Source organism: Vitis vinifera, chromosome 1 (assembly GCF_030704535.1).
Source record: "Vitis vinifera cultivar Pinot Noir 40024 chromosome 1, ASM3070453v1".
In the NCBI taxonomy this organism is placed as follows: domain Eukaryota; kingdom Viridiplantae; phylum Streptophyta; class Magnoliopsida; order Vitales; family Vitaceae; genus Vitis; species Vitis vinifera.
In genome coordinates, this window is record NC_081805.1 from 22,815,089 (window position 1) to 22,887,177 (window position 72,089).

Consider the following 72,089-nt stretch of genomic DNA (forward strand, 5'->3'; position numbering starts at 1 on the left):
CTATTCGTTTATGGCCTATACGCAAACAACCTATGATGCTGAATACTTTATCTCTGCAATAAAGTGTCAACATCTGCCCTGAAATGTACTTCTCTATCTAAAATCAACTCATGAGGGACTCTATAGCAACAAATAATGTGTGATCTGATGAAATTAGCGACCCCAGATGATGTTAATCTCGTATATGAAGCAACCCCCATCCACTTGGTGAAGTAATCAATGGCGACCAAGATGAACTCATGACCACTAGAAGACTTCGACGAAATCTTCCCAATAATGTCAATACCCCATACTGAAAATGGCCATGGCGAAGTCAGTACATGCAACTCTGAAGGTGACACATGAATGAAGTCCCCATGTATCTGACACTCTGAACATCTTTGAACAAACTAGTAATAATTTGTCTCCATGGTAAACCAAAAATAGCCAGTCCTCATGATCTTACGAGCTAACATATGTCCTCCCATATGTGGTCCACATACTCCCACATGAACCTCTCTCATCACTTAATCGACAGAGGCGTGGTCCAAGCACAATAATAATATCCCATCAGTTGATCATCTGTACAATGTCTCTCCATAAATCACAAATCGGGTGGCCAACTATCTCAATGCTCTCTTAGCCTTGGTCGTGGTGACCTTAGGATATGCACCAAATCTTAGAAACTGGTAGATGTCATGGTACCAAGGTAAGCCATCATCAAACTCTACCTCATCAATCAAGCAACAGTAGTAGGAACAAATCTCAACTCGATCAGTAAAGGGCTAACAATGGCATCAACAGGAATATCAATCATGGAAGCTAGAGTAACTAAGACATCAACAAACTGGTTTTGTGCTCTAGGCAAATGTGTATATCTCAAATCATCAAATCCTCCAACCAATAGCTCCAAGTATGTATGGTAAGGCCTGAGTTTCACATCTCTAGTCTTCCACTAGCCCTGAATCTGTCTCAATACTAGATTGGAGTCATCAAACACCTCCATCGATTTAATCCCGAGCTCAGGAACTGTCTCTAATCCCAAGATGAAAGCCTCATACTCAACAATATTGTTTGTGGCATGATGTCAATCCGAGAATGCCAAACGAATAGATCTAGAAATGTGATCGCCACGAAGGACAATAGCAGGTTAAAGGATGTAGGAATCCTTAAAACCTAGAACAAAGTGACAAATGTGGTCGGACCTATCAACAACTCAATCTTTAAAGTTCCCATGACCTCTCTTCGAGTGCTATCGTATGCTCGGACTGTCTGAGTGGAGGAACCAAAGTCGGAGGGTGCGTAGCCAAGGGCGATGGTAATAGCCAGAGGACAGACGTTCAGGGTCAAGCCATTGCCCAAAAGGACAGATGGGACTCGGCAGCCTGAACAACCGATTGAGATATATAGTAGACGTGTATGGTCCGAACCCTCTGGTGGCAAGTCATCATCAGAGAATACTATGCAAATGGCTCTACCAGTCGTCACTATGTGAATCAACCCCTCCAGAGTTGTGGTAGTCTCGAATTTGATTTGGCTCAAGGCTCGAATCAATGCATCTCTATGAGTGCTGGAAGATACAAGCAAGCTCCAAATAGAAATATGAGTCTGAGTGCTCTGTAACTGCCTCAGAATCTCGTTATCCTCCCTTCTGACCTTCTTATGGGAGGACGTCTCCTCTAAGGGTCTAGCGGCTGTGGGGGGTTGCTGTAGTACCATCCTACCCCCACGAATAACATATTGTATATCAAGAATGTGAACATCATCAACATGTGGAGTCTAAACCTCCTCAACATCCAAAATCAAGACAAATGGCGTTTGAGCTCTGTAATATGGGAAAGTCAGTGGCGCAATAGTGGTCGTATGTACTGATGCTGCCTTTGGAACAAGTCTGAATGGTGTGGGCATCTGAGGGTCCAAACTCACTCGACCTATCTCATAAATCCCATCTGATGCTATGGGCTCTAGCTCAGAATCATCCCAACTCAGCATATGGATGTGGTCGTCAAGCTCAGCAAAGTCTAGGAAGTGTATGCCATCGGCCGAAGGGGGAACCGCGTGTGTAGTGTGAGCTGATAATGGGTTTGTGATTACACTCGACTGAACCAAGTGAACCAAACCCTGATCGATCAGATCCTAGATAGCATGTCTCAGAGTAGTACAACGATCTGTCTCATGTCCTGGCCCCTGATGATACGCATAGTGTAAATCCATCCTGAACTAAGACGGGACAGGCTGAAGCAATGATCTGGGTGTGAGAGTCGTCAACAGTCCAGCCTTTGTGAGTTTCTGAAGAGCCTAGCTTAACGGCATACCCAACTGTGAAAATTGTCTCTGCATTCTCAAATAAAAAAGAGCAGAGGTCTATTGAGCTCCAGGCCTAGGATAAGATGTTGTAGGTTTCGTGGCAAACTACAGCCCATAGCATGGCTGCCCTATGGCAGAATATGAAACAGGTGGTCTCTCTGTGCCTTACGCGGCATAGTAAGGTAGTGCTAGTGTAGGAGGCATGTAGGTTTGATCATAAGCCTGATGAGGCGCCAATAGCCTATACTGTTGAGGTGCATAAGAAGGGTGAGCCCTAGTGAGCTGTGGGACTGGCTCATGACACCTATGAGGCCTCTAACTAGTAGAACTGATAGCACTCACATCAACCGATCTCTGCCATACGGATGGTTTCTTCCCCTTAACATCAGTAGAGGAAAAATCTGCCCATAAACCTCTAGAAATACCATCCTCAACATCATATAGGGCCAAAACCAGAGAGCCAAAGTCTGTAAAGGGTATCCCGACCATATGTCTAGCAATCCTGGGCTGTAGACTCCTCAGAACCATCTGTATTTAATCTCTCTCTGATGGCCTATCAATAATTTAGGTTATCTTCCCGCTCCAACGGGAGATGAATGAAGAAACAGACTCGTCCGATTTCTATCTCAGAGCCTCAAGCTCTCTCCTCGAAACATCTACGACAGTATTAAATGAAAACAGTCGCAAAAACTCCTAGGCCAAGTCAATCCTATGTCCTACGCCATGAGGACTCCAAAGACGAGAACCAACATTGGGCTGTTCCACTAAAAGATAGTGGAAATAAGGTAATCATCTGTTACTCGTCCAATTCGTGGGCCCTCATCACTGTGCTGTAGAGTCGAAGATGGATGCGAGGACAACCAATGCCCATGTACCTCTCAATGTCGGCCATCCTAAACTTGGTCGGTAAACTAGCCACCAGCATACCCTCAAGATCATCCCAAACAACGAAACCATCAGATACTCTCAACTGTCTCATATGATGCTCAATACAGTCCATACGTGCATGAGCATCATCAATGACTATGGTCTGAACAACTACAGGTGGGGCAACTTCAGAATGACCATGCAACAAATAAGGTAAGGCCTGTGGCACTGTCAGAATAGGTGGTGGCGGTGGAGGTGGTAGTGAGTCATGAGGTGTCTCATCCTAAACTACAGGCAGTCTACTCTATTGACTGCCTATCTCCTGCCTGAGATTGGCCAAGGCCTCCTGAATAGAAGCCATGGCGGCCGTGAATTGATCAACTGTGACAACCTGCTGATCCATGTCTGATCTCTCTGAAAATCGGACTAATCTCCCCTCTACTTTGACCCAAGATGGTAAATCCAGAATGAGAACAAAGCGTCGATCCTAGAACATGAGAAACGGAATAAGGGTACGGCACAAGGAAAACCCATAAGAAATGCTAATATGAACTTAAACAAGCAAGGCATCAAAGTGTAGATGGATTGTCCGATCGTAACTCAAACTCGTACTAATCTTGATGCACTCTCAACTGGAGACTAAAAGAGGAAATACTGAATCCAAACTGTGACCAAAGAGGCTCTAAAGGCCCTCAGATGCTCCCACGTGTAGGGAGGAAGTCCTAATCGAAGGATCTATCACTCAACCTATAAGGTCAAGGTGGCTCTAAAAGGATAAGGGTGGACTTTAAAATATCCCTAGCAAAAGTAATCATACCTTCCGACGGTACGCAACCCTCTACACGCCTCCGAAGAGATAAGGCGCTTCCATGCAAAGTGGTCATCACTTCCACATATGCACTACCTCGACATCCTAGGGGGTTTCCTATGGTGAAACATCTTAAAACTCTCAACACTCAATAGTCAACTAAAGTGCGCAGTAAGCGGTGTGGGTGCATCCGAAAACCCTATGAACCTAAAACAAGAAGAGGAAACATATTGGTCGTACAAATATCCATGAAACCTAGCTCCGAGCTATACAGGTCTTCAATGATCGGACTCCAATCGACATCAATGTGTCGGTCACCTCCAGAATACTCCCAAACATCAATATGGCCCGTCACTAGACCCTACTCCTAATCACTAGCTCAGTCAAAGAGCAAACAAAACAAGAAGTCTCATATCATATACGAGATCAAGGGAAACTAGTTTGACCGAGACTAGGAACTTGGAGATAAGGGGATAGGTGTGTGTCCCACACAAACAATAAACTCATGCAATCACACGGAATGAGAGAATCATGCAACAAATAGTCATGTAAAGCATATGTATATCACTCATATCTACACACAAGTTAGGTAGGAATATGATAATCGAGATGAATATCTAGCAAGGATAGCATGCTCCATGATAATCAAGATAATATACAACCAAGAGAATCAATCATGTTAAAATGAATGAGATAAGAAACAATAAGAATGTACATGTCAAGGTGAGTAGAATAATCATGGCAATAGCATAATCGATCAATATCATCAGCATGCGAATGTCACAAATGGATATAGCAATCAAGCACAAAAAATCACCACATCAAAATCCTCAATTTGCTATGATCACTTAAGCATAGAGAAGCACTAAGGGAAGGCATCCATCAACCGACTAATCAAACGCCACATTTGCCTCAACTTGAGTTCAAGTTTGACCCTCTCAACATCCCTAATGGAGTCGCTATTTTGTGGACCCTGCATTTCTGCTCATGCGCTTCCACTCAATGGCGAAACTCGTTTTTTTATGTATTTTGTGAAATTTTGATTTTTTGAAAAAAAGACTTTGCCACTTATTTTTGTTTTATTTTTTAAGGGAAAAAAAACAAGAAAGAAAAACTCTAAATGTGACTCCTGAAGGAAAAATATGTTTATGAAAAACCGAGTCGGGTCTAGGGGTCAGGTTACTTATTGGGAAGGTACAGTAAAAAGACCAAAATCACCCTCCCCTAAGTCCCTAAAAACGAGTCTCTACTAAATAAGGTGAGGCAAATGTGACAATTGATAAGGAAATCAATGGATACTAGTGAAATAATCAAATAATAAAGTGAATCATTCATCAAAATAAGCGAAGTGAGAATGAGATTGTACCTTAGCAGCAATTAATAGTGCGCTATCATGGAAACAAGATTAGCTCAAGTATGAAATCATCACATGCATATCAAAAAGCAAGACAAAGATTAAGCAATATTCATTAAGCATAACAACTGACAATCAAAGACAAAACTCATATGTAAGGCCCCCACCAAAGCCCAATTTATCTTGTATGAATTAGTCTCACAAATTCCATTATTTTGGAATTATGAAAAAATTCATTATTGCTTATTAAAAATAGTGAAAAACGAGAAAATTATTAAAAACCAAAGAAAATCACAAGATGCATGCCTGAATAAAAAATGACAACACGTTTATTAAAAATTAGGTTTTGGTGAATCAAGATTTTAATGAAGAAAAGAAAAAAAAAGAAAGAAGAAAATAACAATAATAATAATAATAATAATAATAATAATAATGGCAAATAAATAAATAAACAAATTAAATAAATAAATTTAAAATATTTAAAACCATGTGAAAGACAAATTTTTTAAAATCAAGTTTTGAAACTAATTTGAAAATTGAAGTTTTAAGAACTAAATTAGAAAATTGCAATTTTAGAAAAATAATTTGAAACTAGAAGTCATGAAAATTGGAACTTGAAAAAATTATTTGGGGATGAGATTTCTTAAAGATTAAATCTGACAATTGGAATTTTGTAAAATTATTTGAAAATGGAAATTTCTAAAAGAATAAATTTGAAATTTTGAATTTTGGAAAATTATTTGAAGATTAAAGTTTGGAAAATTAAATTTGAAAGTTGGAGTTTTGAAAATTAAATTTAAGAATTAGAATGTTGGAAATTAAATTTTTGAAAGAAATTAGAATTTTGAAAATTATTTAAAGATGGAATTTTTAAAATAAAAATAAATAAATAGAACAATAATAATAACGAAAATAATAATGATTAAATAAATAAATGTGAAAATTTGAATTTTGGAAATTGAATTTGGAAATTGGAATTTTGAAGAACCGTTTAAAAATGGGAGTTTTTTTAAAAAAAAAATTAAATTTGAATATTAGAATTTAGAAAAATTATTTGAAAATGGAAATTTGAAAATTAAATTTAAGAAAAGGGAATTTTGAAAAAATAATTGAGAATGAAATTTTTGAAAATTTGATTTGAAAGGAATTGGAGTTTCGAAATTTTATTTGAAGGTGGCATTTTGAAAATTAAATTCGGAATTGTGGAATTTTGAAAAATTAAATTTAAAATTTTGAATCTTGAAAAATTAAATTTAAAATTAGAATTTTAGAAAATTATTTCGAGAATTAAATTTAAAAAATTGGAGTTTTGGAAAATTGAATTTCAAGAATTAAAGTTTTGTAAACTAAATTTAGAATTAAATTTTAGAAGATTATTTCGGAAATGGTATTTTAAAATAAATAAATGAATAGATAAATAAATTTGGAACTTTGAAATTTTAGGGGATTTTAAAGGGTTATTTGAGAATATAAAGAAAGAGAGTAAATAAAATAAATATAGAAATAAAACTTTTGACATTAAGAGTGTAAAAAAAGTGAAAAGATGGCCATGTGTGGGCCCACCCCAACAACTTTTTCCTTGGAAAACCCCACTTAGAAATCAATTTATAAAATTACATGCTAGATTGCTTGGAAATGAGCCACTGTAGATGGATTTTTATTGCATTGCCAGAACCTTAGTTTGCAACATAAAAACCCATAAACCTCCACCATTCCATATCCCACCGAATGTACATTTCATGTGAGTACATGTTGATTCATTAACTTTGAGAGCCCTAGAAGTCGCCTTCTTGCACTTTTCCATGTTTGAGCCACCTGGGGTGAGTTGATGCTTCATAAGTCACTCCTCCATATATGTGCATGTCCCATGAAAACCACCCAACATGCGCTTGAATTTGGTTTTGTCTACATGAAAAGCTTGAGATCCTTTCCAACGTGGACAAGATTCAAGTCGCTACTGAAGCCAAAAACGTGGACACAACTGCCGGAATTGCCCGCATCGAAGATTACAACATAAGTCCTAGATTGGGAGCGAGGATAGGAAGGATAGGAGGAGGTACTGGTAGTGCTAAAGAACCGAAGCTGAGTGGCGTCCAAGGAGGGGTCAAAGTGACTGGTTTTTGGTAAGTACAAAGGATGAGCCGGCAGGTAGAACATGAAGGATGTTTGGCATGAGATTTAGGTTTTCGATGGAAAATGAACTTTATGGGAAGGATTTGGAAGAATGCTAGGGAATCATGCGTATGAACTGCATGCACATGAGAGGATAGAAACTAAATGAATGGGGAATGAATGGAATGAGTGATGGAAGAAATGGGTCTATAGGGATAGGTGTTGAATGGAGCTATGGGTAGTGAGAGAAATGGGTATGATGGGTGGGAGGTGTGAGAAAAACAGGTCTAATGGGTATTTGAAAAAAAAATGGAAATGCATGAGGGTATGGAGGATGGCCATGTATACATGTTTCCTATGCATGTGGGTATGTAAGGATTTAGGACTGGAGGCTTTGGAGAGAGTTTGAGTGGCCATGCATGGTGTAGGAAATGGGTAGCAAATGAAGCGAGTTTACAATGTATTGAAAGAAATAGGTTTGGCAGTTGAATGGAAGGTGGAGATGTGGGGCGTGGTGACGGATATGATGATGGGGATGATGGAGTGTGAAAGTAAAAGATGGAAATGTGGGTATGAATATTGAAAGATGGAGATGTGGGTATGGTGGGTTTGGGAAGATGTGAAGGGTGATGAGAGATAAATTGTGGACGACAAGTATGAAGAATGGAGAGATGAAGGTGGCTTTAAATGCTGCAAAAATGCAAACCATAACTCTAGATGTCCCATAGTGAATATGATAAAATAAATAAATAAAAATAAATAAATAAACCTCACTAGTTTTTCAAACCAAATCAAGGAAACAGATGAAAAACCAGCAACAAAGGTGCATGAATGATGCAGAAATCAACAAAGACACTAAGCAAAATAACACCCAAAATGAGGAAAAACATTGTTCACAGTGAATGTACTTGGAGTGTCTCCTTAATCCAGATTTTCTCCTCAGCTCTTTTGCCCTCCAAAAAAATCGACCCAAGAATCTTTGTTTCTCAACTTCAACTCCCTCTGTTTCTCCCAAGACCAACTTATTTCCTCACAATTCTTTCTTTTCTTCTTTCCTCAAGCTCTCTAATTTTTCTCCGAACCCCTCTTCAACCTCTCTTACTCTCTTTTAAGCTTTTCACCCCTCCCCTGTTTCTTCCTTCTCCCGCAAGCCACTACCTGATCCACTGCTCCAGTCGTCATCCTCTGAAGCTTCAACCACCACCATGGCGAGGTGGTCACGTCCAAGGCTATGCATCTCATGCATGAAGCTTCATGGAAGTCGGTCCCCCACTCGTCCAAGGTGCTACCAGCTCCTCCGGGTGGTCAGAAAATATTCCTCTGATGCTATTAATAAAAGCAATAAAAAAACTAGCAACACTTGGTTTGAAAAAAGGGTCTACAAATATATATATATATATATATATAAATCAAATATAATTAAAATTTGTATTTTAAAATTATTTAATCTTTAAATAATAATAAAAAATAAGTGAAATGATTTTGAATGGGTATTTTAAGATAATTTATTAATTTTAATTTTTTTTTTAATCTTTTTTTCTTTCACTTTTCTTCTTTATTTTTTTTCCTTTTTTAATAACAAACATACCATTAAACTTTGACTTTTAAATGTAAAATCGTAGGAACAAGAATTGATCTTAAAATAACATGTCACTTGTCACATCAACTTAAGTAAGGTCCTACTCATTATAACTCAATAAATACAATTTGATTAATACCAAGGTTGCTTTGATAAAGCATCTCACATAAAGACAAAGTAGTCCATCATCTAATAACTCTAAACGAATGACTCTTCCTTATTAATAATATATAGATCATAGACCATCAAGATAATTAAACGATATGTGACCGAAGGTGACCATTATCACCCTCTCTAAGAGGGTGTTTGAAGCGATTTTAGAAATTCTTTTTACTTTTTTTTTTCAAATACTTGAAAAATGAAATGTTTAAAGTATTAAAAAATTAAAAGCGTTTCTTAAAATCACTGCTAAATGAACCTTAAGTATTAGAAAAATTAGAAACGTTTTTTAGAATCACTACCAAACATACTTTTAATCAACTTTCAAAAACAATTATAAATGTCATCTATTCCCAAAATCCAAAATGATTAAACAAGCTCACACTTTCTCTCTATCTTTTATAATTTCCTTCAAAACCATGACTAACTCAACTCTCAAAGAGAGGTTGATCTAATTGGACTACTCCTTCCCAAACATCATTTGTGCAAATACCTAGATGGAAGAATTTTAGGTTATATTTGGTTTCTGGAAAGTTTAAAGGAAAATGTGAAGAAAAGAAAATAAAGAAGAAAAGTAGAAGGAAAGAAAAAATAAATTAAAATAAAAAATAGATTTAAAATTAATAAATTATTTTTATATATTACTTTAAACTTTTTCACAAATTTAACTCTTCTATATATAGATTAAATCATTTAGAAATCCTTTTTTATATGAAAAGAAAACTCCATTTTGATTGTTTAAGATGTGATGGGGTTACATAAGCCCAGTTACGAAAAGAATGGCAAGGTAGAGCATAATCCACTTATCTTTGTTATAAAAAAAAAAATGGTGTCGAAGCTACTATAGGAACTGGAAAGACTTTAGCATTTTTCATAGTAAAATCAAATATGAGAAAATTATTTTCTTTAACATTTTTTTTATTACTTTCTGGGAACCAAACATAGCCTTAAAGATCATCCAATGTGGAAGGGATCACAACAAAAATTAACAAACCTAGTAATGATCTTGAAAGATGCTTAGGCCTAAATTTATATTATTAGGACTTTTATGAAATGACTATAAATTTTACAAAAAGAATTTTAAATTTGATATAAATTAATTGAATGTTTAACAATCTATGTGTCAAAAGCAATTTGATTGTTAAAAGTAATATATTAAAAGGAATACACATGAGTGTTTATAGTAATTAAAATGGACATATCAAAAATTGAATTTTATTTAATTATAAATTCAAGTAAATGTACTTATAGTAATGTTTTTCTTACACTTTAGAACAAGCAATATAAAATGTAAATCTTAAAAAACATTACACATAGTAAAAAAAAAAAAAAGGCAGTTTCAACCAAGCATTCAATGTCATTATATTTATTGCAGGAAATAAGGTTTTAGATTATCTTTTAAAATGTTTAAAATCTAGATTGGTTGTTTTACCAATAAATTTTCTGTCTAAGTTGTGAATTGAACTACAAAAATTTGATAATCATTCTATTTTAGAACACAAATACTTTAACCTTCTTTTGCATAGGAAAGAAAAAATTGGATGAAATTTAAAAGGGAAAACTCTTTTACAAAATTGTGTTATTTTCGGCCTTTTTCATAGACTATATATATATATATATATATATATATATATATATATATATATTATAGGGTGGTTTTTGAGTAGTTTCAACTCCCAAAAATTGTTCACCCTATCTTTCATTTTGTCGGATTAGGTCAAGTCAATCCACTTGGACACCCAAACCCAACTCAATATTATTAGACTCACAATAATGTGTTTTCTTCAATGACTCATTATATGACATTCATCTTAATGGGTATTTGGTACACTAACTTAATAACTTAAAGTGACTTAATAACTTAATTTAAGTTATTAAGTAAATTATGTTTGGTAAATAACTTAATGATATAACTTAAAGTCAGAACAACTTTAAGAAATAAGTAAAATCAATTAACTTATTCTTAAATTTACATTTTTATTTTATATTTTAACTCTCATTTACTCTAATTACATTCATGTTCTCCTTTGCTACTCCATCATTTCCACTATTACTCAATCTTCTTTTATCCCAATTATGATTTATAAAAATAAATATATCAATTTGATTATTTAAAATATATTTTTAGTTAATTTTATCTAATAACCTTAATACTTAAAGTAAGAATTAAATAATAAATTTTAAGTTAACAATTAAAGTATAATTTAACTTAAAGTTAACTTAAATCATTAAGTAATAAGTATTAAGTTTTATCAAACACCCCTATATTATAAAACTAAAATTTTATAAATTATTTAATAATAATTAAAAAAATTTTGACCCTTGTAAAATCGCTTTCCTTTTCTTTTCAAAATAAATTGAGAGCAGTTGGAATTATTTTACAATATTTTGATTCATTTATATTTTACTTTTAAAGAGATGAGTTACAAAATATTATAAGAAAAATTGGAAAAAAAAAAATCCCAAAACTGGCAAAGCTACAATACAATGCTATTTGACTATTCATGGTTTGACTATTTCAATTCTTCCATATCAATCACCAAACTAATCTCAAACTTTGCTTCTATTCATGAATAATAATAATAATAATAATAATAATAATAATAATAATAATAAAAAAGTTGTTGTCTCTCTATATTCTTGCATCATATGGGTTGACTTGTGGTTGGCAAGTACAATCTTGTGGTTGGCAAGTACAATCCTACCAAAAGTGTTTACTAATCTTCCACGAATTTTCTAGGCTTGTGCTTTGGGATTTTACTTTTATTAGATGTGCTTAATTAATCCTTCCAAAAGTATTACTTATTTCTTTTCGGAAAAGGTGATATGCTTTGGTTGGAGCTCTTTTTCAACGATCCTCAACTCATTCCCAATTCACATATGTTTCTTTGTCATTCTTGTGAGTCACTTAAATTTATTTTATTTTATTTTATTTTATTTTATTTTATTTTTTAAAAAATAAAATAAAATAAATGATGGTTTCTAATAAAAACAGAAATTCATTTCAAAATAAACTATTCACGCATCACAAGATTTATCATTGTATAAAATGTGCATGCACCTTGAAAATATTGCTCCACAACCTAGTCAAAAATATTGAATGGCGATGTGGACAGGTTTAAGAGGAATACAAATAACTTTTGATTTTTTTAGATGTGACAAGCATCTAAAATAACTAGTGGGTTACAACTTTATTGTATTGTAACTATCGTATTAGTATTATAGCCTTAATGTTTTTTTGCTAAAAACTGCTCCAAAATTAGTTTGATTCCAAGATGTAGGATTTATGTTGAATAACTATTTAGTTGTTTTTTTGCTAAAAACTGTTCCAAAATTAGTTTGATTCCAAGATGTAGAATCTATGTTGAATAACTATTTAGTGGGGCTACCAAGACCTAGGTTTTGGGTGGGGCATCAAGTACATGTATCTTTACCGATTAACCAATTTTTAAAGCATTCAATAGTAGTAGCAAAATAATTTAAATCTTTTATTGTCAAAAAAATACAATATTTTAGTGGAAATTTCAACAAATAAGAATTAATTAAATTTAAATGGACACATTTTAGGGTAGCTCAATTTTTGGATTGCACCAAATGCTATTTTAAGTTTTATTAATATGAAAAAAATTAAATATTTATTTTTTAAATTTAAATATTAATAACAAAAATGAGCAGAAGGACATAAGATTTCACCCATATACAACGATATAAGATTCAATTTATTAATTAATGTGTAGTAGGTAATGTAAAATAAATAATTAAAAATTGTACTTCTTAATGCAATTTTATTTTATTTTTCCTTTTCCGAAATGGAATTAAGAAACAATAATATTAAAAAAATGATAAAATAGTTACAAAAATTCTTAACCTAATTATGTAGTCCTCATTCACGTAATTTTTTATGACATAGAAAATTAGTATAATTTATGAGATTTATTTTATCCATAAAAAAATATGAAAGAGTAACTAAGAGTCCATTTAACCGTGATCTTAGGAAACACTTTTAATCTCAAAAGTGTTTTTGGCAAAAAGTTAAGTGTTTGGCAAATTTTAGAAAATATTTTTAAAAATCTAAAAAATTATTTAGGACCCTTTGATCATATTTTTTAAAACTTATTTTTAAAAATTATTTTTTATTCTTTAACTTATATACAATTTTTAAAAATAGGTTTCAAAAAACATAATCAAATAGCCTCATATTTTTCTTATGTTTTTAAAAATCAATGAAAACAACTTTTACTTATTCTCTAAAAATTATTTTCTATTTTACTTTGTTTTTAAAAATTATTTCCAAAAAACAATGATAAACAATATTAAAAAAATTTAATAAAAGCTTTTTGTTTTTAAAAGCAGAAAACTGTTTTTAAAATTTAAAAATTGTTTTTAAAGCACACGACCAAACAAACTCTTATAATGTTAGAAAATCACTTGTAATGTTTTTTAGAGAAACACTAATAAGCGATTATCCTAAAAACACTTTCAGATAAAACACCTCAATTTAAGACACTTCGAGTAAAAACACTTTCAATGCACTATAAATAATTTATTTACCAATCCACTATCCATATTTAATCTACAAGTTGATGTACGAACATTTTAAATTTAATTTGATTTTTAGTTTGATTTTTCTTGATTGTGATGGATTATTAATTATTTGGTTGAATTTGATGGCAGAATTTCTTAATGGATGTTAGTCAATAAAAATTTAAATAATTTATATTTTGATTTAGGGTCAAATGTGGAATTCACCATTCATCTATTACAATATTTAATTTGGTAAATTAATTCAATGAATTTGAAATGGTGTGAAAGTTTGGGATGTATGGTAAGCCAATGAATAATTATAATATATGTACGCCAATTTTGAATTCCCTTTTTAAAATGCCAAGATTGAAAAAGCAGTTGTTTTATCATTCAATTCTTTGTCCCAAGTTGTGAATAGATTCACACTAAAAACCCGTTTAACAATAATTTTAGGAAAGATTTCTAATAATTTTAATATTTAAAAATTTTTATTATTCAAAGTGTTAGAATTATTAAAAATAGTTTTTATAATCACTATCAAATACACTCTTAAAGTTTATTTGATAGTGATTTTAAAAAACGCTTTTAATATTTCTAATATTTAAATTTTTTTATCATTCAAGTGTAAAAATATTAAAAACACTTTATAAAATTACTCTCAAATATATTCTAAAGTCGAGATCCACTCCGTTTCACAACATCAAAATCTTTCACATTTTTTTAGAGAACTTTTCTTCTCAAATTCTCATGGTCTTTCTTCTCACAAAGAAAAGTAAATGTGAGAGAAAGAGACCAAAAACTGTTACCGCTAATCTCTTATTTGATCGGATCATGTTAGATTAGCCCTACTTGAACACCCACAGAAACTCCAACAATATATAAAATAGTTGGGTAAAAAATATCATTTTATTTTCTATTCATATTAATATAAAGTTTTAGTCACACTCATTAACAGCCATTGCATGGATTTATTAACTCGTACAATCAACGTTCTTATCCACCGATTTACGAAAATATTATAAAAAAATTGGCTAAAAATAAGAAATTATAACAAAAGAATCAAATAGCTAGCAATTAACACAAGTGCCTTCTATCTTTGTTGGCATGTCTCCCTCTCATATTTATATTGGTGTAAATTATAATATTTACTTTGGAAAAAGTGGATTTTAATTTACCAATTTTTTTAAAAAAAAATAACCTGAATTTTTATAAATTATTTTTATTTTCATTTATTTAAAAATATTTTAAAATACATGTCCTCTTTTATAAGTCAGATAATTATTTCTTAAAATACTCTTTTATTTGATAATATTAAATAAAATTATCAAAAAAAATAATTTATCATTTTAATTCGATGAAAGTATCTTATAAATAAATATATTATAAATTTTTTATTATGTAATATGATTTACAAATCATTTTGAAAAAAATTCCCTAACATCCTCAAGTGATAAATAAAATATTTCTAATTTTTTAATTAATAATCATTTTATGTCCAATATATATAAATCCACCCACCTATAAAAATTCTGTAAATTGACACCACCAATAAAATAAGAAATTTAAAAAATTTTAAATAAAATTAAAACTAAAATACTTAAAAATTAAATACAATTAAAACCAAAAATTTAAAATAAAAATAAAAATATTAACTCTTATTGTATTTCTAATTCTTTCTCAAATCTATATTTTTTATTAGTGTAATTTAGTCAAGTGAAAGTTAATATTTTATTTTTATATTTTTACTTTTAAAGTTTTTTTAATTATATTTTTAATTTTTAAAAAATTTTATTTTATTGATCTCAAATCAGTTCTCTTAGTAAAAATAATTAAAAAAAAAATTGTCAAATGGTGTTATTAACCCCACATGTAAAAGATCATTTTAGAAATAATTATCTTTCTTGTGAAGTGCATGTATTTTAAAATATTTTAAAATGAATAAAAATAAAACTAATTTACAAAAGTGGGAGTTACTTTTTCTATATTTTTTTAAAAAAATTAATGAGTCAAAAACCATTGTCCTGTATATTTCAACTTTGCCCATTTTAACCAAAATCTTTGTCTTCGTCCTAAGTATAGAACTTGTGTCCAAACTCTTGTAATACTATTAGATTCTCAAGATTAAAGGTTCCTTTCACCATGTTTTTTAAAAATAATTATTTATTCTTTAACTTAAAAACAACTTTTAAGAATAAGTTTCAAAAAATATGATCAAACGAGTTCATATTTTCTTGTTTTTTAAAAATAGGTGAAAACAATCTCTACTTATTCTCTAAAAATTATCCTTTATTTGACTTTATCTTAAAAAATTATTTTAACAAAATAACAGTCAAACGGTATTAGAAAATTTAAAATTAATTTTCTATTTTTAAAAATAAAAAATTATTTTTAAAATCACATAGTCAAACACTCTAAGTCAAAAGTATACAATCGGTGTACAAGTTCTTATCATGATATTCTCAAAATTAACTCTTACCTCACAATTTTCATTCCCTTATTTTCAAAGAGATTACTTCAAGTTTGTTGAGTGTGTAAGGAAACTACTTTATATATTTTTTAATTATTTAAAAAACAATTAATTATTCCTTTGTTTTTTTCCTAGTATTATAAAAAAATCTAAAAAACTCAAACCGACCTCATGAAAGTGGTGGGCGCACTGTTAAAACTTAAAATACGCTTAGTGCACAAGTTAAGCGGCCAACGCTCCCAGTCCCGGACAACAAAGAGGAAAAAAAAACAGTCCCTATAAATACACACAACTGTATCTGGAGGCGGTACGTAGAGCGTAAAGGACAGGGACAAAATAGAAAAAAAAAAAAGAAAAAAAGTGCACGTGTCTGAAGCAATGCTTTTGACTTTCTCTATCTCAATATCTTTCCCCCTGGTCGAGTATTTTCCAAAATTCAACAAATTGTCGATTTGAGCGATGAGTGCCTCCTCACCGACTGCCCATCCCCCACCCACCTTCTTCCGGTGAACGTTTTTTCTCTGCTTTTTCCATCCCATTTCTCCAAATCGTCCCTCCCATTTCCCCTCCTTTACGACGATGCAATCTACTCCAACCCTTTGGACATATCACGCCACTTGATTTTACATTCAATCTCTTTCTTTTCTTTTCTGGGCTGGTTTGGTGTTCCTTTCTGAGATGATGGGTGATTCTGTCTTCTGGGTTCTAACGGTTCTTATTGTTCTGCAAGTCCAGGTGGTGTGTTCTCAGAACCAGACTTGCAGTTCCAACGATTTGGCTGTTTTGTTAGAGTTCTTGAAAGGTTTGGAGTCCGGAATTGAAGGCTGGAGCGAGAACTCGTCGTCCGCTTGCTGCGGCTGGACTGGTGTATCTTGCAATTCTTCTGCGTTCCTGGGGTTGAGTGATGAGGAGAACTCCAACAGAGTGGTGGGTTTGGAGCTGGGGGGCATGAGACTGAGTGGGAAAGTGCCGGAAAGTTTGGGGAAGTTGGATCAGCTTCGAACCCTCAATCTCTCCAGCAATTTCTTCAAAGGCTCAATCCCTGCGTCCCTGTTTCATTTCCCTAAGTTGGAGTCTCTCCTCCTGAAGGCCAACTACTTCACCGGCTCCATTGCCGTCTCCATTAATCTTCCTTCCATCAAGTCTCTAGACATCTCTCAGAACTCTCTGTCAGGTTCCCTCCCTGGTGGAATCTGCCAGAATTCGACTCGTATTCAGGAAATCAATTTCGGGCTCAACCATTTCTCAGGTTCAATTCCTGTAGGTTTCGGGAATTGTAGTTGGCTGGAGCATTTGTGCCTGGCTTCCAATCTCCTCACCGGCGCCCTGCCGGAGGATCTGTTCGAGCTGCGAAGACTGGGCCGGTTGGACCTAGAAGATAACAGCCTGTCTGGGGTGCTGGACAGTAGAATTGGTAATCTTTCTAGCCTTGTTGATTTTGATATATCGTTGAATGGATTGGGGGGAGTTGTTCCGGATGTATTTCATAGCTTTGAAAATTTGCAGTCTTTCTCGGCCCATTCCAATAATTTCACGGGCCAGATACCATATTCTTTGGCGAATTCCCCCACCATTAGTTTGCTTAATTTGAGGAACAATTCTTTGAGTGGTAGTATCAATATCAACTGTTCTGTGATGGGTAATTTGAGCTCTCTCTCCTTGGCTTCTAATCAGTTCACCGGCTCCATTCCTAATAACCTTCCCTCTTGTAGGAGGTTGAAAACTGTCAACCTCGCTCGGAACAATTTCAGTGGCCAAATCCCGGAAACTTTCAAGAATTTCCATAGTTTGTCATATCTTTCCTTGTCCAATTCCAGCCTCTATAATCTGTCATCGGCCCTGGGAATTCTGCAGCAATGCAGAAACCTGTCTACTTTGGTTCTCACCTTGAATTTCCATGGCGAGGAGTTGCCTGGTGATTCTTCCCTGCAGTTTGAGATGCTCAAGGTTCTGGTTATTGCAAATTGTCATCTGTCAGGTTCCATTCCCCATTGGCTGAGGAATAGCACCGGGTTGCAGTTGTTGGATTTGTCATGGAACCATTTGAATGGAACAATTCCCGAGTGGTTTGGGGATTTTGTGTTTCTGTTTTACTTGGACTTGTCAAACAACAGTTTTACAGGTGAGATCCCCAAGAACATCACTGGGTTACAGGGCCTCATCTCCAGGGAAATCTCAATGGAAGAGCCTTCATCAGATTTTCCCCTTTTTATAAAGAGAAATGTGAGTGGGAGAGGACTGCAGTATAATCAAGTTGGGAGCCTTCCTCCAACTCTGGACCTGAGTAATAACCATCTCACTGGGACAATCTGGCCGGAGTTTGGGAATCTGAAAAAGCTCAATGTTTTTGAATTGAAATGTAACAATTTTTCAGGAACCATTCCCAGTAGTTTATCAGGGATGACAAGCGTGGAGACTATGGATTTGTCCCATAACAATCTTTCGGGCACAATACCTGACTCACTGGTAGAGCTCAGCTTCCTGTCAAAGTTCAGTGTTGCATACAATCAACTCACTGGGAAAATCCCTTCAGGAGGCCAGTTTCAGACTTTCTCGAATTCAAGCTTTGAGGGAAATGCTGGTCTTTGTGGTGACCATGCTTCCCCTTGTCCATCTGATGATGCTGATGATCAAGTTCCTCTTGGATCCCCCCACGGCTCTAAGAGAAGCAAAGGTGTTATCATTGGAATGTCTGTCGGAATTGGATTTGGGACAACTTTTCTTCTAGCTCTTATGTGCTTGATTGTTTTGCGGACAACTCGCAGAGGAGAGGTTGATCCTGAAAAAGAGGAGGCTGATGCCAATGATAAAGAGTTGGAACAACTCGGATCGAGGTTAGTGGTACTTTTCCAAAACAAGGAGAACAATAAAGAGCTCTGCATTGATGACCTTTTAAAATCTACCAACAATTTTGATCAAGCAAACATCATTGGGTGTGGGGGATTCGGTCTGGTCTACAGAGCCACTCTTCCTGATGGTAGGAAGGTTGCAATCAAAAGGTTATCTGGTGATTGTGGTCAGATGGAGAGAGAATTTCAAGCTGAAGTTGAAGCCCTCTCAAGAGCTCAACATCCGAATCTTGTCCTCCTTCAAGGGTATTGTAAATACAAGAATGACAGGCTTCTAATTTATTCATACATGGAGAACAGCAGCTTGGATTACTGGCTACATGAGAAACTGGATGGACCATCCTCATTAGATTGGGATACAAGGCTTCAAATTGCTCAAGGGGCTGCAATGGGACTTGCATACTTGCATCAGTCATGTGAGCCCCATATCCTTCACCGAGATATTAAGTCCAGTAACATCCTTTTAGATGAGAAGTTTGAAGCCCACTTGGCTGATTTTGGTCTTGCAAGGCTCATTCTCCCCTATGACACCCATGTCACTACTGATCTCGTTGGAACACTAGGCTATATCCCACCTGAGTATGGCCAAGCTTCTGTTGCCACTTATAAGGGAGATGTTTACAGTTTTGGAGTTGTTCTTTTGGAGCTTCTTACTGGAAAGAGGCCAATGGATATGTGCAAACCAAGAGGATGTCGAGATTTGATCTCTTGGGTCATTCAGATGAAGAAGGAGAAGAGGGAAAGTGAGGTTTTCGATCCATTCATATATGACAAGCAGCATGACAAGGAACTGTTGCGGGTTCTTGACATTGCTTGCCTTTGCTTAAGCGAGTGCCCTAAAATCAGACCTTCGACCGAACAGCTAGTTTCTTGGCTCAACAACATTCTTATGTAACTGTGGGGGAAATTTGTTCCATCATAAGAGAATTTTTCTCTCATGCCCATCACTATAGAAAGAAGCTCCATTGCAACTCACCAAAAATGTTGGTTTTTGTGTATCCCATGGGCGGTTCTGATGCGAATATCCACCCACATGCCAGGGTTTCAGAGTTTACTCTTCTCCAGCTAGCATGAAGGACTGAGAAGGATTTAACCAAAGCTACAACACCATTGTAAGTCTTTTACTTTCAAAATTAATTTCTTACTTGTTGAGGGAAAGGATAGCTACGAAACATGTACAAAATAAAGTTTATGAATTTTTCCTAGTTTCATACATGGTACTCCATGGCCGATAAGCGAATAAGGAGCTAGCTTTACTTCTGTTCATATGTTCATATGCTTGTTTTTGTATATTATCTCCATTAAACACTTCATTTGGTCTTCTCAAACTTGGTAGAAGTTGGGTATGACTTTGTATTCACTGATGCCATTTGGGCCGGCCTTTTGGTCTTACCCTTATTAAATTACTCCAGCTAGACCAGTTTTATCCGGCCAACGAACCGGTCTATTCCAAGATGCCATGAAATTCAAACAAAAACCCTAGAAGAATATTGGGTAATGAACACATTTGGTGGGCAGCAGGCCTAGAATTCTCGACTGTTGACAACCTGTTGGTGCAACAGTATGAAACCAAAATAAACTACTATGGACTTTTCTTACCAGTTATAAGGCTTGGCTATCACCTTTGACTAGTAGCCATTTTCCTTGATGGTTCCAAGAAGTTGAAATTTGTACATAGATGGGTGATAGGAGATGTTGAAGGTCCCATTGTGAAATCTGTGACAATGATATCAAGGATTGGATACTTTGACCCACCTTTACACATGCGGGGAGGGAGTCCTTTTAATAGAGTACCATCAATGGAAGCTGACTAGCTCACCACTTGTTGGATGAACAGTTGGAGAAGGCATGTGAACTCTTTTCTTTTTTTCTACTCACGGGTCATGCCACTTGGTTCGGTTGGGCACTTGAAAGAAAAGGAGACCCAAATTAATGTGGGATAAGAGACAGAAAGAAGGATGTTATCCAGTTTTGCACACAACTTCAAATTCAAGTTTGCTTTTCCGAATGACCTCACTCGTGAGGTTATTCCAAACTACTCTATATTTACGCCAGTGAGAGTATGCTTGGTAATTGGTATGAGGGTCGGGTCTGACCAACTAATCACTTTTCAGGTCAATCCGAATTTGTACTTGTTTGAATTCTTCTACTAAAATAACTTTTTGTCAAAATTAGAAGTTCTTTTTCAATGTATATAAGAATCCATTCCGTTAATAAAACGTTTTTGCATAAATAATGAATTAAAGAGAATTTAAAAATTACGGTCTAGTCTAATTTCCTCGTCGATTATATACAAATATATTTGACTTCTAGTATAATTCAAATTATTTAGTTTCTCTATTAAGCCTTTGGGAGGGAGCAATAAAAAGGACAACCGATGAAAACGACTGCTAATGCCTCGTAGACCGAGTAAAATAGGAATCCGCTTGAGGTGGAACTCTCGTCTGATTAACTAATTGATGAGGTAATAGCTTACCGATTTGAAGTATAAAATATAAATGTTGAAAACAAATTCTCATTCTAGGAAGGTTGAATATAGAGGATGCATCCAACGCGGCTTACAAATATCATGTACATTTTTATAACAGAGAAAACACTGTGAGAAAAGAAGAGAAACAAGTGCCCATGCAATTGATGGTCAATGAGGGACTTTGTGGAATATTGACTAACCACACTGCCTTTTATTTTATTTTATTTTTTGGCATTTAATTTATAAATTTGACCAAGTGGTGGGTCAATTAGGGCATCTCTGTTTAACTATATTGTCGGCAAATTAATGAATAAATAAATCAATGTGACCTTCCATTTTCTTAACATGCATTTTGGTTTTCAAGATGCAGGCCAATTCCTCTCAATTTCTCAAATTCTTCCATCCAAATTATAGACTTCTTCTCACCTTTTCCCTCAAAATCATCGTCCATTCTTCCTCCTTGAAAACGAAGGACCCAAATAAATAAATAAATAAAATAAAATAAAAACAAGACCGAGGAAAAGAGAAACATTTTCATCATTCGATATGTTGACTATTAAATTGAATTATTCATTTATTTATTTATTTTTGAGAAGTTGACACAATTTTATCGTCCGTATGTCGCGAATATTGTGTTCCTATTGGCTTTCAAACTATTAATTCTCAAGATCAATAACTTTTATCATTCTCTATGATTATGAATATCGTGTTCCTATTTGTCAACCTTTACCACCCTCTATGACATGAATATTATGTTATTACTCGCTTTCAAATTATTAATTCTCAAGATCGGTGACTTTTATCATCCTCTATGATTATGAAATTATGCTCCTATTTGTTTTCCATCAATTAATTCTCGAGACTTTAAAACCTATTCACATATTTAAATAAGTCATTAATAAATAAATCCTTACGACTTATCACCTATATGTTATTTTAAAGGTTTAAATAATTCCTTAATGAATCCTTATAACTAGATGCGTAAATGCTATTTTAGAGGAATAGTCGCCCATGAATGTTATAAATTTCTTATTAGATGGTAAAAATAAAATTAATTTTTATTGAAATATTTTTTTTCTTTTTAAAATATAATGAACATGAATTTGAAATTATTAAAGTATTTGTGGTGTGAAAACTTAACAAACACTACTATTTAATTGTTGATGATCATGAAATTGATTAATTTATTGCTATCTATGTGAGTAGTATAAAAGAATTTTCTATTAAAATATAAAAATTTAAATTGAACCTTAGAGCAAGGTTTAGCCTAATGCATTGAACTCATTATTCTAACCAAATTCTCAAAGGAAAAATAATTTAAAGAAACATCACATCAACTCATCATACTTTTATGAGAAAAACAAAAATATGAAAGGCACCCATTTTTGGAATTTAAAGCCAATATTCTTAAGGTTTTTGTAGAATTTTTTTAATTTATTTGACTTTTTGATTTGAATCAACAATAGCCAACTGCCCATCATATGTGCTTTGGGATGAAAACTAAAATCAAACAAATATTAAACAAGTGAGTAAATTCAATGCATTGTTCCAACTCCCCGATGCTTCTAAATAATTCAAATTTTTATAAAATATATAAATAAAATATATAAGATTTAGATTGTGTTTGATAGTGATTTTAAAAAGCGTTTTTAACCTCTTTAATACTTAAAAATTTTTATTTTAAAAAAAATTATAAATGCTTTTTAAAATCACTATCAAATGCACTTTCGAATATATTAAGGAGTGATTTTGGTTAAAACATTTTTATTTATAATGTGTTTAATATAAATAATTTTAAAAAGAATTGTTAAGTATTTGAAAATAAAATGAAAAGGTGTTTTTTCAATAGTTTTAATGATGTAATATATAACAAAAATTAATTCTTTTAAAAATATTTCTTATTAAATAATTATTCAAAAATAACTTCCAACTACATTTAAAATTTTTTAAATGGTTTTAAAAAACCTATCAAACACATTATTTTTATAAGAAAGTGCTTTCAAATCTCTTTTTAAAATCACTCCCAAACACACTCTTACCATTATTTAAGGTATTCCTTTCCCTGATTTTTTATTAGTTGGGTTTAAGTTTGGAAGCATTATAGATACTTGTTTGGATACTAGGAAAATGAAGGAAAGTTTGAGGTGGAGAAGGGATCCACCTCTAATATCATTTCCACAAAAGCAATGATGGTGAGAAAGAGGGGAGTCCAAAGGAAACAGCGGCTCATCCCAAATAAGGCATGTTACCAGAAGTCCATTTCAGGTGAATCAAAAATCAGCGTCACAAAACACCATCTTTCACCACTACTCAAAACAACCCAATCATATTATATCCAAACACTCCTGCATTTCACATAATGGCCAACATTTGTGGGGCTTTTCAAGCCTCATGAAGTCCTCTTCTTCATCATGAAATGCAGAATTAAGCCTTTCATATGTATCCTCATACATAATTCTCTTCCTTTACTTAATTATGTTTGACAGTTGATCCACGATTAAGCGACATTGGAATCAAGTCAAATTGCCGTGTCCGCGTTGAACCCAAAAAGAACAAGTGATATGATGATCAATAAGAAGATATCCAGTAAATTAAGCCCACCATTTATGTACATATTCATCATTAGAATCATTCATCTGAGAAAATGAAGACTAGTGGAGGAGTCACGGACCTTATATGAGCTACTTGGTAGATATTTTGATAAACAGAAAGTAATAGATATCCATTCATATATACTGGCAATCAAAATTATACGAATCCAAGGAACAAACAGCAGTGTTAAACAATACCCAGAAAAGAAATGGAACAAACTAAAAGAAATCTAAAATGATAATGAAAAATCAAGAGTATTCATATATTATGTCTTGAAACTTTCAGAGGAAAAGGTAGTACCTCTTTGTTGTTTTGTGGTGGGTTCATGTACAGTAGCCACTTTTCTTGACAATGTTACATTTGAAACACACCCCTGTGGGAAGATATAAAACATCTTTCTTTAAGAGGAAATATTCACCACTTCAACTCCATCAATAATGTATCTTTTGACTCCAAATTCAGCATCCACCAAAGAGAGAATCTCACAAAACAATCTTACAAACAACCAGCATATGTTCGCATGCCATATTATAACTTGAAGATGTTATCTCAAATGACAGAATGTCACAAGAAAATATTTCCAAACATCAAGTATTGGACTCCACGTCGTCTTCCATCTCGCGCACAGACTGAAGGGGGCCACTTCCAGGCATAAAGCCACTGTTTGGGAGGTTATTCAGAGGACCGTTTCCAAATAAACATACTTGAGGTTCTATCTGGTTCAGGCAGTTACACTCATCATCTGACAGAGACCAACTGAAGATGTCTATGTTTTTCCTGATCCGATCAGCCTTCAGACTACAAGGTAGAACACTGGTCCCTCTCTGCAGTCCCCACCGTAAAATGACCTACAACATACCAAAGAACACCAATATATCACTTCTAGTTATGAACATTAAATGTTGCTCTGCTTATAGAAAATAGATGTGAATGTAGTTACGAAGTATTTCATGTGTCAGGCTCCCAATTGTCACTCATCCCCACTACACTAGGGGCTGTTTTATTGTTTTGGCTAAAACTTTGCCATTTAAGTGACAAAATTGCTTCTTAATGCAATGATAAGGACTTGTGACCGAGAACCCAAGTGTGCCTATGACAAAACGCAATTGCAACCTCAGAATGTCCGTAAATGAAATTCCAATAAAATATTTTTGGTCTCCATTCAAGTATTGAATTTGCAAAATGAAAATGCAAAGCTTAATTTGAACTAGGGCCACACATCATTTTAAAACAAGAGGTTCCAACACATGAATTGTTAGGAAAGCTAAAAAAGGAGAACCCACAAGACAAGTCCCATCTGCTTCCATCCATAAAACTTCATACATCATCTATATGTAATTAGATTAAGGTAAACTTCTTGTCTGGAAAAACTGAAGTTTTCCAAAGCAAACCTATAAACCAAACACCCATGACCCTGACCGCAATATTTCTTTCGGGAAATAGCAACCAAAAATTGATAGTCTACATGAATTGACCAACTTTGACATGAATAGGATTTTTCTCTTTCACAAAGGGTAATACACAAACTTGACACAACTTTGATTAAAAAAATAGAAGCACTTAGAAGGAAAACTAAAACTCATTAGACCCAAACATTAGCCTCATAAACATTAGTTGAATGTGGTTCAGGGCTATGACATACCTGTATTGGGGAACACTAGTGAGGAACCAGTGTGAAAACATGGACATACAATTAATCATCTAAATAATGACTTTACCTCTTTACAACAAAAAGAAGTAACATTGACAAATTGAAAATCTAGAGGTAATGCCCACTCAAGTGCAGCTTAGAGGTAGTGCCCTTTGGCAATGTACTATAGGTTCAGAATTTGAGCTTCCCTAGTTTTAAATTAAGAAGTGTAGAGTATAGGGGTGGGCCATATCACTCGCGGTTTGCTTCTCCAACAGTTTGGATAAATGCCTTACTGTTAGGATTATCCAACAGTTGGGACATTATTATGATTATTATTATTATTATGATGATGATGTTATTGTGATACTAATATCTAAAACCATTTCATTCATAGATATAATCATCCAAAGTAGATAAACAAGCAAACATCCACAACAAATTCTAGGCAGAATGGTATGCAACATATGTAGTAAACATAAAATATCAAGAAGCCAGGCTAAATATGTCCAAATCCTTAATACTGCACCCATTCTTCTGAGAAATCTATAGAAATATCCAATATGCACCTTATCCATTTGCAAGCCTATAACCATGGAAGGACGATGTTTGGGAGCCAAACCTACACCCATATCCCTGGCTTCTTATCCATAAGAGTCATAACCATAAATTAATGATCAATTCATCTGTGACTCACACTCCAACACTAACCCATATGAATAAGAACCATATCCTAACTTGCAGCCATATGACAAAGACAATCCTTGCCTGTAATCACCACCAATACCCAAGGAAGTAAATATCCATCTGGATAATATTATGGAGGCAAATGATAGGAAGGTATCAATGGATACATTGATATTAATTTTAATTTCAAAAAATTTTTGGAAATTCAGAAATTAGTGGCGGAAAATCTTAATGAAAATTCAGAAACGATAACTGGAGAAACAATATTAAATTTTAGCAGCAAATTGTAAATAAAAGCAACCATAACATGCACAGGGGCCAATGATTTGCACAATTATATAGAAGATATCTGTCATTAGAACATCACTCATGTATCCATTCTAGCCGAATATAATATCATGATAAAATAAAGCATGCATATATAGCTGAAGTCTAATGCACTGCGATACCATACCACATACAGTACTTTTAAGTGTGGGCCACAACTTGGGCAAATTAAATCCATCCCAAACCCATCAAGACTGACATGCAATCTTCAGCTCTTGTTTTAATAGTGGGTTGTCACGAGGAAAACAAAAAATAAAAAGAAAAGGAAAACACACTCAAGGTTGAGTAAGGGCTAGGGTTGATGCCTTTGGCAACCCAGCTTAACCCACTAATATATATTAATATCATTTTACATATATTACTCATGTTGAAGAACATGATATACATTGTGAGTCCAAATCTTAATTGTTTAAGCTTTTAAGAAAATTAGCTACGCAAAATAATATTAGACCGTTGTTTGACAGGTGGTTATATGTTCCAACCTTATTGCATGTTTATTTAGTCCAATTTATTGATCCCACATGAAAGCTGAAAGAAGGGTGTTCGCGGTTTGTGTGTATCTCTCCATGTGCAGCTATGCGGCGGCAGGCCGCACATGGGGGAGGATGTTGGAACACATGACAAACAATTGTACCAAATCCCAATAAATTAAGCTTTTAGAAAAAAGGTTGTTAGGACATTTTTATGAATTGGCAATTTTGTTCCTTAATTGTTGATCTTTTAACCAGACTATCATAAGTAAGTCTGAAAAGATTTGTTAGAGGCAAGTTAGGTTATGAAAGGGTATGGATTGGATCGGTTTCACAAAATTGGTTTAAAATTGTTTTATCTTTATTTTTGGTAAAACAAGACCACTCAAGCACTGGCCAAAGTGAGCAGTCGTTCTAATTTTGTCAAGTTTTGGCAATGTTTCTTTTTGGAAATTCATGATTTATTTTTTAATTAAAAATCTGATTTCGATCCTTTAGGTTTCAAAACCTATATATGCCTTTTCCTTTATGTATATATCATATACTATTTTTTTTTTTTTTATAAATGAGTACAATATATATTAAAGGGCAAAAAGCCGCAAAGCATACAAGGAGTATACAACGCAGCATAACCCAAAAACAAAAGAACAAGCAGCCTCACCAGCCCTTAAGTAGGCGCTAGCCACTCCAAAAAGACTAAAAGTGAAGAGGACTCCCCTCCCATATACACCCTAGCCCAACTCCACAAATTACAAACAAAATTTTTTTTGAGTTTCTGTATATCTAAAGAACCCCCCCTAAAAGCTAATCTATTTCTTTCCTTCCATACCGTCCAAAAAATACACAACGGGATGGAATACCAGATTTTTTTTCTCTTTCTCCCCACAAAAGGGCCCCTCCAACTAAATAACACCTCTTTGACTGTCTCTAGGAACACCCAATGAACCCCAAACAAGGCGAGGACAATTTCCCAGAGGACCCTGACCACTATACAGTGTAAAAGAATATGATTTACATTTTCCTCTTCACAGCCACACAAAAAACAACGATTAGGAAGCTGTCATCCTCGTTTTTGAAGCCTATCCAATGTGAGGATCTTCCCCCACGTAACCTCCCAAGCAAAAAAAACAGCTTTATTTGGGACCTTGTCCACCCAAATGCACTTATTCGGGAAGGCGAGGGCATTGGGAGCAACCAGCAAATTGTAAGCATCCCTAACCCCAAAAGTGCCTTGACCCCCACCTTTCCATAACACAGAGTCCTCTTCTTGGGAGATCTTGAAGTCCCTCAGCATATTAAACATAGTTCCTATTAGATCCAACTCCCAATCATTAGAATCTCTAGCAAATCTGAGATTCCAACCCCCTTAACCAAGGCTAGAGTCCCACACATCGTTAACCATTGCATTCCTATGGACCGCCAAGGCAAATAACTGAGGGAAATTTCAGGACAACACCGCGTTACCACACCAGTGATCAGTCCAAATTTGACCTTAGTCCCCTTACCCACCTTGAACATCATGTTATCCCAACACCAATTTGCCTCCTTCAAAATCTCCTTCCACACTCCCACTCCAAACGCCCCGCGAGCTTCGTTAGTCCACCAACCAAAGCCCTCTTGGCCATACTTCACCCCGATCACTTTCTTCCAAAGGATATCCTTTTCAAAGGCAAACCTCCAGATCCACTTACCCATCAAGGCCTTGTTTAGGAGATCAATCTTCCGTATACCTAGACCCCCTTTCTCCTTTTGAGTACACACCACCTCCCAATTAATTAAGTGGATTTTCCTTTCCATTCTTCCCCCTCCCCAAAGAAAGTCTCTTTGTAATTTTTCAAGCCTTCTTGCCACTATCTTGGGCATTCGAAAAAGGGACAATTGGTAAATAGGAATGCTGGCCAGAGTGCTCTTGATAAGGGTAATTCTCCTGCCCTTAGAAATATATTGTCTTTTCCACAGGGCTAATCTTCTCCTCATTCTTTCTTCCACCCCATCCCACATAGATATGGCCTTGTGGTGGGCTCCAAGGGGCAGCCCCAGATAAACTGAAGGAAGAGACCCCACTTTGCACCCTAGCTCCATTGCCATTTCCTCAATTTCTTCTACCTCCCCAACAAGAATTAATTCGTTTTTAGCTAGGTTTATTCTTAGCCCAGAAGCCGCCTCAAACCAAGCCAAAATCCAGCTTAAAGAGGTTAGATACTCTTTCCTTGCTTCGCAAAAGATGATTGTGTCATCAGCAAAGAGTAAGTGGGAGACATCCATCTCCATCCTCCCTCTTCCCCGAAGGCTGCAACCTGAAATGAATCCCCCAACAACAACCCTTCTTATGAGTGCACTTAACACTTCCATACCCAGGACAAAGAGGTAAGGAGACAGAGGATCTCCTTGACGCAGCCCCTTAGTAATTGAGAAGAAGCCTGCTGGCACCCCATTGACCAGGACAAAAAATTTGGCAGTTGAAATGCACCACCAAATTCACTCCATCCACCAAGACCCAAAACCCATCTTGTGCAAGACCTTCATGAGAAAATTCCAATTGATGCTATCGTAGGCTTTTTCAATGTCCAGTTTGCAAATCAACCATTTCTCCTTACGCTTATGCCAGAAGTCATTCACCTCATTAGCTATGAGCGTGGCATCTAAAATCTGTCTGCCCCTCACAAAGGCATTCTGATCCACAGAAACCACGTTCCCTAAGACCTTCTTCAGCCTATTCGCTAACACCTTGGCCAAAAGCTTGTACAGACCCCCTAATAGGCTGATAGGCCTAAAGTCCCCAAGGTCCTCCGTCCCCCCTTTCTTTGGAATGAGGATCAGGAAAGTGGTGTTGAGGCTTTTAGCAAAAGATCTTTGTTCATAAAACTCCTTAAACAGATCCACAATCTCCTCCTTCACAAAGTCCCAACAAAATTGCCAAAAGGCCACTGTAAACCCATCCGGTCCAAGAGCTTTGTCACTATTCATTTCCAACGGGGCAGAGTGGATTTCTTCCTCGGTGAAAGGCAGCTCCAAGCCTTCAGCTTCACTGAAGTTTAGACTTTGGAGGTGCAGCCCCTCAATATCAGCTTTCTAGCCTGGCTCTTCAGAGAGCAGTTGCAAAAAAGCGTTCACAATCCCCTCCCTCACTTCCTGCTCCTCAGTCCTCCACACCCCGTTAATTTTAATTCTGTCCAGGGAATTTGTTTCTTCGGTGGGCATTGATCAACCGGTGAAAGAATCATGTATTCTTGTCCCCTTCCTTCAGCCACAACTCCCTTGACACTTGCCTCCAATGGGTTTCTTCCAGCAGAACCCACTTTTTGAAAGTTTCCTTAGCTTCTTTTTTCATCTCCGTTTCTCTTTCTGAAAGGCTCCTTTCACTTTCCACCCTATCCTAGAACTCGACTTGCTGGAGAGCCGAGTTTTTGTTAACTTCCAGCCTTCCAAACACATCCCTCTTCCAATCTTTGATTTTCTGCTTCAGCACCTTCAACTTAGTGGCCAATCTAAAACTGGCCCTCCCTCTCACCCCAGACCCCTGCCACCATCCCCAAAGAAGGTCCTTAAACCCATCCACTTTCAACCACATGTTTTCAAACCTAAACGAGGAAGGGTCTCATCTTAACCCACCACCTTTCAGCAAGATGAGAAAGTGGTCAAAAGTGGGTCTAGGCAGCCTGCTTTGGACAACCCCACAGAATTGATCAAGCCAGTTCTGGGTCACAAGGAATCTATCCAGTCTAGCCCAAGACTGGTTGTTCCAACCCCCACTCCAGGAAAACACACCTCCTTGCAACGGAAGATCTAGAAGATCTAACTCATCAACAACCTGAGCAAATCTTCTCATTGCACCAATTATCCTTCCCTAACTGCTCTTTTCTCTTTGGGAAAAGATGACATTAAAATCGCCCCCTAAACACCAGGGATCATTCCAGATGCCTCTGATTGCCCCTAGCTCCTCCCATAAAGCCTCACTGTCCTCCCTAGAGAACGGCCCGTGCACTCCTGTGAAAATCCAGACGAGCCCATCTTCCACATTCCTGAGCCTACAGGAAATTGAGAAGTGTCCCACCTCCATCTCAAGCACCTCCAAGGTCCTTTTGTCCCAACAGATCAAAATTCCTCCCGCAGATCCATGAGCATCCATGGCACCCCAGTCCAGGAACCTCCCAGAGTCCAAACTCCTCACCACACCCTCAGACATTGTCTGAATTTTTGTCTCCTGGAGACAAAACAGATCGACCTTTTGATTTCTAATCATGGCCTTAATCACCTTTCTTTTGGAGCTATCGTTAGCTCCACGCACATTCCAGCTCAGTAACCTTAACTTCATTAGACTTCCAAAATCTGGCCCCCTCTTTCTTGCATACCACACTTCTGCTTCTTCCCTCAATCACCTTTCTTTTGGAGCTATCGTTAGCTCCACGCACATTCCAGCTCAGTAACCTTAACTTCATTAGACTTCCAAAATCTGGCCCCCTCTTTCTTGCATACCACACTTCTGCTTCTTCCCTCCCCCCCCCCCCCCCCCCCCTCATAGTTAATGGAGCATTCTAGTCTTTTCAATTCCCTTTCAAATTTTGATTTCTCCAGAAGAACTTTGCTATGGACTCTTTCCCTCCTTTTTTTTTATCTTGACCAAGAAATCCAAAAATGTCCTTCTCCAAGCCCTTTGTCGAAAACCCCAGGAACTTGCTGAATCTAGCCAGATCGCTATCCTCCCAATTGACCTCCTCTCATCCTGTAACTTCTCGTGGCATTGTACGAACCAAGCATAACTCCTCTCCACTTTCTCCATTGCTGCCATTGTTAACCTCCATCAGCTCCCAGCGAGTGACGGTCTTCTTCTCTGTAGACCCCGGGCCATTGACATTGCGACACGGTGTTTCCCCTTGGGCTATCTCCCAACCAGCCCCAGAAAAGTCGTAATACTCCCCCAAAGGAGTCCGACCAGAAAAAGAAAAAGGAGAAGAAGGGGAACCAGGAACCAACAAACCAATGGGGGTAGAGGCGGTCCCATACCTTAGAGCTTCCTCCAATAAAGCGTCGTCGGTCTTCGAGCTCTCCTCATAACGTGACTCCTCCTCAAACTGCTTCCTCAAATCGTCCTTCATCAAGAAAGAGGATGCCAGAGTCTGGACCCCCCAGAAGGCTTGGGCTAATTAAAACCGGGGGACGGGCCTTACCCTTTGCACAAGGTAGAAACGGGCCTTGGCAATCCGGCCCAGGCTCCACTAAGGGCTCCTTGGCCTTGGCCCACCCAGAAACCTTTCTAGGCGATGTCCCAGAAAGAGACGACCCAGTCTCAAGACAAACTGGGACTGGCCCAGTAGGCCCAGTAAACCCAGAGGCCATATCCGAACTCCATGGGGACTCAGCAAGGCCCGTCACAAGAGGCCCACCCAAGCGTTGCTCTACAGGCTACCCCGACCGGCATGTCTCCCCCCCGCGTCCCATCGGCAAATAGTGGCAAGGCCTCGAGCCTTGTAACGACGACCTCCTCCAGCACGCGCTTACCCGCGCGTGCATAGTCCTCACCCCCAACCTCGCCTGCTGTTACAGCTTTCATCTCTCTCTTTCCTGCCGGCACCGCTCTCAAAACTGACCTAACCTCCCACCAGAGGGTTAATGCGTAGCAGAAATCTTCAATCCAAATTTCCACCACGTTGGGAAGCTCTTCTCCGTTCAGCTTCACCAGAATCCGCGCCCATTGCAACTTCTTCAGCTTCTCTATTTGGGAGTCGACTACAAGGAACCCCCCACACTCCTCCCCTATCCTTCTCAGAATGGCCCGATCCCATAAGGAGACGGGTAGGCCCACGATATGCACCCATGCCTCACACCTTTTCTCCCCTTCCGACAGGCACCTCGTCTCAGGACTCCATTTTTCCGGGCGTAGAAGGATCCCCCCACCAAAATGCTTCCGAGACTTGGGGCTTTCTCAGCTTCTGCCAATAGTTCAAATTCTAGCAGAACCTTACCCCTCTCCAATTTTGCTAGACCTAAGTTGCCCTTCAGTCCCCAAGTTTTTGCCAAAAGGGTCCTCCAACTCTTCAGGTCATCCCCCCTCTCTGAACTAGGGTTCTAGGACCTAACCAAACAATGAACCAATTTATTCAAATTTCGGCTTAGCTCATTTTCTTTGACCTCCACCTTAACCACTGCTCTTCCTTTGCTCTTCGGCTGTTTGATCACTTCCGCAAAGGTTTTTGTCATAATGGGCTTCAGCAACATCGCTTCGTCCTTCTGGCCTTCCTTTCCTTCATAAGCAATACCTAGTCGTTGTAGCGTCCCCACCATTGAAGCCTAGCCCCCCTCTGCTCCTCTCCCTTTAGGGATAAAGATGTTAAACCTTTTATTCTCCAGGTCCACAACTCCTAAACGGAGGAAGCACCCCCCTTTGTTTTCATCACGCAACAGTGAATAGGCCCTCCCATTTTCCTTCCACTTTCTTTCCCCTTTTCCAACAATCGTGTCCTTACTGCAATGAACCAGACATTCAAGAAAGAGCCCTAGGCCCTCCGGTCCCAGTCGTATCCACGACGAGATCCCTTGTTTCCTCTCCACAATCGTAGCTTGCAATTTGCCTTTCTTCTCCTCTACCTCGATCTCAAAAGTCTTCAACTCCACACCAAAACTACCCTTCCTTAAGCTATTCCGAGCCCCTAAGAGGACAGTTCCCTCTACATTCTCACTCAAACGCAGAAGCTCTTGCTCTCCTCCATCGCTCTCGGTCTCTCTCTCTCTAGCCTTCCCTCTCTCTCTCTCTCTCTCTCTCTCTCCTCCATCTATACATCATATACTATTGAATAAAGAAGTTTATAATCTATTAGAAAGTAGATATTTTTTCTTTTCTTGATATTTTGGACATTAAAGAAAAAAATTTAAAATCAATAATCATTTTATTTTACATCTCAATCTATTAGATAATAAATTCTAATATATTCTCTAAATCTTCAATGTATATTAATATAAAATGAAGTACAAAAATCATGTAATAATTAGGGGAAAATGTAAATTGGTATTCTACTGATATTCTTTCAACTTATGCATATCAACACTCTTAAGCATGGGTTTTGCATAGGTATGCATTTTGAGGGGGGTGGTGTGGCATGCTCAAGCAGAGAAGATAAGGGTAAAGTGGACGTTGACTCTGATGTGCCTATTAAAGCATCTGAATTTTCTGATATTGGTGCAGGGAATGTAGTAGGTAAAGGAGGGAGGGGGGTGCAGGTGGAGGGGAAAGATGTGGGGGGTTTGAGATAAGAAAGGGTATTGGGCCTAAAGGAGTTTGCAATTAGGCCCAAGAGCTAAAGGCCTTTTAAAAGAAAAGGCTAAACATTCTTTTCAGTTGAAGCATGGGTTGGGTCGTGCCTTAATGGAGGGAGAGTCTGGTCAGCCTAGTATAGTTATGGAGGAGGGCTAGCCCAATCGTGTGGTGGAGAAGTTTGTGGGCTCGGCCCAGGGTAGTAATGTTGAGGGCTTAAAAGAGGCTAGGGCTTGGGAGAGAATCTTTTCCTCTAAGGTTTGGAGGGCCAAAGAGGAGATGATGGGTGGATTGTTGATCATAGAGGCCAAGGGGGCGCGATTGGTGACCTATAGTGGTTCTCCAACTGATGATTGCCTCTTAGAGGAAGCTTCCAAGTACTCCTCTTTGCCCAATTCTTTTTGTGCCTTGGGGGGGCAAGATTCTTCTTCTTCCTCTAGGTTGGAAAGAGTGATGATTGCAGTAGGTGGATCACGATGTTGTTGTTAAGCTGGACGGGGGGAAGGAGAGACGGTCGTAAACCCGTTGAGGTTGAGGGTAATATTGGCGGAAAAGAGTGTTCAGGGTTGTACGACTGTGATGGAGCTGGGTAATGAGCAGGGAGATGATGGGACATTTTCAACAAAGGAGAGGGAAGGAGGGTTGGTGGAGGAAAAGGGAGGAGCCATAGAGTTTTGGAGGAACAGTTGCTAGGCGAATTTTTACCACTGCTTGGGAATGCCAACTGAGGGCCTTTAAGGGAAGATTTTGAAGCTTCTTAAAAGGATGTAAGAGAGAAAAGAACAAAAAGAGAAGATGATTGGCAAAAAGAGGAAAGTGCAAAAATCCTCAAGATTTGATCGGGAACTGAAAAAATTGGAGTATTCGGTGAGCTATTATGGGTCAAGAGGGGAAAATGTGGGAACCAACTAGAGTTAAATGAAGCTTCAAATTCTTTCATGGAATGTAAGAAGGGAAAATGACTGTGAGAAGAGAAAGGTGATGAAGGCTTTGATTAAATCTCAAAAAGTGGATTTAGCTTGCTTGCAGGAAACTAAAATACAAGAGATGTCCAATGGGATCGTGCGAAGTCTAGGAGTGGGGAGATGTTTAGAATGGTGTGTTGTGAACTTGAGGGGAGCGGCAGGTGAGGTTTTGGTGTTTTAGGATAATAGAGCGTTACAACTGCTGGAGATGGAAGTGGGGAATTCTTTGATTTCTTGTCATTTTAAGAACTATGAGGATGATTTTTGTTTGAGCTTTATAGGTGTTTATGGACCCATGCTAAAGAAGGATAGGGAAGGTTTTTGGGACGAGTTAGAGGATTAGAGGTTTTGGAGTGATCCCTGGTGTGTGGTAGGCAATTTTAACACGATCGGATTCCTCTTGGAGCTTAGTAGAGGTGGCAAATTGTCCTCTACCATGAGGAGATTTTCAAAGGTGATTAAGGAATTAGAATTGAGGGACTTGCCTCTACAAGGAGACTCTTTCACTTGGAGCAATGGCTAAATAACAAGTCTAAGTCGAGAATGGATCGATTCCTGATCTCAAAGAATTAGGAAGGTCATTTTTCTAGGGTTGATCAATGTATTCTTCCTAGACCGGTGTCCAACCACTTTCCTATTCTCCTTGACAGGGAAGGGCTGAGGAGAAGTTCTACACCTTTTAGATTTGAAAATATGTGGCTGAAGGAAAAGGGCTTCAAGATTGTTTAGAAGAAGTGGTGGGAGGGTCTCAATTTTAGTGGGTTTACTAGTTTCATTCTGGCTGAAAAGCTGAAAGCACAAAAACTTATTATGAGAAATTGAAATAGGGAATTTTTTGGTAAGATAGAAGTATAGATGGCTTTGGCATTGAATTTGGTGGATTTTTTTTATAAAGAGGAGAGTTCCCGCTCACTTTCTCTGGAAGAGATGTCTTGGAGAGAAATGGGTTCTTTTAGAAGAAATGTCTTGGAAACGGAAATTAAGGGAAGTGTGGCTAAAGGAGGAGGATAGAAATACAAGATTTTTCCACAGAATGACTAATGCTCATAGAAGGAGGAACCAGATGGCTAGAGTCAAAATAAATGGAATGTGGTTCACTAAGGAGAACAATATTAAAGAGGAAGTGGGTAGTGTCTTTTGAGAGGTTGGAAGATCAAGAGGTAGCAGGGCTGAAAAAACCTTTTTCTGAGGAGAAGGTTTTTAATGCTCTTTCAGGTTTAGTGGGGACAAAGCACCAACTCCAAATGGGTTTTCCATGACATTCTAGCAGTTTTCTTAAGAGTTTGTGAAAGATGGGGTGATGAGCTTTTTTAGGGAGTTTCATGAACATGGTCATTTTGTGAGGAGTTTGAATGCAACTTTCTTCGTGTTGATTATGAAAAAAAGGGGAGCGGAAGACTTAAGGGGCTTTAAGCCAATTAGTTTGGTGGGAGGACTATACAAATGGTTGGCCAAGTTATTGGCCAATAGGTTAAAAATGGTGATAGCTATAGTGATTTCCAAGACCCAACATGTGTTTGTGGAGTAAACAAATTTTGGATGTAGTGCTTGTTGTCAATGAAGCCATTGATTCGATTTTGAAAAGTAATGGGGGTGTGGTTCCATGCAAACTTGATATAAAAAAGGCTTATGATCATATAGAGTGGTCTTTCTTGTTTTTGGTCTTGGAAAAGATGGGTTTTGGGGGAGAAATGGATAAGGTGGATCAAGTAGTGTATATCCACTGCTAGTTTTTCAGTCCTGATCAATGGGACCCCTTTTGGCTTTTTCCAAAGCTCCAATGGAGACCCCATTTCTCCTTATTTGTTTGTGATTGTGATGGAAGCTCTAAGTTGCCTCTTAAAGAGAGTTGTAGGTGAAGGTTATTTGTCAGCTTGCCATGTGAGGGGTAAAGAGGGTGAAAGGATTAAGGTTTCTCACTTACTATTTATGGATGATACTTTGGTCTTTTGTGAGGCGTCCCAAGACCAAATGACTTTTTTATGCTGGCTACTTATGTGGTTTGAGGATATTTCAGGGTTGAGGGTTAACTTGGATAAAAAGTGAGTTGACTCTAGTGGGGAGAGTGGAGAATGTGGAGGATTTGCCTTTAAAGCTTGGTTGTAAGGTGGGAAGCTTACTGTTCACTTACTTGGGGATGTTGTTGGGTGCTCCATTCAAGTTTGTGGCAGCTTAGGATAGAGTTGAGGAGAGGTTCCGAAAGAGATTGGCTATGTGGAAGTGACAAATCATCTCTAAGGGTGGGAGAATCACCTTGATATGAAACACTTTGTCAAGTCTGCCTATTTACTTCATGTTTATCCTCTACTTGCCAAGGTTGATTAGATTGAGGCCGAAGTAGATTCAGAGGGATTTTTTATGGGGGGGTGGGGCTCTAGAGTGAAAACCTCATTTGGAAAGGTGGGAAACCATTTGTTCAAATAAAAGAAAAGAAGGATTGGGGGTTAAAAGTCTTTCTACTCTCAATAAGGCTCTCCTTTACAAGTGGAGTTGACGTTTTGCGAACGAGAGAGAGGCCATTTGGAATTGAGTAATAAGGGGAAAGTATGAGGAGGAACAAGGTGGGTGGTGTTCTCGTGAAGTAAGAGAGAGGTATGGTGTAGGGTTGTGGAAAGCAATCAGGAAGTTTTGACACCTTGTCAGCAGTAGACTTTCCTTTGTGGTGGGTAATGGGCAAAAGATGAGTTTTTTTAGGAATAAGTGGTGTGGGGATACACCTTTGTGTGATTCCTTCCCCTTTTTATTTGCCTTAACTGCTTCCAAAGAGGCTTGGGTGAAGGATGTTTGGATTGTCTTAGAAGATGGGAGGAGCTGGAGTCCTCGCTTCACTAGACCTTTCAATGATTAGGAGGTGGATGAGATGGAGAGCCTTTTGTTATGTCTGTGTGGGAAGAGAGTGAATATGGATAAGGATATGGTGCGGTGGATGGAAACAAAGAGTGACAAATTCTCTGTAAAGTCTCTCTACAAAGCCTTAGAGTCGGACTCTTTAGTTTATTTCCCAATGAAAATCATTTTCAATTCCTATGTGTAGCCAAAAGTAAGCTTCTTTACTTGGGAGGCTTCATGGGAAAAAGCTTTAACTTTGGACCCAATCCAGAAAAGGGGATGGGCTTTCGCAAATAGGTGTTATCTTTATCAAACGAATGAGGAATTCATTGATCACTTATTTATCCATTGTGTAAAGACAAGGGCTTTGTGGGAGATGTTTTTTACTCTTTTTGGAGTTTCGTGGGTGTTTCCTTTTCGATTGGGGAAACCTTTTTGAGTTGGAATGAGATTTTTGTGGGTAAAAAGAGTAAAAAAAGTTTAGACAATGGGCCTCTTATGCATTTTTTAGACAGTATGGAAGGCAATAAACAAAATTGCCTTCGAAGACGACGTGTTGTCCATCCAAAGGTTAAAAGGTTCTTTTGTGTACCATGGTCGGAGACTAAGATGTTTATAAAATATGGTCCTTTAATTTTAATTGATTTCCTTGATTGTGTGAGTTCCCATTGAGGGAGGGGTTGTCTCTTGTATATCCTTTTGGACAGTTTTTTGTTTCAGCTGTAAGAGGCTAAGTGTATCTTTTTTGTATATCACAAACCGCTATTTTAGCATCTCTTTTTAATATAAATACTCTTTTCTACTTATCAAAATAAATAAAAAAGCATCTTAAAAACATCATCAAAATTTCTGAAAATTTTAATTCCATCTTTGAGAATATGATACCATAGCTACTGAAGTGGAAGGAAACATGAACAATCAAGGAAAAGATGTTTCAAAATTATAATGATGTTATTTCTGTTATCTATTAACATTCATAGTATCTTGAAAGCATCCTCAAAATTTTACAAAACCAATACCTATAGATATTGATCTATCAATGGCCTAAGATACTGGAGATATCAAAGTACTAGAAAATATTTAGCCTATTCATACATGGACCAGATAAACAAATCAGTCCAAACATTGAAACATCCATGCCCTGTGAAGTGCAATGCCCCTAAAAATTCCATGGTTTAGGGAACAGTGCTCATGTTGATGAATACTAGACTCTAAGGTCCTTAACATTAGTGGTAAGGGTAAATCCATACTCTTACGTGAAGAAAATCCATGTGAATCTATTGAAGTGGCAAAGATCTATGTAGCATTGTTTTACTATGCTACTTAGAATAAGGACCATTATGCTCCCAAAAACCACCTTGTACTTGATTCATGCAGATAATGCCAACACTCCAACCTACATGGGAGGGTAGTGGACCTTGCTTTCTATTTGTCATCAATACTTCATGTAGCGGTTGATTAGGTCCTCTGGCTTGGGATTGTTGTGGAGATTATAGACAGAGATCATTACCTTCACCATAATGCTATATGTAGATAAAAGCTTTCAATTCAGTTAATTATGCAAATGGATGTCATTCACAAAAATATCATTGTGAATCCTCAACTAGTTATGGGTTTGGAAGCAAAGGGTATGAATTTGGGTATGATTCTTGACCCTTTTTATCTCATGGCTATGAGTTTGGGAATGGATAGAATGCAGACACAGCATCTCATTGGTTATCATGTTGATTAGACAGATCTAATAATTAGAGCTCGCATAGCATTTGCAATAGTCATCACATGGACATGTTTACATGTTTTTAGAGATGGGATAACATTGTCAGTAGAAATATCACGAGGTTAACAAGATTACATGCTTCTCTTACAATCTACACCAAACCGAATGTGATAATGTGACTCCAGTATATGGGACTTCATGAAGTAGCCTAGATTGGTAATTTAGTATTTTTCCATCAATCCCTCTCAGTTCCTCTCCCCTACCCCACTTTCTTTCCCTCCCTCTTTCTCTCATACTCAGCCTCACCCTCAACCTAACCATCTGAGCATGGTATTAGAGTACTGCTGCTTCTCTTTCTCTCTCTCACCCTAAAAATCAGAGCAGATTATAAGAGTAGTTCTGTCTTCTTCTTCTTCTTCTTCTTCTTCTTCTTCTTCTTCATCTCTTTCTTACACCCTAACAATCTGCACATGGCATGAGAATCCTGCTGATGATTCTCTCACACCCTAATAACCTGTATGTTAATAAGACTATTTCCATCAATTAATAACTCTCCCCTTCTTTTCTTCTTCAGTATTTTTGTAGGCAAACAAGAAGAATATAATGAAAAAGGCACCTATAAAACTGCTACTCTGGCACACAAAAAAGTACAGAAAGAACAAAAGCTCCCATCCTCCAAAGAAACTTTCGATTACCAAACAAAGATAAGCCCTTCCCTTTCTACTTTTACTTGTCTTAAGGTTAAATATGAACAGCTAAAATCCTAAACTGCTCTTTATGATTGCTGCATTACACTTGTTAGCATCACCTACTGACAAAGCATCATATAGATGGGCCATTTTGAAATGGTTCCATTACAATCAGTAATCTCTCATGTAATTGGGAAAGATCCTTTAAATTCTCAAAGTTTGAGCAGCTCAGTAGAAAGGCTTTTATAGTTGGAAAAGGAAGCCTACTCAGGTTTATCTCTTGAAAATTTTGCAGCTTTCAGTAAATTTTTGGGGATGCTAATCAAAGGGTTTGAGGAGGAGATTTTGGCTTTGCTAAGAAAAATGGAACCTAGAAAAATAAAAATGAAGGCTTCAGTCTGTAAAAGATCACAAGGCTATAATGTCATCATGCAGAGAAAGGGAGTTGAGAAAATGTTTTGGAATGTTAGAGGAGTTAACAATGAGGAGAAGAGGAAGGTTATTAAATCTATGATTCATTCTCAGAATGTGTACTTGGCATGCCTATGGTTAAACAAAGGTGGAAGCTATCTTGATGGCCTTGGTCAGAAGCTTAGGGGTGGGCAAGTTCTTAGAGTGGAGTGCCCTTGAGGCAACAGGAGCAGCTGGAGGGGTGGTGGTCTTCTAGGACAACAGAGTGTTGGAGATCCTTGACATGGAGATTAGGTTCTTATTCAGTCTCTTGTTCATTCAGATGCAATGAGGACAATTTCACTTGGGTGTTTTCAGGGATTTATAGCCCTATGGACGGGAGAGAACTTGAAGATGTTGGGAAGCAATTGGGGGTCCATTAGGAGGCTATGGGAAGGTGTATTAGGAGTGATTTCAATGTAATTAGATTCTTGAAGGAAAGAAAGAATTGTTTCAGAATCTCTTAGTCCATGAGACAATTCTCTGACGATATAGAAGATTTATCACTGGTTGATCTCTCATTGACAGGGGGCTCTTTCATATGGTGTGGAGGGCTGAATAGAAAATCAATGTCAAGAATTGACCATTTCCTAATCATGGCTGATTGGGAGGACCACTTCACAAATACATCGCAATTCCCATTGCTGAGGCTAGTGTCTGATTATTCCTCCATCTTAATACAGGGAGGAGGGATAAAAAAGGGAAGGACCCCTTTTAGATTTGAAAACATGTGGCTTAAGTTAGAGGGATTTAAAGATGTGGTGAAGGGCGGTGGGAAAGGTATAAATTTAGTGGATCCTAGAGCTTCATTTTGGCTTCAAAGTTGAAAGTGTTAAAGGACCTTAAAACTTGGAATAAAGGAGTCTTTTGGAATATAGCAACTTGAAAGGTTTGTGCCTTGGGTCAAATTAGCTACTAGGATAGAAAGGAGAGGGAAGGACTGCTCTCTTTGAAAGATAAGGAAGCTAGAAGGGTGGCATTAGAAGAGTTTAATCATTAGGCCATTTTAAAGAAAACCTCTTGGAGACAAAAATCAAAGGAGGTGTGGTTGAAGGAATGTGACAAAAATATGAAGTTTTTTCACAAAATTGCCAATGCTTGACACAGAAGAAATTTCATAAGGAGAATTAGGGTAAATAGAGAGTAGGTGGCAAAGGATGTTGAGATTTCAAAAAGGGTGGTGAATTATTTTTAACTCCTTTTGTCGGATTCAGGAGGAGAGTCAAGACTGGATATAGATAGCATGTCTTTCAAAACGTCAAGCAAAGGAGTATTCCAATTGGCTGGAACTGGAAGATATATTCAATGAGAGGGAGATTCACGATGCTATTATAGGGCTAAATGGGGACAAAGCCCTTGGACTTGATGGCTTTTCTCTAGCATTTTGGCTGCATTATTAGGATTGTGTTAAGGACGAGGTCTTGGCCTATTCAGGGATTTTATTTTTTCTTTTGCAATATGTACCTTTGAGAAAAGTCTAAATACTACTGTTTTGTTTTGATCCCAAAAAAAGGTGGAGTTGAAGATTTAAAGGAGTTTAGATCATTAGCCTTGTAGGTAGTCTACGCAAAATTTTAACTAAACTTTCGACAAAATAGACTAAAAAAAAAAGGAAATTAGGAAAGTGGTGTCAAACTCTAATGTGTTTGCAGAAGGGAGGCAAATCCTAAATGCAGTTTTAATCACCAAAAAAACTATATATTCAAGATTGAGGAGTCGTAGAGAGTTGTATGTAAGTTAGACTTTGAAGAAGTCTATGATGGTGTAAATTGGAACTTCCTATTAGGGTGATGCAAAAAATGGGCTTTAGGTAGAAATGGATTGATTGGATTCAATTTTCCTTGTTATTTTTTTTTCTATAATCGAGAAACCTTCCATGGCCAAGCCCTTAGGACTCTCCATGGAGACCCAAACTCGAGGTGATGACCGCCCCGCAACAACTAGCACCAAATAAATTCAAGGTATCATCAGTGGTAGGATTCGAACCCAGAACCATGTGCCACTTACTAGGACCACACTTCCCAGTGTTCGCCTTAACCAACTGGGCTACTCTGACAAGTTGGATTCAGTTTTCCATTTGAATGCCAATATTCTTAGTTTTGGTAAATGGAGTTCCTTTTAGCTTTTTCCAAAGCACAAGGGCTTTGAGAGAAGGTGACCCTTTATCCCTGTATCTATTTGTGTTAGTGATGGAGGATCTTAGCATTCTCTTGAGAAGGGCTTGAGAGGGTGGCTTCATTTTGAATCTCAAGGTAGGAGGGGGAGGAGGTGAAGGAGTGGAGATTTCTCACCTCTTATTTATTGATGATACCCTATGTTTTTGTGAACTTTGTTTAGGTCCATTGATCCATATAGCTTGGGTTTAGCTTTGGTTTGAGACTTCTTCAAGGATAAAATTTAACTTAAACAAAAGCAAACTAGTTCCAATAGGGGAGGCCTCTAATGTGGAGGAGCTTGCATTGGTGTTAGGTTGCGAAGTAGGAAAGTTGCTTGTCAGTTACTTAGGCTTGTCAATTAGAATTAAGCCTCCTTCCTTGTAATGTCACAAGTAACCTCTCCACCTCCTCCACCTCCCAATCATTGAAGGGCCTAAAGAACCTAGGACTCCAACCCCCTTCCTTGCCCATTGAGTCCCACAACTCCACTAACCAAGCCTCTTTAGAAGTCGCTAAGGCATACAAAGAGGGGAAAGAATCACAAACTTGGAGCCAATAACGAGGTGAAGTTTAAGGCTCTATTGACGTTTTTGTATAAGAGATTGAGACCTATTTTTCTAGATGCACGATTTAGTGTAAGAATCGAAATTTTTGGAAATTTTAAGAAAATTACCCTTTGAACTTTTAAAGTTCTCATGATACATAACATACGAAGAAAAAGGAGAATATTTGAAAATGTACTAAAACTCAAAAGATCCATAAAATTCACTGTTGACAAATGAGAACAGTTCTCTGACACTAGAATGCAATTTGAATTCTGTTTAAGAGAGAGGTAATCATCGATGACTCAATTATCAGGTAAGAACAAAACAAGAGTGAATGTAGACACAGTTCAACAGCACAGAAAGTGAAAATCTATGTGGCTTTGACAGAACCTAAGTCTAATTTGTCCAGACTCCTATGACAATAGTTCTTTCATTTCTCTCCCCAATCAGAATTAAAGTAGCCTCCAAGACCAGATCCTAGGCATAGCCTAATATTTTTGAGTTATACAGTTCAAAACCAAGCACATGAGGACATTATCCCCATAACATCTAATGTCTATGCTCATAATAAACAGAAAAAGTGAGACAATCAGCTGATTTTCTTCTTCAACTAAACATTTGCCTACCTTTAAGAAGACACATAGATAATATAACTAGATCTTAATGTTTTATGAGTACATCAAGAGCATTTCCTTTTTCAAGTGCTTACCATATCACACTGCAAAAGTGCCCATAAAAAAAAACCATATTCCATTGCAAGTTGGCAGATAAATTTAACCATGGAGCTTTCTTTGATCACCAATCCAACTGATAACACACAATTTATGTCATTTGTTGAACCACTAATTTACTGATGATCAAAGTAGATTTTCAGAAGGAAGCACCATCAAAATTTCCTCACATAAAAATAAACAACTTCAAACAGAGGGTTGGCCTACAGTGGGCCTAGAAACTGGTAGATAGTGTCTCGATTTTCAAAACTCCTTTGTTATATTGATAGTAAGGAGAATAGGGCTAAAGAAGGAATATTATGGTATTTTTTTGGGGTAGTATTCTGCTTAGCCTTACATATGTTAAATGTGGAAATATTTTATCTCATGAAAGTCAAAGTAGCTTGAGAGGGCATGAGATAGTCGCTTTTGTGAAGAGAATTTCTTAAATAACAGTTCACTTCTTGATTTAAGTTCTGGCTCTTATTCATGATGGAGATGGATGAGAGCTATTCAACATCCACATATTTACTGGTAGAAAGTAACAACAGAGTCAAATTTTCTAGACAGCATGTAGACTTAATACATAAGAATCTTAACAACATTGATACTGTGGATACACAAAATAAACTATTTTCCCAAACTAGGGATTTAATTAGACAGTATTAACATTCAGAAAAGTGCCAAAATGATTAGCACCCATATGGTTACTGAGAAATGAAGGGTGAGATATGCAAATCTGAAATCCTACACCTGACTTTGGTATACATGATTATGTTTAGAAACCAAACCTATATTTATTTTCGTCCAATTTATAAGGCAATCAAATGAAGCATCAATATCCCTCTTCATTTGAATATAAGAAAACTGTCAAGATAGCTGATTTTGGCAAAGAAAAGTATATCCAATAGGCTATCAGGAATAGGGTGCAAAGATGGGAACAAAGCAGCAAGATCCTATAACTAAAAGCATTTATGGAAATATATAAAGAGTGTTTAAAGAAAATCAAGGACACTCTATGAAAAATACCTGCTCGGGTGTCTTTTTATGTCTATCTGCGATTTCTGCAACAACCGACAATTTCAACATCGGCCCATGAACTGATCTTGACCTCCTGAATGATATCCGGGGAGTTCCAGGTTCATCTTCTCCACCTGATCCACTATCGGATGGTCCAGGACCAGAAGCTGGTACTCCTAAAGGTGTGTGAGCAGATACATGGATGCCCTTTGATTGACAAAACTTCACGAGCTCATCTTGCCTCCAGAAAGGATGCAATTCTGCCTAATGAAAGCCAATAATAGATCAATCAAGAACCTTAAATTAAAGGCCAGAACATCAACAGGAAGATAAAAAGGATGAGAGGGCTTACATGTTTGATATGCCAGAAAAAAACATAAAAAATAAAAGGTCAGAGGCAAGGATTAAGTAACCTAAACATTGAAGTTTCACATTCCTAAAATTTTGTCTCAATAGAAGAACAATTAAAAAATGACAAATTTTGCTGAAAATATTTGACGCTATAACAGAGTTATAACTTATATATAAATATAAAAATTACAAATAAACATCCTGTCGGGGAAAAATGGCATGGAAATGCAAAACAACATAATGCAAATAAGGTTACCATTTTGGTCCTTTACAAATTATATAAAAAAGTATCATTCAATCATTGATTCACATATTAGTTTTCAATGCCAAAAAACAGTTGGAAAGAAGTTGAGAAATAGTACATTCCTTGCAGATAACCCCAAATCCTGATAAAAGAATTGCTGATACACAGCCTCAAGTTTTAGATACCCTAAAACATTAAATATCATAGAGATTAAGTCCAAACAAATTTCAAGGAGGGAAAAAAAATTATTTCCAGTTCTTTCTCATGTAAGAAAGATGAAGTTTCAAATTTCAAATATAAGGAAAGCCTCTAGTGATGATGAATATCTTTGGCTGATGCCATAGCTGGTTTTCTTTAGTGCCAGGAGACTTCTGCCATCACACCTTCCATAAGAAGAACCGACAAGCTCAGACAGATTACGCAGTCCTACTAATCCCACCATGGATTTCTCTATAAAGCATTGCCTATAATTATATATGCTAACCACTCAAGTGGGCAACATTTTGTAATCAAAAGGACCAGTGAAACTCATTTCCTAGTCTCTGATCAATTTTGCACTGTCTCTGAGGAGGAAATTATGTTCAGTTCCTTGGATGACTTCCACATTTAGTGAGTGAAATTTTCTGAAATTGCAGCCAATCAAGAAAAGGTCTGAACCAAAGGGTGGGTACCCACCACCCAGCTACATTGCAAGTAAAGACAACAAGCTAATTAGAAATGTTTGTATGATGTTGTCCACAGATGTGGTTATGCCTACTACTGTATTGAACACCTCCAGGAAGAGTTACCAACAGTAATTTGCCAAGTTCATCATGACATCAAGGTAAAAACTCCAAAAGGTGATGCATTCTCCATGAGGGGGATGAATTGTCAGAGGTTTGAGATCTGATATAAGCACCTAATTTGAAATATATTCATGACTATGAAAGCTGGTTCAGATGCGAGCATATTGTTATAGTTTTATCACTCTTTAGGCCAATATTTGTTGGCAAGAAAATGAACATAGGGAGATAAAATTTCACCACATCTTTGAACCATAGCTACCAATAGACAGGGTAAGGATTCTGCTTGTTCTCAAAACCCGGCATCTTTAGAAGGATGGGGTTGGTAATAAATCAATAAATTGAAAGTTCTTATGCCAAAATATGCTAAAATAGATAATTAAAAGAGAGCGAGGATGAGTAAAGTCATATGGACTCACCTGATTTACCGCGGGTACAATCTTTGCGAATTTAAGCAGTTCCTTAATCTGCTGAACCCCAAAATTGCTAACTCCAATAGCTCGAACCAGACCCAACTCAATCAGACCCTCCATAGCTTTCCATGCTTTCTTCAATCGGTTCAAAAACTGCCTATGGTCATTTCCAGAATTGGAAGGAGGATCCGTAGCATCACCAAACGCTGTAATGTCTGGCCAATGCATCAAATAGAGATCTAAGTATGTAACTCCTAAGTTCTTAAGAGAAACTCTAACAGAATTCTCAATTTTATTGAGCGAATTCATCGTGCAGTACAGCTTAGAAGTCAAAAAAACATCCTCCCTCTTCAGTGAACCATTGAAAGCCTCAGCCAGTGCTTCCCCGACTTCAACCTCATTCCCATAAAGATGGGCACAATCTATTTGACGATAACCCTCTGACAACGCCCTTTTTACAGCTTCAACACAAAGGTCCCCTCCACTCTGCCATGTCCCCAGACCTATAGCAGGAATTTTTGCTTTGGTATTCAACAGGAAGTAGGTTCCTGGTGCCCCGCCCTTTCCTTTCATCCCCTCAAGCCTTTTGGGATGAACAAATACGCACACAAGATATAGATACTGATCAACCAAAGAAATCACAGTAATGCAAGAGCCAGAGAATCACAATTCCAACAACGCCGGAACAAAACTGTGTTCACAAACAAAATCCAAGGAAGATACAGTAACCCAAAATCTCAGAAATGGGATTGAGAAGCGTAAATTCAAAAAAAACAAAAACAAAAGCAAAAACATTAATCAAATAGCACCAAAAAGTAATCCAGCAGTGTGAACGAAAGAAGACAATTCAGCGTTCCCAGTTGAAAACATTACTAGTTCTACTGCTAAAAAGCACACCTTCTGTTTGGTGATTTATCTGAATGAAACCTCACCAATCAAACACAAACCCAAAGTATAATTCATTGACTGTACATCAAATTGGAACCCCAAAACAGAAAGATCAAAGTAAACAAACAAAAGCACACACGACCCTCTATTTATTTCCAGGAAATTACCAAACCCAGAAGACTTGTTCGCAAATAAAATAATTGTATTCAAATGGAAGGGCGTGGTCAACAACGGCAGCAGAGAGCAGAGAGAGAAACAAACACGAAACAAAACCACGAGACCCCCTCTCTCTTGGAGAATCGATATCAATAATTAAGAGTATTTTAATACAAATATGAAGAAAATAAAGAAAGAAAACCAAAGATGAAGTCAGAGAAAGAGACAATAATTTTCAAGGCAGCGCACCTAACAGAGAAGACTCCAGATCCAACAACCACCTACCCAACTTATAACTACATTCATTGACCAGAGGGAGGATACTCCAATGTGCAGAGTTTCAACGTGTTGAGTGAAAAATGAGAAGAATATTCTCTGTTTTTCTAGGGAAAGCGAAGGGCTTTCTCGTTTCAACCGTTGGGAAAATGGTTTTGGGTTTTGGGTTTTTGGGTTTTTGAGCAGTGTGAGGCTTTTCGATTGATTTTTTTTTTTTTTTTTTTTTTAAGCGTTGGCATGCAACATATCATGTCAAGTTACTGTCACGTATATGTTAGAAATTTCTACGAAAATCATATTTTCAATATATTTATTTATTTATTTATTATGAAAATGATGTTTTCATTCAAAGAATATTGGAGAGGTTTTTTCCTTTTTTTTTTTTTTTTTTTTTTGTTTCTATCATTTCCAATGTTTTGGTTTTGGCCACCAAGCATGTTTTAATGTTTTTAAAAACAATAGGATTATGCATTTTCCTAATTTCATAAATTATTTGTTTATTATTAAAATTCCAGGGTGAGTTGGGTTCACCAACATCTAAATTTTGAATTATTTTTTAAGAATAAAATTTATATTTGATTAAAATTGATATTTTTATTTAGAATATTTCATGTAGAAAAAATAATTATCTAATTATTATTATTAGTAAGAAAAGAATGTCAAAGATTTACATATTAACTCAAAAGAATTTGACTTTGTTGGGTTGTTAGATTCCCATAATTAAAAATATTCCATATAAAAAATTAATTGTCTAATATTAAATATTCATATTCCTATAAAAAAAATTCCATAATAAGATATTTCTTTTATTATTATGAAAGTCCTTCTAAAGAATATAAAGCATGAAAAAGTAATTAGGTAAATTCATTGATCATATTTTTCATATGTAAATTATGAATTTGGAATGTTATTAATGTGTTTTATATGTCTTTAAATATTTTTTTAAAAATAATTTGTTTTTATAATAATTTATTTTTAATTATTCATAATTGTTCAATTAGTTTTCAAAATAGCTCTTCAAAAATAAGTGAAAATAATTATAAATAATTAAAATATATTCTCATAAAAAATTCTATTTTCATAATAAGTTTTCTAAAGATCTCTAGTGTGTTTGGAGTTTGAAAAATAGTTTTTTATTTTAAAAATAGAAAACCATTTTTAAAAAACGTTTCCAAACAAATTTTTATTTATTTATTAAATTTAAAATCTAAAGATAGATTGAGGCACCTAAAGTGAGAAGAATAAAAAGAAAATAAGGGTGACAAGGCAAGAGAACGGGAATAAGAAAAGAAGAAATGAAGATAGGGTTAAATTTTTTAAGAAACGTGGATTTGAGGAAAAAGAAATATTTTTATAGGGATTTCACACATAATGACGGAGCTAGTTAACGCCTAGGTGGGGCATAGGGTTTTGAACTTTGACTTTAAATTTAAATGGAAAGTATTTTTTTCATTACATTATATACCATTATTTCTTCCTCTTTTGTCCCCTAAAATAATTATTCTATTTGTCCCTCTCTTAGAGCACATTTCTACCTCTGCCGCTTCACACATCAATTTAATTTTTTTTTTTTAAATGGAATTATATATGAACCCATATTGTTTGTTTCCAACATCCTTATCTCTTTCCCCAATTTTTTCTTTCATCCACTTACCCAAATCAATTATACCCAAAAAGGAGTTTCAAGTCATTTAAGTCTTATTCTTCCTCCTTTAAATCCCATCTTCCACATTTATTCCAATCCAAAAATCTCATTTTTTTTTTCAAAAATCTCATTTTTTTTTTCAAAAAAAAAAAAAGAAAGAAAAAATCCCACATACTTGATTAAAATCTCATATTCATAGTTGAAGTTTTCATTAAAGGTTTGGAAGAATATCCCTATTTATTTTCATTTTCAAATTCTTGATTAAAATTTTGATTTTTTTTCATTATTGAATTATTATCTTTTATGAATTTCTACAATAATTTGAATTTGGAATGATAAATAGGTGGATATGTAGTTGTTACTTGGTGCTTGTATCTTAGACATATGTATACCATCTTAGCATTGGTATGTTGGATAGTTTGGCTCTGCCTGATGCTTATATATTTAGTGTTAGCCCCTTAGCCTCTTGATCCGATGTTGAAGGAATGGGCCTCATGGGTAGGCCTTGCACCCATGGGAGCCTAGACGGAGAGCAAGGATGGCTAGGAGGTTTGGTGGTTCAAACCTAAGGAGGCCATGCGCAAGCCAAACACGCACCACGAGCGAGCCAGACACGTACTATGCGCGCACTACGGATGAGCCAAACAGGCACCGCGCACGCACCACGGGCAAGCCAAACAGGCACCGCAGGCGAGCCGCGCGCGCACCAGGCATATATTGACTATGGAGCTGGTACAGATGGAGGGTAAGGTTATTTTAGAATATAATTTATAATTATTTAAATATTTCATTATGTCTCCTTAAGCATGTATGATGTCTCCTCTAAACATCTTGAGAATGGGTCTATATTGCTCTTTAAGGGAGAGGGGGGGTAGGTGACTCAAGGGGGCATTAAGGGAAGGCCTTAACCGCACCAAGGGGGCACCATGGCACGACCTTGACCGTATCAAGGGGGCACCATGGCACAACCTTGGGCGTGCCTAGGACACACGGATGGCACTTAAGCACGCACACATGGGCTCCATGACATGTGTGGCGTGCACCCCGTTGCAGCAATGGCATGAGGCCTAATACGACCTATCTTCTCCCCGCACAGGCACGAAGGTGTCTAAGTCTTGTGCAGCGAGCTAGTTGGGAAAGCCATGGGTGCAATGCCATGGACTGATGGGGCACTAGACAGTCAGCTGACTCGCACCCATGATGCTTACGCATGGCATAAGGGTGCAATGCCTTGTGCACCAAGAGGGAATAGCCATGGGCGCAATGCCATGGCTCGTTGCTATGGAGCTTGACCTGATAATGGGAGCTAGACATATGCCCAGGCCATGGGCACCTCGACATGGCATGGGCTGACACATTAGTGTGAGGAAGGCAGACTAATGCACCAGACACTTGGTTAGCTGGTTGGTGCATGTTGCTGGTTCAGATGGCAGCTTGCTAGTGGCAGCAAGAGTATGATCAGGATAGTAGTCAGCTACAAAGGACTAGCAGATGGCTGCGAACTAATGGTTGGTGCAAAAAGACACCTTGGACTAAAGAAGTGTCTCCAACTAGGTGGTTACACGAGTAGTTCACTAGCTGGGTGGTTATACAAGTAGTTTTGGGCGGTTATGGCAGTTGCATTACCACCAGACTGGCTCCTTGGTTTTGAATTTTGAAATTGTAACTTGCAGGTTTGTCATTTAAAAATGAGTCTCCTGGATCTCTGAGACAGAGCATGAGAGCATAGGATGTGTCTTTGAATGCTTAAGGGTTTTAAGCATTATTCTCTGACTCAAGCCAAGTGTTGAGACACTTTGGAAAACGATTTTGTATCTTGTAATGAGTGAAATAATACAAGTTGAGAAGGGTTCCCATAATTATTGTGTCATATTACTTTGCTTTTCTAAGGGCTGTGAAGAAAGGTTGGCTAAGGAAAGGTCCTTAGCACCGCACACTCGAAAAAAAAAATTAACGCAATTATCAAGGGTGTGACAAGTGGTATCAGAGCTTGTACTAGAGATGGTTGGTGGTAGCGCAATGGAAGCCTTGTGGAAAAGGATTGCTCGGATAGAATAAACATTAGGAGAATGGCCATGTGAGGATGGCATTGTGGCTTCATGGGTAGAGCACACTATGAGAGAAATTCAAGTGGAGAAAAGTTTGTTGGAGAGCCATGACAAATTCTTTGAGGAGAAATTTGATGGCTTGAAAATAAAGATTCAGTCCCTCATATATGACTTCAAAGGCGCCCTGCAGTCTTACGGAGAAGACATCGCAGACTCAAGAAGACTGTGTTGCAGGGATGCTCTTCAGGCCTTGAAGCCCCTCCCAAAGCTCGGGTCCTAGAGCTTAAGGGCTTCAATGGTAACAGGAACGCGAAGGAGTTGGAGAATTTCTTATGGGACATGGAGCAGTTCTTCAAGGCTGCTCATGTTCCTAATGGCGAGAAAGTGTCCATTACCAGTATGTATCTAACTGGGGATGCCAAACTATGGTAGTGAACAAGGATGGAGGATGAAGCAAAGTCTAGAAGGCCTCAAATCACCACTTGGGAGACTCTGAAGAAGAAATTGAAATATAAATTCCTCCCCACCAACACTGCCTAGGTGGCCAGGGAATCATTGAAAAGGCTTAGACATACCAGATTAGTGAGGGACTATGTCAAGGAATTCAATTCCATGATGCTAGACATAAAGAACATGTCAAATGAGGACAAGCTTTTCAATTTCATGTCTGGATTGTAAGGGTGGGCTCAGACGGAACTTAGGAGGCAAGGAGTTCGTGATCTCCCTACTGCCATGGCTGCAGCAGATTGCTTGGTGGATTACAAGATGGGTGGCGCCATCTCCACCATGCAGAAACAAAAGTTAGAAGGGGGTAAGAAGACTAAGGTTGAGGGCAAGACTTCTAAGAAGTTATGGTGGAAGAAACATAATAAGAAAACTGTTGTAGGGGGAAAACCAGTGGAGAAGACCACAAAATTTGTGCAACAGACCACCCAGATGGCAATGATGTTTCATTTACAATGGCCCTTACCGAACTAGAGACTACCCTAAAAGAGAGAAACTCTCGGCCCTTGTGACTGCAGACAATAAAGGAGAATCTGACTCAAAGACCCCCCCTAGAGTTAACCCACTGCAACTCCTAAATGTAATTCCTGGTGAGACCCCAGTCTAAAAGTCCCTAATGCATGTTCATGCGGTTGTGAATGGTGTGCAGGTGAAGGCTTTGGTAGGCAGTGGTGCCACTCACAATTTCTTGACCACCAGAGAAGCAACCGGGTTGGGATTAAAGTTGGAAAGAGGATACTAGTCGAATCAAGGCAGTCAATAGCAAAGCCCATAAGATCCAAGGGGTAGCCAAGAATATCCTCATGCAAGTTGGTGACAGGAAGGGCACGTTCAACCTACTTTGTGTGCCCTTGGACGACTTCAATTTGATCATTGGTGTAGACTTCCTTTTGAAGGCTAAAGTGGCCTTGATCCCACATTTGGGTGGATTTGTGGTACTAGAAGAGAAAAAACCCTATTTGGTACAGGCCTTGAGGGCGAAGGATGGTGGTAAGAGTCAACCTGAGATGTTGTTTGCTATCCAGTTGAAAAAGGGATTGAAGTAGGGTCAGGATACCTATGTTGTAGCCTTGATCGAGATCAAGAAGGGACAGTCTGTGGAAGTCCCTGATTCAGTGGTCAAAATCTTAAAGGAGTTCAAAGATGTAATGCATGTAGAACCCCCCAAGAAACTGCCACCCTGACAACCTATTGACCACAAGATTGAATTGTTGCCTGGAGCAAAGCCCCCGGCTCAAGTGCCTTACAGGACGTCTCCTGCAGAATTGTTGAAGCTACGCAAACGATTGAGGGAATTGTTGGATGCAAACCTGATCCAGCCCTCAAGGGCTCCATATGATGCACCAGTGCTATTCCAAAAGAAGCATGATGGCTCTCTACCCATATGTGTGGATTATAGGGCTCTCAACAAGGTGACCATAAAGAACAAATACCGATCCCCTTAGCAGCCAAGTTATTTGACAGATTGTCAAAGGCCACTTATTTCACCAAATTGGACCTAAGATTGGGCTATTGGCAAGTGTGGATTGCAGCAAGAGATGAAAGGAAAACAACCTATGTAACTCGGTATGATTCATATGAGTTTTTGGTAATGTCCTTTGGACTGACTAATGCCCCTGCTACTTTTTGCAATTTAATGAATGATGTCATGTTTGATTATTTGATGCATTTGTGGTAGTATACCTAGATGATATTGTGGTGTACAGACAGACTCTAACAGAACATGAAAGACATTTGAGATTAGTGTTCCAATGATAGAGGGAGCATAGGTTTCATGTAAAGCTAAAGAAATTTGAGTTTGCTCAGGAAGATATCACATTTCTAGGACATAAAATCAGTGCAGGCCTGATCAAAATGGATGAAGGCAAGGTACAGACTATCAAGGAGTGGCCAGTCCCTAGCAAAATGACTGAGTTGCAGTCCTTCCTTAGCTTGGCCAACTACTACAAAAGGTTCATTAAGGGGTATTCAAATATGGTGTCCCCCCTTACTAACCTATTAAAGAAGGACAACCAATGGGACTGGAGCATGTAGTGTCAAATGGCTCTTGAAGGCTTGAAGGAAGCCATCTCCACTGAGCCTGTGCTACGTTTTCCAAACTTGGATTTTCCCTTTGAAGTCTAAATGGATGCCTCAGATAGGGCCTTAGGTGGAGTCTTGGTGTAGGAAATGCACCATGTGGCGTTTGAAAGCAGGAAACTGAATAATACTAAGTAAAAATACTCCACTCATGAGAAGGAAATGATAGTTGTGGTTCATTGCTTGCAGCAGTGGAGACATTACTTATTGGGAAGTATATTCATAGTTGTCACTGACAATGTGGTCAACACCTTCTTTAAAACTCAAAAGAAGTTGAGTCCCAGATAGGCCCGATAGTAGGAGTTCCTGGCCGACTTCTAGTTTGAATGGTTGCATCGACCAGGAAGGCATAACATGGTGGTTGATGCCCTAAGTAGAAGATAAGTGATTGCCTATATCACAACCCTCTCAGAAGTCATCTCTAACTTCAATGAGAAAATCAAGCAAGTTGTAGAGCACGACGTTGCATATGGCAGGCTAAAACAGCAAGTTAAAGAGAGTGTGATCAGAAGGTATTGGCTAGAGAGGGACCTCCTTGTGGAAAAATGAGGAAAATGGTATGTTCCTGCAAGCGGCTTGAGAAAGAAACCGTTGCGGGAAACTCATGATGCAAAGTGGGCAGACCATCCCAATGAAGAAAGGACTCTGGTATTGCTAGCCAGATCCTATTATTGGCCAAAGATGGGTGATGATGTGTAGGTGTATGTGAAATATTGTCTGGTCTATCAGATGGACAAGACCGAGATGAAGAAGGTTGCAGGATTGCTGCAGCCCCTTCCCATTCCATAAAAACCTTGGGAGAGCATTTCCATGTATTTCATCATCGAATTTCCAAAGGTTCGTGACTTCAAATCTATCTTTGTTGTTATGGATAGATTTTCTAAGTATTTTGTGTTTATACCTGCTCCTGATGCATGTCTTGCGGAGGAAGCGGCTAAGTTGTTTTTCAGCCATGTTGTGAAGCACTTTGGGTTGCCTCGAGATATAATAAGTGATCGGGATGCACAATTCACAGGCCGTTTTTTGGTGGAGTTTAAGTTTTTCACAAGAAATCATCCTCAGACTAATGGGCAGACAGAGAAGATCAATGTCTTACTAGAAGAATACCTCAGGCACTATGTGATAGCAACACAAAAGAACTAGGTTGATTTGCTTGACACTGCACAGTTGTGCTACAATATGCAAAGGAGCTCAGCAACAGGGATGAGCCCCTTTGAATTGGCTATTGGGGTACAGCCAATAATGCCTTTGGAAGTGGCCAAGCAAAAGCCAGGAGAAAATAGTCCTGCAGCATATAAGTTGGCTCGGTCCCGGCAAAAGATGTTTGATGAAGCCTAGGACAATCTAGAGAAGGTAGCTAGACGGATGAAGAAGTATGCAAACCGTGACTAACGACCCTTGGAATTTCAGGTTGGGGACAGGGTCCTTCTGAAATTGGCTCCTCAGATATGGAATAAAATCAGTAGTAAGACAAGGCAGAGGGGTCTAATTCCTAACTATGATGGACCATTTGAGGTAATAAAACGGGTGGGACATGTAGCCTATATGTTGAAGCTGCTTGAGAGGCTCAAGCTTCATCCCACTTTCCATGTCAGTTTTTTGAAGTCATACCATGAGGATCTAGATGCAGAGAGGGTGCAGTTTGATCAAGAGGTGGAGAAGATCTTGGATCACAGGACCATGGGACATAGTAGAAAGAACCGTCAAACCTATTTCTTGGTTCAATGAAAGGGGATTTCGGAAGCAGAAGCTACATGGGAGAAGGATTTTACCTTGTGGAAATTTGAGAAGGCGGACTAAACTTACTGGCAGACTAAGACAACGAGAGCGTTGACTTCAGCAGACGGAGATGGGTTTGTCAGCCCCTTAGCCTCTTGACCCGATGTTGAAGGAATGAGCCTCATGGGTAGGCCTTGCACCCATGGGAGCCTAGACGGAGAGTAAGGATGGCCTAGAGGTTTGGTAGATCAAACCCCAAGAGTTAAAATGAGGAGGTCATGTGTGAGCCAGACACGCACCACAAGTGCACCACGGGCGAGCCAGATAAGTACCGCACGCGCATCGTAGGCGAGCCAAGCAAGCACCACACGCGCACCGCAGGCATGCTAGGCAGGCACCGCGCGCGCACCGCAAATGAGCCAGGAATGCACCGCGTGCTCGCCAAGTAGGCACTGCGTGCGCATCAGGTATATGTTGACTATGAAGTTGGTGCAGATGGAGGGTGAGGTTCATTTTGGAATATAATTTATAATTATTTAAATATTATATTATATTTCCTCAAGCATGTATGGTGTCTCCTTCATACATCTTGAGAATGACCTGTATTGCTCTTTTAGGGGGAGAGGGGGGGGGGGGTAGGTGACTCAAGGGGGCACCATGGTACAACCTTGGGCATGCCTAGGACACGCGGATGGCACTCAAGCACGCACACATGGGCTCCACGACATGCGTGGCGTGCACCTCGTGGCCGTAACAACACGGGACCTGGTGCGGCCTATCTCTTCCTCGAGCAGGCACGAGGGCACCTAAGCCTTGTGCAGCCAGCTAGTTGGGGAAGCCATGGTCTAATGGGGCACTAGACAGGCAGTTGACTCGCACCCATGATGCTTACACATGGCACAATGGCACAATGCCCTATGCACCAAAAGAGAATAGCTATGGGCGCAATGTCATGGCTCGTTGTTGTGGAGCTTGACCTGACAGTGGGAACTAAACACATGCCCAGGCCATGGGCACCTCGACATGGTATGGGCTGACACATCAGTGTGGGGAAGGCACATTGATGCACCAAGCACTTGGTCAGCTGGTTGGTGCATGCTGCTGGTTTAGATGGCAATTAGCTAATGGCAGTAAGAGTGTGATCAAGACAACAATCAGCTACAAGGGACTAATGGTTGTAGACTGATGGCTGGATCGAAGAGACACCTTGGACTAAAGGAATGTCTCCAACTAGGTGGTTACACGAACAGTTCACCAACGGGGTGGTTATGCAAGCAGTTTTGAGTGGTTGTGGCAGTTGCATAGCCACTAAACTGACTCATTGGTTTTGAATTATGAAATTTGAAATTGTAACTTACAGGCTGGTCATTTAAAAAAGGGTCTCCTGCATCTCTAAGATAGAGCATGAAAGCATGAGATGTGTCTTTGAATGCTTAAGGGTTCTAAGCATTGTTCTCTGACTCAGGTCAAGTGTTGAGACACTTTGGAAAATGATTTTGTATCTTGTAGTGAGTGAAATAATACAAGTTGGAAAGGGTTCCCATAATTATTATGTCCTATTACTTTGTTTTTCTAAGGGCTGGGAAGGAAAGTTGGCTAAAGAAGGGTCCTTAGCACTACACACTCGGAAAAAAAAAAAATTAAGGCAATTATTAGAGGTGTGACACTTAGCATGTAGCTACCATCCAACCTTGTGGTATTGGACATCTTAGATCTATCCAACTCCTTAATGTTGGATATTTTTTTCTTAAAAATTATTATTATTATTTTAAAATTAAGAAAAATTTGAAATTCATTTTTGAAAGAACTTCTCTTGATCTATGAAATTACCCAAAGAGGATGAATAAATCGATGAAGTGATATATCAATTATGAGTAAAAACATATATCAATCCCAAGCAAAATAAAAAATCAATCATATAATTGACATATGATGTAAGGTGGAAAAATCACTTAGGTTTTCCTAGGTGTAAACAACTATAATAGAACTATTGACAACAAATTATTCACTAAATATAAAAAAAGAGTACACAGATTTGTAGAGTCTTATTGTTAGGATTGAGCATTTAAAAGAATGACATGATATAATAGAATAAGTTTTTATGAATAAATTTAATTATCAAGATTTATGGTCTCCTTTTTTTACCCTTTATTGCATTACTTGCTATTTGAGTATTCACGTTTGTATCTCTTGTATTATACTCTTGTATCTATTGTATTATAAATTACTTGGATGCATTAAGAGTTGTATAGAAGATCCAAATTATGATTTCTTGCAAAATGATAAATTGTTCATAGTTGGTTCATGGAATTAGGCAATCCATCAAATATTGTACTGCACTACCTTCTAATTTAAGGGTTGACTTGCTTGGTCATTGTGATGATTTTTCCATGGTGAGTACACTGGTGTGTATGGTTACACATTGGACCGAACCTGTAGTGAATTACAACATTGACTATCAGGTAGTCATGATTCAATAGGCTACTATAGTGTATAAGCTCTCAACTTGTGAGAATATTGAGATAGTGCTAAGGTTTTTACTGGCTTTGACCTATAAGTGAGACCCTAAGGTAGTCATATATTTTCTATAGATTGAATCACTATTGATTAAGGCAGATGACAACAAATATTCTCAAAATAAACAACATAATATCTCATGAATTAAGAGAGTGTATGCCCTTGGGTGATCCAAAGGTTTTGTGATCATGAAATTTTGTAGTCATAGTAATTCTTTTAGTAGAATTTGACATGTGTTATTTATGAGTTAGAGCATATCAATGGATCATATGATAGAAATATTTGAGACTCAACGATTGGAGAGATAATTTTAAGAGTTTAATAACTTCTACCTCATTATATTATGGGATACTAGTTCATATGAGTCTACATGCAATAGATGGTAGTTCACAGACTCAAACTTCTTATCTCGATGTTATTTCATAGGATATTGGAGTGCAATTGACTTATTTTAGTAGTGTCTTGAGTCAACTTTAGAATTAGACTATGAGGGAGCTAGAATTTTCCTATAAGTCATAATGTTCCCTACTCAAGCTCATATGCTTTGTTGGCACAAAGTCTTAAGGTTTTATAAAAAATTAATCATTTACGTGTATAAGAGTGTTTTGGTAAATATATAAATTTGCATAAAATTTTAAGATTAATTAATTATAGTTTTTTTTATTCAGTTAATTTATTAATTAAAGCCTAATAGAGTTAATCAATTAATTAGGACCTAGTGAATTAGATTAAGTAACCTAAGCCCAAGATGAGCTCAAGTCACTTAAGCCCACAAGGAGGACTATTGAGGGGTATTTGGGTTCCTTATTCATATATGTGAATAAGATCATTTTCGTAAAACATAAGATTGCACAAGAACTTATGAATTATCTTTTTAAATCGGGTTAATTAATTTATTAGGACCAATAAAGATAATTAATTAACTATGACCTAAGCGAGATAACTTAAATGACCTAAGCCTAAGATGGGCTTAAGTGACTTAAGCCCACAAGATATCCTATATAGACCCCCTTAGGACTTTAGAGATGTTTTCGTCATCCGAACTTTAGAGAGGAACCCTAATCTCCAACCCCTCTAAAGAGCATTTCACCTCCTTCTATGCCAAGATCCAGGAAAAATAGTTATCGAGTGGAAGACCTTTTAGTTTTCGAGATCTACTATACCTCTTCTTTAGATTGGATTTGATCTGGTAATATCTAGATCACAAGTATCGCTTTCTTGTAGGGAAACCAAGATTGCTCTATTCCTTTACCTGGGGTCTTTTAAGCTGTATGTAATCTATTCCTATGAATCTCTAGATCTAAGCACAAAAAACATATTATAATAAAAACCATAAATAATATAGTCTAGATAGAAGAACATGATACCTATGATCTGGATGCTCCCAAATCCAATCTTATCGATAAAGTAAATTGTACATATCATAGATCTCATATGCCTAAACATCTTATACCCGATCAATCCTTTCACAGATCCTAACATAAGAAAAGTGTGGTCTTCTCTCTAGAAGGGGGGTTAGGGTTTTTTTCTCTTTAAGGTATAAAAGATATAACCAAAAGTGAAGCCTTAAACCCCAAAGAGGATTTATATAAGTTTCCTCGTGGGCTTAAGTGACTTGAGCCCAACTTAGATTTGGGTCACTTAATCTAACCCATTTAGGTACTAACTAATTAATTAATCCAATCCAGAAAGACCATTCATAAGATCCAGCATAAACTTACATTTTTACCAAAACGTTGTTATGCACACTTATAAATTACAAACACAAAATTCTCTCAAACAAATATGCATCCATGAATCAAGAACTCGAAAGAGGACTACTGAGACCCATAGGAAAATATTGGCTCCCTTAGAATCTAATTATGAAGTTGATTTAACATCCCACTACAAAGGATCAAATGCACTCCAATATCATATGCATTACAACGTGACAAAACTCAGGTCCATGACCTACTATCCACTACATGTAGACTCCTCATGAAATAATGTTCATACTAGGATAAGGCGTGCGCTATCATCCTCTCAAGATTACCTTTTCAATCCTTAAGTTATAAATCATTTTATTATGTGATCAATTGACACACTCTAGCACACAAAAACCATACGTCAAATTCCACTTAAGAAATTACTACAATTATAGTTTCCTTGATCACATGTTCTTAAGATCACCCAATAAGACACACTGTCTTAATCACATGAGATATTATGGTGTCTCTATTGAGGATACATGTTATCACCAGCTTACATCAATAGTGACCCAATCCCTAGGGAATATATGATTATCTTAAGGTCTCACCCATATATTAAAGTCACAAATGACCTCAACACATGTTCAATATCCCCTCAAGGTTAAGAGTCCATACAATATAATAAATTGGTTAATAATGACTAGCTAATAGCTAATGTTATGATTTATCATAGGTCTTGTCCAATATGTAACCAAACATACTAGTGTATTCACTGTGGGAAAACCATCCTGATGACCAAGACAAGTCATCCTTCAAATTAAGAGGTAGTGCACTATAGTCTCTAATTGCCCAAATCCATAAATTGACTATGAACTACTTATCATTTTGCAAGGAACCACTCTAATATCTTAAGTAATTACAACGAGACAAAGATTAGGTTTGTGACCTACTATCCATTGTATGCAGACCTCTCTTGAATTGGTATTCATAATATAACAAAGTAGTGTTATCAACATTTATTAAGATTACCTCTTCAATCCTTAAGTTACAAATTCTTTTATTATGTAATCAACTGACATACTCTAACTCACAAAGAGCATATGTAAAATTTTACTAAAGGAATTGTTATTGTCATAGTCTTCTTAATCACATGTATTTTGTATTACCCATGGAGACACATTGTCTCAATCCGATGAGATATCATGGTGTCTTTATCAAGAATACCTTTTGTCACTTATCTTCATCAATAATGACCCAATCCATGGACATATATGGTTATTTTAGGGTCTCACCCATAGATCAAAGCCTCTTATTGATTTTAGTTCAGGCTCAACTTCCTCTAAAGATTGAAAGTACATGTAATATAATAGCTTGGTGAATCATGAAAACCAATAGTTGATTAACACTCAAAATTAGTGTTTTTTCACATATAAATATGGGTTTTTAAATGATTTTTTTAGTATAAATCATTATCTTTTAACTTAAATATATGTTAAACCCCAAATTGAGGACTAATGTTTACATCTAGTGAAGAATGCAAAGAAAAAAAGGAACTTTGATACATAAAAGTGGATCTCATCACAACTTTGATATAAATGAGTAGAGTCAATCCAAGTACAATGAGTTCAAGGTGTGATTAAAATGAATTTCAATATCAAGCCAAATAAAATTCAATACTAAGACACAATTTTGATGTAAGAAATACATTTCGATAACACAATGAAGATATCGAAATCACCAACTTTAGCCTTCCAAAGATCCAATGAGTTCCAAATTTTATCGAAATTAATGTAGATATGAGAGATGAATTTTGATACCCATTTTGATACAATGAAGGTAGTCTAATTTTCCTACAAAAGTATTCCAAAGATACAAAAAATTTGAAGGTTTATAGAAATGAATTTCAATACATTGAGATATGACTTTGATACAAGTTGCAACATTTTGATACATCAATATACCAAAAGATACTTTCTAACACAATTTCGATACAAGGTGCAAAATTTTGATACATCACGATACATAAAGATATATTGTGATCCATGTCAAAATCAATTCAATACCACATTAGAAGCATGCCAGAGGTCCAGAAGGTTTAAGCATTTCTCAAATTCATTTTGACACCACTATGAAGATATTGAAATTTCTAATACAAGCTATGAATTCTAGAAATTCACTCATTCACTTTCTCCATTCAACCCTTTTGCTTGTGTTTGGACATTTTAAGACTTTTATTTATGTTTTTAAGGTTAGTTTTCTATAAATATTATAGACTTCTTTAGGAACAAAGATGAGAGAGAAAAGAAAGAGGAACTTTTGAGTTTGAATATAATTTTTGTAATCATTTGGTTTTCAATAAAATCTCTCATGATTCAATTTAAATCAATGCATGGTGTTAAACTGAGCATGAGGACTAAATCCTCTCCTTGGAGATGTAGCAATGAAGGTGGATGATACAAAAGAAAGAGATGATAAGTAAAGGTAATGTCTTTCCATGGTAGTGAATTTCTCATCTTTAAATTTTATATGCAAGTTTAATTCTTTGCTAATTTGTCTATGTTAGAAATACATAGGATGCATGCTAGGAGTTCTTTCATGCATAAGGGATTTTGATAAATGGCTGACTTGGTGTAATACTACGTGTTTGATAACTAAAGAGAATCTACCAAATGAATATCAAGTATTAAATGTCTTAAAGGTTAAAACTTTTTATCAAATTAGTTTTTGGATGACTATTAAAGAATGGATTTCAAGTTTTAAAACATGGTTCCAAACTTAGATGGCTTATATTGATAGTCCAGTTTTGGAAGACCAAAAGTTCTTTAATCAATATTTATTATAATTGGACCACCAAAAGTTCTTTAATCGGTATTTATTACCCTTCAATCCTAGGTTCGAAAGTGAATTTGTGAAAATCTTCATATTAGTTTATCATTGTTTTCTGAATTTATCAATCAAATCACAATTTCAATCTAATCAATTTTTCATAAGAATCACTACTTGATTTAGATTAGGCAAAATCAGTTAAAATTTTCTTATTCTCTAAAGACGATAACCCGAAATACTATTAGTCATGGTAACCCTATTTGTGGTTTTTCTTAGCCAAGGTTATCACATATTTAGGCTTTAATATTTTTCTTATAATAGAGATATATTAATCAATAACCTTACTTCATGATTCATCGTAAGTCTTATCCAATGTGTAACCATACAAACTAATGCACTCATTGTGGAAATCTCATCCCAACAATCAAGACAAGTTATCCCTCCAATTAAGAAGTGGTATACTACAGTTTCTATTAAATTATCCAAATCCATAAATCATATGTGAACTACTTATCATCTTACAAGGAACTTATAAATTGGATATTCTGTGCAATTCGCACTCAAATCATTTATAATGCATGATATGGATGTGAATACTCAAATAATCAATTAATGCATAAGGAATAATAAAAGGAACTAGAAACATAAATAAATAAATGTATTAATGAATCATAATCTATTACATCATGTTATGCTTTTCAGGGCTCTATCCCAATAAAGGGAATGTATCCAAGATGTATAAGAATGGATCCTTACTTTAAGATTCATAAATCTCATGTTTTCAAAAGGAAAATGAACTCTCTAATAAATCTATCAGGATATGATATTGGATTCAATAAATGTTTCTTGTAAGAAAGGATGATTCACTAAGATCCAATTCGATTATTCATATATGAACCCCTAGGATTAGTATTTAAGAGTGGCAAAAGGTTTACCATGATTGAGAAACGAATACGAAAGAGAGTGATTTTAAGTAAGAAAATATGGATCCTATTCTCCTTGAAATTTGAACATAGAACCAAACCCAAAATATTTTGTTCATTCTGAACTTGTTTTCATTAAATTAAAATTCATGAAAAAAAAATTATTTAATTGGATTTTAAGGTAATTTATATGAGAATAAGTTAAACATCTTAAGTCTTTACAACATTAGGTACCATAGTAGTAGTCTTTCTGAGATAGACTAAACTACTATCACTATAGCTATTTGTTTTCTTTCAATTTTTTTGGTTTGGAAAACAATGGCATAACTAGCATTAGTTTACTGTAAAAACCTCTTATCAACTACCATAATAATTCAATTATATGATTGATAGTCTCTAAAGGCTTTATATATATTTTATGATGTAGCTACAAAATACTTATATGGATCCACATATATGTTAAAATCCCTTAAAGATTTAAAATGCCTGAAGCAAATACTTCCCTGAAGTATCTGAAATAATGATTGAAAACCTCACATCACATTCTAGATCAAAGCATGACAATAACATACTTGATCATATTACGTCATTGTATAGATTAAAATGGGGGTTTGTAACTCCTAAAGACCTCATAAGAACAGTTAATTATCAAAAAAAAAAAAATTGAAATGAAGGATCTTGAAAATCCAACATTTTGTCTTAGCCTATGAATCAATTTTTTTCCATTAATGGCATGTTAGTCCATCAGTTCACACATACAAAGAGTCCTTAATTATTTTTCTATAAACGAATCACACCCACTTTGTTACCTTATGGTTGACCATTCACTTGAAGTGAACAAGCACATGTTTCATCCTAAAGAAAAGAAAATTAAGAACTACTTAGTTAAGAATCAACCAATGATGAAAATGTCAAGATATGCCATGATATTTCCATTAAATCAGCCATTTTTCTTCGATATTTTGGTTGGCACACCGATATATCAGTGCCACATCATCCTCATTTCCTTTTTTTCCCCAAAATTCTTTTAATGGGCCCAACCATCAGCCCAACTCATTCGCACCAACCAAGCTTTTAACCCCACACTCACAACTCCCTACCATCACCAGTCAATCACCCATGTTTCACATAATAAAATATACGTATATACATATATATATATATTATAAATAAATTAGAATAAAATTATTATAAATTAATTAATTTTGGTTATTGTGACTTTTATATAATAATTAAATACAAAAAAATATAAATTTTTTAATAAAATTATCAAAACTTTAAAATAAAAAATACTTATACAAATTATCATTATTTCTTTTATGTCACTAAATACATCCAAATTAAATGAATATACATAAAGTATGTTTTCAAGTTATAAACATTATTATTAAATACCACAACTTATATTATACATACATACATAGATATATATATATCAATTTTAAAAAAAATAAAAATAAAAACCCAATATTTCTATTTTGGAACTTTTCACAATATTTTCATAAGTTTTGATCAACTTTTAACTCATCAATATTTTATATCAAAATATTCGTTGATATATCTTTGATATATCTGCAAAATTAAAGTACTGATATATTCATAATTATCGATATTTTCATCCTTAGAAGTAACATAGTGGAATTAGGACACTTATATAACTTGCAATCAACACATAACCAAATATTGCGTTTTCTAGCAATTTATCAATAAGATATAGCTCTACCCGTATTCAAAGATAGTGAAGTGGTATCAAACACATGCTACAATATCTTTGTGGAACAACTAACTTGGGCTTATTAAAAAAATTAGAATTGTGATTGTTTAGATATGCAAATGTTGGTTATCTTTTAAACCCCCCATAAAGTTCAATTTTAGACAAACTATATATTTACATGTGGCAATATTGTTATATCAAGGAGAACAGCCAAGCAACCAATCATTCAAAAATACTTAAGATTCTTGAAGCAAGTTATGAATGTATTGAATTAAGATCTATGATTCAACATGCTTGAGAGTTATGTGAATTATCCTCTATCAAAGACAATCTAATAGTATTGCATAAAGACAATGTTGAATCTATTGTGCAAATCAAAGGAGGATATATTAAACATAATCTAACTATGTATAGTTCATTGAATTCTTCTACACTCATGAGCTTCAAGAGAGCAATGAAATTTATGTTCACCATATACAAATCTACTCATGAAGACATCATTGTTTGTTGCATTGAAAAAGCTAAGACACAACATTGGAATGTAAATGTTTAAAGATTTCCAAGCTATTACAATAAAGGAATCATAATCATATTTACACGAGGGAGAGCATAGTAACATGGATGTCTTAGAATGTTGTCCCATTGGGTTTTACCAACAAACTTTTTAACAAGACAATCACGATAGTCTAATATTAAACTTTTTTTCCTTCAATGGGATTTACCTTTCAAATATCCAGGATATTAGAAAAATATTTATTATAATAATTATGATTATAACCTATAAGTAGGGTTAAAGTTATTGGAAATAAACAATTTCAAGCTTTGATTTTCTCTTTATGTTTCTTTGTTTTTACAAAAATTTCTCTTAATTTTTCTCTTTTATCTTTCTTTGTTTACAAAAATTTCTCTCTTGTTGGGCAGAGCTGTTATGAAATTTCATTAGAATTGGTCTTTTAGAAAATAAGCTTTCTTATTAGTTTGGATACTTTTAGATAAAAAGAAAAAACCATTATGAAATCTTTTCGATTTGTATACAAAATTATTTTATAACTAATGTTAAAATTATCCATTTAAAAACATAATGTGGATTAAAATGTCAAATATAATGCGATTGCTTTTGGATTACTTCCCAGTGAGATATGCCAAGTTGAGCTATAGCTCATGCGGATGACCTTTACTTTCAAATTCTGTTATCTTATTGGTGAATTAACTAAATCCAGTAAGTATGAATTTTTCCAGACACCCCCTTAGACTTAGGTCTTGGCCTCTGCTCTGTCTATGAAAAACATGAACAAATCTACTCTTCAAACCTGTTTGGAATACGAGAATTCTCAAAACCTACCATTCAAAATGTTGGGGGTAGAAGACAGCCAGACTGGCAGGTAGGAAAAGATGGTGAAAGGTCAATGCTCACCTCCCAGTCCACCTTCTCAACCTTTATCATCTCCGCCCCTCCCCCATTTCCGTCCCTTGCAAACCTCCATTTCCGATTCAGATTCAACACACACAATCCTTCCTTCGGAGATGGAAGATAAAGAGAGAGCGAGCAGAGTTGACGAGTAATATGAGAGCCTATTGCCTTTCCAGGTATGTTCCGTTGGGTCTTTGCAACTCTCATGAATTCTCTTTCTAAGCAATCTGCCATAACCAATTCGTTTCTACCACCCAACTTTTCCCAGAAGCGGATAACACCTGAACCCAATCAATAATAATATGCTGAATATAGAAATATACCGAGTATAGTTTTAGCAAGAATATCACTGCCATTTTTGTAAAGCTTAGAGGTGGTGGTGGGGATTGAACAAGAAAGAAAAATGGTTGACACTAGTTATCACAACATCGCAACAAATAAGTTTTTTTTTTTTTTCTTTTTCCTTTTCCTCAATCCCCTTTCTTTCATGAATAGAATGATCACTCACAAGTGCTTTGTAATGACATTTCACAGAAAGAAAAGCATCAATATAAGATCCAAAGCAAAGATGATCTCTCACTAATGTCACAACATACTCTTCACAATCCATAGAAGGCCACTTTTTTTTCCAATAGATATAAACCTCCTACTGAGAACAAACTGAAATTTCATAAACTATGGGATAGGCTCATCACTCCATATGTAGAATAAACAATTTTAGCTATCTCCCACCTTGTCATTTGTTTTAGAGGTTGGTTAACTGCATCTAAAAATGGCAATCCCATCCACCAATACTCCCTTGCTCAGGAAGTTCGTTTCTGCCAAATATAAACCCAATCCTCTTAGCGAATAGGATGATATTGTGTGATACCACGCTTTGGAGGCAACTTCCTCAAAATGAAAAGGACCAGAGATGAAGGCAGTATCTCCACCAACTGTAAAGGTAGGCAAAAGCACAAAAAAAAGGCAAAGGAAATAAGGAAAAAAGAAAACAAGTAACAATATTAAGAGAAACTATATGAAAACAAGATTATAGGAAGAAAACAAGAAACAATATTAAGAGATATAAACTATATGAAAACAAGATCATAGTCCACAATACCAAGTATAGACAGTAGTATATATCAAAACTATATTCCCTTTTAAAACCACAAGGCAGGCGAGAATCACCCTCTTCACAGACAGGTTGCAACCTAAACCAAGATGTTGAATGGAGAAACAACCATCAAACTTCCCTGTAGGCATCATTCACCATCATTATGGGCCACCAATTGCGCGCACGCGCGCGCGAGAGAGAGAGAGAGAGATTAAGGGCAAGAAGTATATGCCATGATCTGTTCTCACCTGAGAACTTTCATGATTTCTCTGTGTGAGAGAGAGAGAGAGAGGGAGAGAGATTACGGGCAAGAAGTATATGCCATAATTCTTCATGATCTGTTCTCACCTGAGAACTTTCATGATTTGTGGGTGTGTGTGTGGGTGAGAGAGAGAGAGAGAGACAGAGATTAAGGGCAAGAAGTATATGCCATAATTCTTCATGATCTGTTCTCACCTGAGAACTTTCATGAATACTCGAAATCCCATTACATCAAGTTCTTCAACAAATGAGGTTCATGCCAAATTGTCAATAGCCAAGTTATCCTCATCCACATCATGGCTTACCAGACAATCACACTAGTCAAGAGGAAAGACATGTCTCTTGCTTAAACACAGCAGTGGTCCATTTTTAGCCCGTATAAAAAAGGCAGTCCATGGTTACAACATAAATCATGCAGTTTAGGACTCGAAATTGTATTAAGGGAGAGGGTAAATTGGACATCATGCAAAGACCTTTGATTTAAGCATTCAGCTTTCACACATTAAAAAGGTTGGATATGTTTTCACTTGATGACATGCCAATAAGTATCAACTAGAACCATAGCCAAAATTGACCAAATAAAATCGATTTTTTTTTTATCAGAAACCATAAAAAGAATTTATGAATGAAAAAGCACAGCATGGAAGGAGCAGAAGTCCTTCCAACCAAAACTTACCAGGTAATATATAAAGTTTAGAATTGGGTGATCCAAAACATCAAGGTTTGCAGCTTGATCAAACGCATTAAAGCACATCTGTCATGTAGAAAATTAATAATAAAATTGTCAGGTAAAATATATTGATAAACAAATGTCATACAGCAGTAAGGTGCTGATTTTGTGCTTTGACTCTTATAGCTGGTGCTTGGTTTAAAACACCAGAGGCCCAAAATAATTCTATAACAATAAATTAACTTCAGTACATAAACCATAGCTCTACACTATATAGATAGTGCATTCCAATATGCTTGTGATTTACATAAGCATCTAAGTGGCTACCCTAGTAGTGCTGGTCTATAATATCTAAAGGCACAAAGGCCTCTCTTAGATCAAACATCTAGAAGAGTTTATGTAGCAATTGAAGAGGACTCACCATAATGCATCTAACAAGGAAACATGAGAAACATATGGTGGTGACGTAGCCAACCTGCACAAAACCAAAAATTCAGAATGTCAACATGAAAACATATGGAAATCCAAAAACTACAAGTAATTAAAAGAATTTACCTCTTGCAGCTTCTTACGTCTTCCTTTTGACTCTACAGGAAAGCGCTGTAGCATTAAGAAGAGCCTGTAAGATGACGGTTGGAAGAGAGCGAGGTCAGGATGTTACATAAGGTGTAAGTTTAAGACAAAGAAGGTACATATAAATATTTATCAGCATGCAGTATCCATCAAAGAAACTTACTACCTAATAGGGAGTCAAATGGGAGAACCTATATATAAAGATGCAATCACAAGAGATAATTCACTGCACCTAATGATCAATATAAAGGTATCAAGGGGCCAAATAATCTATTCTAGTTTTTTACGTGACCTTAAGCTACACATATGTTAATCTAAGTTGATACACATTATTAGAGTTCCTTTCACAAAGAGAAGGCAGCTCACACCCCAAATTGCCACTATAATTTTTGTTCTACATGGCCTTAAATGCTTCAATATCAACCCACTGCACGCACAACATACTTAGCAACAAGAGAACTTGAGATTTGCATGTAATAGCAGAAACCAAGAGAAGCCAGCTTAGCACTATATGGTCCAAATTAAGGTGAAACCTTAAACCCTTAATAGTAAGGCTTGGCTAGAAAGTGCAGAGAACGTATATAATCCAGTAACTCCAATGAAACAGTCACCTGAAGCTTAGATTGGACATTAGAGGAAAGTTGGACTGTCATTATAAGTGAAGTCAAGCAAATTAAGCAAACTATACTTTGCTCCTTAGTGCTCCGAAAGGAGGTTCACAGCTCTTATTGTGTATGCAAATGATCATCATGACAGGAAATAATGAGGAAGTAATATGATGGTTAAAAGCTTCAGTGCTATGGGATAACTTGCGATATTTAAAACCAGCGTGTTTTTCTCTTTGAGAAAGTATTGGATCTCCCAACAAAGACAGTCATCCTACAATGTAAGCCAATTGACACTCCAATTACTCAAAATCATCACCTCTATGAAATGTTGAGCCCTTCTGCCAACAGGATGATAACCACACTTGAGAGGAACTTATTTATTTTTCACACAATTGGAGGCGACTAATAAATTATAAAGGAAGCACATTTGGAGAGCATGTCATAAAATTTTAAGGTACTTAAAACAACATCACTTGACTGGTTAGCGGTGTGTAATCCCTAAGGATTGGTCTAACCTAGAGTGTTCGCTTGTTTTACTGTGCACTTTCTTGTGTTCGTATTCTTGTAATTTAGTTTTCTTTGGTGGGAGGATTTCTCATCCTTCTCTTGTACTTCTTTTTCTATCAATATATCTCTTTGTTGTTTCCTATCAAAAAAAAAAAGGTACCTTGTTTATCAGGTACAGTCATCTGACTGCAGTGTCATACATGGATGTAGATTGGGTGAAGATCATTACTGATTGGAGACCCACTTTTGGTTGTTATTGCACAATTATTTGTGGAGAATGTGGTAAAGTTGTGAAAAATTGATCGGTTGCGAGATCTATAGTCAAGGCAAAGTTGAGAGTAACTGCATATGGAGTGTCTAAGCTCCTTTCATTTAGAATTCTGCTAGGAGAAATGGGTGACTTTTTTTTCCTTTTTTTTTTTTTTTTTGATAACCAATTGTATTAAAAGTGCCTAAAGAATACATGATGTATACAAGGCCAAAAAAAGGAGGGATAGACAAAAAACAAACACTCTCGCTTCACTTACAGCCCAACGAATCTATGAAATATAAAAGGGACAAAGAAGTAGACTCTATATGTGTACCCTAACCCACTCCAAAACCATGTACATGAAGGATCGTAAAATCGCATGGTCTGTTAGTTTAGAATCCTCAAAAGCTCTTTGATCCTCTCCTTCCA

General features: G+C 36.6%; 3 protein-coding genes and 1 long non-coding RNA gene across 9 annotated transcripts in view; 2 read left to right on the forward strand and 2 right to left on the reverse strand.

Moving 5' to 3' along the window:
• The first annotated feature begins 16,475 nt into the window (after nt 1–16,475).
• On the forward strand, nt 16,476–20,265 carry LOC100254716 (phytosulfokine receptor 1). The gene has a single exon (XM_002273150.4). The coding sequence runs from the start codon at nt 16,835–16,837 to the stop codon at nt 19,898–19,900; it is 3,066 nt and encodes a 1,021-aa protein (XP_002273186.2). The 5' UTR covers nt 16,476–16,834; the 3' UTR covers nt 19,901–20,265.
• Nucleotides 20,266–24,302: 4,037 nt separating this feature from the next.
• Nucleotides 24,303–48,862, reverse strand: LOC100249597 (aldo-keto reductase family 4 member C10). 4 transcript variants are annotated; one of them, XM_010656376.3, is made up of 4 exons: nt 48,631–48,862; nt 47,308–47,992; nt 45,521–45,775; nt 24,303–24,915 (listed from the first exon to the last, which is right to left on the reverse strand). In XM_010656376.3, exons 2-4 carry the CDS (start codon nt 47,872–47,874, stop codon nt 24,655–24,657), a joined length of 1,083 nt encoding a protein of 360 aa, XP_010654678.1. In that variant the 5' UTR covers nt 47,875–47,992; nt 48,631–48,862; the 3' UTR covers nt 24,303–24,654. The 4 variants fall into 4 exon arrangements, with proteins under 4 accessions (XP_010654678.1, XP_002273213.1, XP_010654672.1 ...); XM_002273177.4 differs by having other exon boundaries at nt 48,595–48,862; XM_010656370.3 differs by lacking the exon at nt 48,631–48,862 and adding an exon at nt 48,357–48,606.
• Nucleotides 48,863–67,640: 18,778 nt separating this feature from the next.
• Nucleotides 67,641–72,089, forward strand: part of LOC104880245 (uncharacterized) — a 6,282-nt gene continuing 1,833 nt past the window's right edge. The window contains exons 1-3 of one of the 3 annotated variants that reach the window (XR_009466623.1): nt 67,664–67,871; nt 70,316–70,410; nt 71,052–71,688. This is a non-coding gene — a long non-coding RNA (uncharacterized LOC104880245). Of the gene's footprint in view, nt 67,872–70,315; nt 70,411–71,051; nt 71,689–72,089 lie in introns of those variants that run through there. The other 2 variants (XR_002030615.2, XR_002030614.2) reach the window with 2 other exon arrangements.
• Nucleotides 68,193–72,089, reverse strand: part of LOC100266794 (tobamovirus multiplication protein 3) — a 14,388-nt gene continuing 10,491 nt past the window's right edge. The window contains exons 8-11 of the mRNA XM_002275143.5: nt 70,278–70,341; nt 70,144–70,197; nt 69,729–69,806; nt 68,193–68,630 (exon numbers count right to left, since the gene is read on the reverse strand). Coding sequence (XP_002275179.1) covers nt 68,538–68,630; nt 69,729–69,806; nt 70,144–70,197; nt 70,278–70,341 — 289 coding nt within the window. The 3' untranslated portion in view covers nt 68,193–68,537. The remainder of the gene's footprint in view (nt 68,631–69,728; nt 69,807–70,143; nt 70,198–70,277; nt 70,342–72,089) is intronic.

Bases quoted from the DNA above. Each gene is read 5' to 3' on its own strand.
- LOC100254716 (XM_002273150.4), top strand. From the start codon at position 16,835: ATGATGGGTGATTCTGTCTTCTGGGTTCTAACGGTTCTTATTGTTCTG.
- LOC100249597 (XM_010656376.3), bottom strand. From the start codon at position 47,874: ATGAAAGGAAAGGGCGGGGCACCAGGAACCTACTTCCTGTTGAATACC. The intron at 45,776-47,307 runs GTGAGTCCATAT...GGCTTTCATTAG, and splicing joins TTGTACCCGCGGTAAATCAG to GCAGAATTGCATCCTTTCTG. The intron at 24,916-45,520 runs GTATTTTTCATA...GGTATGTTGTAG, and splicing joins ATAAAAAGACACCCGAGCAG to GTCATTTTACGGTGGGGACT.